The following is a 60,948-nucleotide window of genomic DNA, read 5'->3' on the forward strand; positions in this document are numbered from 1 at the left end:
GGTGGCATTTAAGTTAAGTACTCAATGACAGGAAGATGGGGGGAGTGCAGTCCGGTGGCAGGAACAGCAAATGCAAAGGCCCTGAGGTCAGAATAAGCTGTTCTTAGTGTAATCCAGATGAGAGAGAGATGCAGTATCTAATCAGGGGTGACAGAAATATCTTCAAGAGTTGTGTCCAGATCAGATTATCAAGAATGCCGCCACCACCATTAGAGCTGAAGCCAGCTGTAAAGGAGTTGGTAGAATCCACTCAAGGAATGAAGCCAGGAGGGGACGGGGAGGTGTCTGCACATTCAGACTAGAGGGACGAGGAGTCCTGAAAGGCCATCCCTTCACTCCATCACCCTCACAATGATACCTGAGCAACCAACCACCTTTGTGTGCCCTAGAATCTGGATGCCAGAGAAACACAGCAGGGAACAAGACCAAGAAAGTTCTTGGCGCCTTGGAGCTCACTCTGGTGGGGAGACAGGCCAAAAACAAGATAAACAGGTATGTGGTTTGCCAGGCCATGATAAGGGGGACAGAAAAAACTGCAGCAGGAGAGGGAGTCAGGATAGGGGTGGAAGGGTCCATTTTAGATAAATTAAAGAAAACTGAATACAATGGAAAGGGAGCCACAGGGCAGGGGGTGGGGTAATCTGGAGAAGGAAGAGCCTTCTAGGCAGGTAGAACGACAAGTGCCTAGGCTCTGAGGTCAGCGCGTGGCCCTATTCCAGGAAGGGTAGAAGTCCAGAGCCTATGGTACGAGCAAAGGGAGAGGGGAGTTGTGGCAGGGCATCCAGACGCTACAGGTGGAACTCAACCAAGAGACTATGTTGCTATTGCAAAGCAAGGCAGGATGAGGTAGGGGGAGAGCAGGGTGTGAGGGAAGCTCTGAGCCAAATCCTGATTCGCCCTAACGGAAATTCAGATCTGTACTCCCCTGGGCAGGCGGAGAGGGAAGAGCTTATTCAGAAACCCAGAGGTGACCGGAGGGATATAGCCAAGAAACCACAAGTTTCATTGCACGCTCTGCACAGAGTCTACAAAGTCTATTTATTCACATGCACATGCTTTCGTACTTTTTAATGTAAAGAATGTTAACACTTTAAAAAATTAAAGCTGTATTATTAGTATTCCACTTTTCTGAAGACAAATAAAGGCAGAGAAAAATCAATGGAAAAAAAGTTAATGGATAGTGACTCTCCAGGCAGGGGTATTACTGGCGAGTGCAATCATTTTCTTTGTGCTTTTTAGTATTTTCCAACTTTTCTATAAAGACCACATGTTACAGTAAGATAATAAATGTAATTTCGTGTGCTCATAAAAAAATACAGAAAGCATAAAAGATTATCCATAAAACACCCTGTACCTGCCACATTAAGAAGCAAATGTTAACATTTGGAACTAATTGCTTCTGACAATTTTTTCTTCTTTTTTTGTCAAAGAAAATAGTCGGGATAGAGTGAAGCCCCTTTCTCAACCTCTCTTTGTCCCCAAGCCCCAATTCCACTTCCCCTGCTGTCTCCTCAGAAAGCAACCACTGCCCCGAATCTGGAGGGAGGTCTGTTTTCCTGTGTTTACATTTGACTACAGATATGTTAAGAAGTCTGCATTTGTTCTGCTAGCAAAATAATTAACTCAGCTTTCTAAGCAAAACTGCTTAGACATAAATTTTAAAAGGGAAAGAGAAGGTTCCACCCTACCCCCAAAGAAAGGAGAGTAGTAAACAGAATATAAATTTCTCTTGTTTGACAGCCCCAGCAGGGTGGGTTTTCCTGTCTGTCCTGTTTACTGCTGTGTCAGCCAGTACTGGGCATACAGTGGGTGCTCAATGCATGTTGAATACATTTTTGGATTCTTGGATCATGTACTTTTTCAAAGTGAACTATTTTAATTGGGAATAATTTTAGATTTACAGAAAAGTTACAAAAAAACAGTGTAAAGAGCTCTGATAAACTTATTGTTTCCTGTATGGCTAACATCTTCTAGAACCATGATCCACTTGTACCACTGAGAAATTATATTTCTTAGTTGTGTTACAAGTCACAAAACTCCAGGCTTTATTTGGGTGTCCCCAGTTTTCACACCAGTGCCCCTTTTCAGGCCCAGGATCTCACATTTCATTGTGTCCTCATGTCTCACCCAGTCTGTGACAGCTCCTCAAACCTTTTCCTTTTCATAACTGGGACATTTTTGCAGAGTACTGGCCAGGCTTTCTGTAGACTATTTCTCAATTTGGGTGTATCTTGTATTGCTGGTGGTTACAGGTTGCTGGAAGAAACCCAGAGGTGAGGTGCCCTTCAAGGGGATGTCAAGGAGACTTAGAACTGTCATGTTAGCCTGGTCCATGGGATTTAGGTTGGCGTCTGCCAAAAGTCTCCATTGTAAAGTTCCCATCTTTTGCTTTTCCATACTTTATTCATTGGATGAGAGTCAAATGAGAGCCCCGTCACCACCACCTCCCTCACCATCTCAGTCCACACACTCAGGGAGGCAGGAAGGATTGAGTTCCAGCTCCTGGAGGAGGGGCCTTTCGACTTTCAATGATTTGGAATTCCTTGTAAGGAAGATTTGAAATTCGCCTTCACATCCATTTTAAAGAGCAGGAAATTGAGGTTGAAGACAACAGACTCCCTCATTAGAGGGTAGCCCAGCATGTGGCGAGGCCCCACGCAAAGCTGAATCAGGACTGTGGTACCCCAAGTGTGAAGGCAAGTGGCGGCTCTGGGCCCATGCAGGGGAAAGAGAGGAAATCCGGTTCCGGAGCCGCACCACCCCCACCCCCGTCCCCTCGATCATTGGGTCTAGGCTGCCCTCCAAGGTGCTTTATACCCCATTTTACAGATGTGCTGCCTGCGCCCAGAGGCGTGGCAGCGCCGGGTGGCGGAGCAGGATTCCGGGGCGCGGCCATGTGGGGAGCACCGAGCCTCAGAGGTCACTCTCCCCGGGCGGCCCCAGGCCCACGGGAAGGGCGGCTGGGCCTCTGCACCTGAAAGCCTGGCTGCAAGCGTCCCTCACTTCAGCTCAGCTGGCTCCGGAGCCTGGCTGTGACTTTAACCCCCGGCCCCATAAATCGCAGGTAAGACCGGCTCCGCGGGTGTAGACTCTTGCGTCCTCGGGGAGGGGGTGGGGGTGTTCTCCGCCTGTCCTCGTGACCCACTTCCTGTTTGTCTGGGCTGTGGGAATGAGAGGAACAAAACCAGCGAGTGCTGGGAGACCCAGACATTGAATGAGGGGCCCGGCATCTAACCTAGCAAGGGGCTGTAGGAAGTAGAGTGTATAGGGGATGAATCAGGAAGGGAGAAGGCAGGCAGGGAGGTGAGGGGCAGGTCAGACAGCCAGCCCACCCGTGCAGGGGCCCCACTGCCGAGGTGTCTGCTCACCTACTCTCAGAGGCTGGGGTCACTTTGGAGAGCTTGAAGGCAGCTGCTGAGGGTGTGAGGGTCAAAAGCCTGTGGTCACATGTCCTGTCATCAGCTGCCTCTTGCCTGGGTTCCTCCTTAAGGAATGGGGGTGGGGAGGAGAGGAAGGTGTGGGCAGGACTTCCTGGAAAAGGGAGACCCTGCTGTCTGGGGGAGGGGAATGATCCTGGGACATATACTCAGATGTTGTCAAACACGCCCCACACACCATATGCACTACTCGCGTTAGAGATGCAGCACGACACAGCACGACCCAGGCACAAAAAGGACACACGAGTCATCGTCCCACAGTTTCAGTTGAGAATTCAGTTACACATCATAGACACTACACAGATCTTGTCAGCTCAGTGTACACATCTACACAGGACTCCCAGGTACACAGCAGACATGTGACCCAGGTAGGCATGCGTGGCTACACACAGAAAGCAGCTTAGACACACCCAGACACAGGCAGACAAACACGTCCTCGGAAAACATGGACACACAAGATGTGTGCCTGGCCAGGGCAAACAGCGCACAGGCAGATAACAGGCACCTCGGGCCCATGACACAAGCTTGGGTGGGCAGAGGCCGTGAGTGTAGGAGGGGCCACATTCGTGTGCCAGACTCCCACCCCAATCCTAGTCCAGTGCTGAGGAACTCCAGAGCTCACATGACTCAAGGGGAGGGCTTCTGAAACAATCCTCGGAGAAACTGCATCACCCTCACTAATGATCCATTTCCGCCCCACAGCATAAAGGCTCAGTGACCCTTGCCAGTTCAGTCCTGGAATTCACCTGCCTTTTGCAGCACCCAGCTGACTGGCTTGTGCCTCTGCCAGGGTGAGTGTTGGGCCCGGGATGAGGGAGGGCAGAATGGGCCTGCATGGTCACCCTTCCTGGCCCCTGGCCGGACACCGCCTGCCTGTTCACCCACCCTGCTAACCCTTGTCCTGAAGCCCTGGGAACTAGGGCACCCTCGAGGGTTTCCTACTGGGCCACAGCAGGGCAAGTGGTAGCCTCAAGAGCCTGCTACCCAGGCCTCAGCCACAGGTGCCCAGACACTTGTCTCTCGCCTCCCAGATGGACACAAGGAGAGTGCTGCTCATCCTGCAAGCCACGCTGGTGCTTCCCCTGGCTGACAGCACTGCCCCCATCCTCCGCTTTGTGGCTGTGGGTGACTGGGGCGGGGTCCCCAATGCCCCGTTCTACACAGCCCGGGAAACGGCCAATGCCAAGGAGATTGCCAGGACCACAAAGATCCTGGGTACAGACTTCATCCTGTCGCTGGGGGACAATTTCTACTTCACTGGAGTGCAGGATGCCAATGACAAGAGGTTCCAGGTGTGTGCCACTGGAGTGGAGGGAGGGGATATGTAGAGAAGGCACTCAACCTTTTGATTCGGAAGACTGCAGAGAGAAGCTGACACTTGTAGGGACCTAGAGTACTCTGTGTCTCTCTTATTCCTGGCTCCTGACTTGGTGGAAGCTTCAGGGTAGCTGCTCGACCCTGAAGTGGGGGTGCCTTTTCTGTTGGCTGCAGGAGACCTTTGAGGATGTGTTCTCCGCCCCATCCCTTCGCAGTGTGCCCTGGTATGTGCTGGCTGGCAACCACGACCACCTGGGCAACGTGTCAGCACAGATAGCGTACTCCAGGATTTCCAAGCGCTGGTGAGCCTGCCCCCTTCTCCCCCAAGCCTCACTCAGGCAGACGGAGGGGCCCACGGGCCTGAGCTGACCCCGGGGCCTCTCCATCCAACACGTGTTCCCACCACCTCTGTCCATCCATAGGAACTTCCCCAGCCCTTACTACCGCCTGCGCTTCAAGATCCCACAGTCCAATGTGACTGTGGCCATCTTCATGCTGGACACAGTGACGCTGTGTGGCAACTCAGACGACTTCCTCAGCCAGCAGCCGCAGAGGCCCCGTGACCTGAATATGGCTCGCACACAGCTGTCCTGGCTTAAGAAACAGCTGGCGGCGGCCAAGGAGGACTACGTGCTGGTGGCCGGCCACTACCCCGTGTGGTCCATTGCCGAGCATGGGCCCACCCACTGCCTGGTCCATCATTTGCTGCCACTGCTGGCCACTTACAAGGTCACTGCCTATATGAGTGGTCATGACCACAACCTGCAGGTGAGGGGCCTGCAGGTGGGGCGAGGTGGGGGGCTAGGTAAAGGATCCCCACTCTGGTCAGTGTGTCACATAGCACATTGGGATTTTCCTGCTGTTTAGCGGTCTCCCAAATGTCAGTCTCCCTCAGACTCTGTGTTCTGTAACCGGAAAACAGCCCAGAGTTCCCCATAAAGCTACCAATTGCCAACAGCTTACTCAGTGCAGACTCATGAAGTAGGATCAATACACTCCTACAGGTAGGCAGACTGAGGCCCAAGGTGATTCAATTATTAGGGACCACCTGAGACCCTGGACTCAAAACAGGTGGGCACAGAGCCCGTGGCCAACCTCACCGAGGGGCTGGGGACTCCACTGACCCTGGGTCCTCTGTCCACAGTACCTTCAGGATGAGAACGGCCTGGGCTTCATACTGAGTGGGGCTGGGAACTTCATGGACCCTTCGAAGAGGCACTTCCGCAAGGTCCCCAACGGCTACCTGCGCTTCCACTATGGGGCCGAGAACTCATTGGGTGGCTTTGCCTATGTGGAGATCAGCCCCAAAGAGATGAGCATCACTTACATTGAGGCCTCCGGCAAGTCCCTCTTCAAGACCAGGCTGCCAAGGCGAGCCAGGTTCCAGCGCTTGTGAGGGGGCCTGAGGCGGACAGCTTTACTTGCTGGGACCCCACCCCTTGGCAGTCTTTCTCCGGGGCCTGTGGTACTGATGAGCAGGAAGGAGGACCAAAAATGCTCCTAAACTTCATATCCCTGTCACTGCCAAATGTTCAATAAAAATACAGATGCAAGACTAAATGTGTGTGTGTCACAAGTGTCCCTCTCCTCACCTCTCTGGTGAGCTGCATCACCTGCGTTTGAGAGTGTCTGGCTCTCTGCCTTGCTTGCCTGTACCTCCATCTCAACCCCATTCACAACCAACTGGCCCCATATGTGTATGTGATTTTAAGTAAAGACTAAACAGAAAAAAAGAGCGTGACTGGAAGTCAGCCGTCCTCTCTCATGCCCACCTCCCTAGGGGCAGCCACTGCCATCATTTGCTTTTCTTCAGCAATTGATGCCTTCATAATAAAAACATCCCCCCTCTTTTACACAAAGCAACACAGTATCCACACAGTTCTGCACCTGTTCTTTCTACTTAACCACAACTCTTCCTACTAAACCACAACTCAACTGTTCATAACAGAACATTCACTTTGTTAATTTCAACACAGAATTGCTAATACCTTCATATGGCTGGAAAATCTAAAGTTTATACAAAAGTTAAATCTCTTCCCCCATCCCTGACTATCCCTCCCCCTCTAAAAAGAAAGAATTTTTTATAAATGCTTTTTTTCCTTGCAGTGTTTCTATGCAAATAAAAGCAAATGTGAACTGTTTTTTTCTTCCCCTTCTCACTGATCTGCACCTTGCTTTTTCGTTGTGGTTTTTTTAAAACCAACTTTACTGAGGTGTAATTAACATTTAAAGTATACAGTTCCATAAGTTTGACAAAGACACACACCCACAAACCCACTACCACAATCAAGATATAAGTATACCCCATATCCCCAATGGTGTTCTCTGCACTTTCCTGTTTCAGCCAGTTACACCAGGAGACCTGCTCACCAGCTCTGGTGGCTTCTGGCTCTGCAGCTACAGAGTCCCCGCTATGTGTCTGACCCACCACCTATCTAACTAGCCTTCTCCTGAGGGTTGCCAAGATTGCTTCCAATAATTCTGCTATCCTCAGGTGATGCTGCAATAAATGACCCTGCACTTGTTTCCTATATGGGCAGGTATGTTTGTAGGATAAACAAGATACATTCCCAAGAGCAGGACTGTCCTTTTTAACAGCCACAGAGCTTCCAATTATGTCACTGGCTCCTTGCTGGGGCCCACTGAATCTTCGATATTTCCCTTTTACCAACGTAGCTACAGTGGGCATCCCTGAACCCAGATTTTTATACATATGTGTGAGTATGTAGGAAAACATCCAGAAGTGGAATTATTTCAAGGCTTGTTTCTTATGATGAATGCTGAAAGCAGAACGTGCACCCTTGAGCTCAAAACTGCAGAGAAGCCCAGTTCCCCTTTGGGGAGAGTTGAGTAATACCCACCCACAGAAAGCCTGAGCCACCCGGTGCAAAGCAAGTCACAGAAAACTCTCTCTTGGCCCGCTCTCTACTGCCACTTCCGCTGCTATAGGACAGAGACTGTCAATCCGGCTGAGTGAAATGAAATAGCAACCTGGACAAAATGTAACTGAGGTTACTGCTCAAGAGAGGGACTCGGTGGAAGCGGCACCTTCTGTTTACTACTTTAGAGATGTCCATAGTGTTGAATCTGTTACAAGGTGCATGTGTTACTGTTAAAATTAAGCAAGCAAAGCTCTATTACCAAAAGGCTAGCCCTGGGTTCCTTCCAGCTGACATTTACCCGGCTGGCATTACTATCAGCCAAGCTCTATCACTTCTAATACTGACCCATGAGGCAAGAGCCATAGTCATCCTTGCTCCTCAAAGGACATTACAGAAACTGGACAGATTAAGTGACCAAGGTCATGCCCAGAAAGTGGCAGACCCTTACTCTTCACCGCAATAATCAAGGCAGCTCATAGCCACTCTGCCTATTCCCACTGACTCAGAGGCTCTCAGCAGGCAGGAGTCTGATTCAGAGGTCAGCCCAATGTCCCCATTTGCAGGGCCCAGGGCATGGAATTAGCCCAATGTCCCTGTTCACAGGACCCAGAGTGTGGAAAGAAGTAACACATCTAAGCTGACAAAGGGAATGAGTAGCAGGGAGGGCAACTGGCCCCCTCCTCCACAATGGCCACGCACTTCTACGGAGCACCAAGGACCAAGTCCTGTGCCCAATAGCTAGGGACACAAGGATCATCAAAAAGATTAAGGCACAGTGGACACTTGCCCTCAGAGGGGACAACACTAACCAGCACACGGCCATCATTAGAAAGACATTTTCTCAACTGCAAGAAACAAGATGACAGAGCTCCTCAAGGCCAGTCGCTGGAACTCATTTCTTCTCATTCTTCCCCAGCAACCACATCTGATTCAATCACCATGGATACTAGCAAGTCCAACTCCACTCCTCACACTGGGTGCTGGAACTGGCACCAGCACCCTCACGCAGCAAGCAGGTTGTCACCAGAGAGTCAGGCCACACCTACCTCTTCAACAGCTTCCAAGGCCAAAACATAATTAAGAAGGTAAGAGACCCTGCCTTCGGCAAAGAGCAAAATGCACTGTCATCAAAACAGCATGACATTTGCTCTGGGAAAACACCCAGAGGGAATTCAGAAAGGAACTCAAGAAAACACAAGAACATGATACAGGTTAAAGGTGGCACTGCGAGGTCACAGAAAATGTATAATTTGCCAGGTCAATTTTCCCGGAAGAAGCCAGAGCCTAAACCCTACTTCCAACCATATACAAGAATAAATTCCAGAGGGATCACATATTTCAGTGTGAAAATAAAAGTGTAAGATGAAAATGAACATCTCCCAAAAAAATCTGAATGAAATGGTTCATATTAGCTCTATTTACCATTGCCTCAAAACTAGAAACAGCCCAAATGTCCAACAATAGTTGAAAGGCTAAATAAGCTGGTACACCCTCATAACAGAATACAAGTTCATGATAAAAAGGAACAAACTACTGGTAGACACAACATGGATGAGTCAAAGGTAGTAAGCTGAGTAAAAGAAGCCAAACTCAAAACTATATATTGTATAATTCTGTTTATGTGGCTTCCTGAAAAATACAAAGCTATAGGAACTAAAAACAGATCAATCAGTGCCAGGGGCTAGAGGCAGGGAAGGAACTGACTACAAAGAGACATGAGGAAACTTCTTGGGGTGATAGAAACATTCACTATCTTGATTGTGGTGATGGCTTCACAGGTGTATGCATGTCAAGATATAAAATTTCATAGTTTAAATACATGCAGTTTATTGTCTGTCAATTATATCTCAATAAAGCTGTGGAGGAAGAGAGGGAGAAAGAGATGAGAGGGAGGGAGAACCTGGCAATCTCCAGCAAATATAGGATTGCCCATATATCATGGCACAGTACACTATGAATTGTGTACCTACTAAAAACAAGAGATATCTGTATGAATATTGACGTTTGAGTGGAAATAGCAAGCTTCAAGGCAACGTCCATAGTATAATCTCACCTTGTGTGTGTCCAGGTTTGTACCAGTACTGAGGTGATCTTTCCAAGGGAAACATTGCCCCCTAGTGGAAATATTGGAGATAGGTCTATTTGACAAACATCTATCTCATTACAAATTATTTTATCAAGATTGCCAGTGACCAAACCCTTGCCAATGGTCAATTCTCTTTCCTCATCTTACTCAAACTCCCAGGCACATACGACACAGGTGACCACTCTTTACATCTTGCAATACCTTCTTCTTGAGGCTTCTCAGAGATGAAATGCACTTCTTTCTCCTCCTACCTCATTGGCCTGCCCACTCTCTTGCTGGCTTCTCCTCCTAACTCCTAAAGTTGGGAAACCCCTGGTCTCCTTCTTAGCTCTCTTCTTTTGCTCTACTTTGTCCCATACCCCTGAAACCAGGTGGCCTCCTCTGGCCCCAAGGCCTCCAATAATCCCCATATACGAATGACTCTCAAAATCAAATCCGGATCTTTCTCCTGAGCTCCAGACTCCATTTCCAATGGCCTATTCCATACCTCTGCTTGCTTGTCTCAAACTTATCCAAAATATAACCCTTGACTTCTCCAAATCATCTCCCCTGAGCCTTCCTCATCTGAATGAGGCAGAACCCAGAGCTCCATAGGACTCATCCTTGACTCTCCTCTCTCCTCTACTCCATTATAAATTTTAAAGGTGATACTTCTATCTACATAACTCCTACTAAGGCTTTGGATTCCAAATTGGGCAACGGCCCTCCCTAACCTCTCAGACTAGTATGGCAACCCTCTCCACTACCATATGCTCTCAGAGAGCCACACACTCTCCCCTGCCACACTGAATAGTGTGGTAATTGATCCTTAATGTTTATGTCCAGCCTCTTCACCAAATTGTGGCAATTGTGGAACCTCGTTCCCTCCCGGCTTCCCACCCACCCACTCCCCGCCCCAGACCCTGTCTGCCTATCCAACCTCTACTATAATCTCAGTGTGGTCCTCAGACCAGCAGCATGTAAGTCACTGTAAAGCTAGTTTGAAAGGCGGACTTCCATGCCCCATTCCCATCCTAATGAATCAGAACCTGAAGTGTAATAAAATTCGCAGGTTTTTGTTAAAAGTTTGAGAGAGCGTCTTAGAAGCTTCCCCTCATCCTGCTTCAGCCATACGAGTATTTGTGCAGTTCCTTAGCACCAGGATATTTGAAAGTCTCACGTTGGGGAGACCTAGGTGGGCTTAAGGATCTGGGGCTTGAATGCAGAAAGATAAATGAGACATCCCCAAGGAAAATGCAGCGACTGCCTTTCCCGCGCTGGGATGACTCGGCCCACAGCCCCTGAATCGCAGGAACGGCTGCCACTCCTAGGAACTGACCAGAAGCAAGGCTCCTGTAAGCGGCGACAGGCAAACACAATCAAGCCCTTGCGCAGGAACACTGCGCAACTCCCGCGGGGCCCACGAAATGAGAGTACGCATGCGCACAAAGACGCTAGAAGAGACGGGGCCTGTTCACCGGGCGGTCCCGGCCGCGAGTGGGTGGGGCATGAAGGGAGGAGAAGGGGTTCCGCTTCCGCTGAGCGCCGGAAGTCACTGTCTCCTGGGAGAACAAGGCTGTCTCAACCGGGGAAGGCGAGTCCGGGTCCGCGCGGGTGGGCGTTGCATGCGGGCCCTACTGGGTGCTCTTCGATTTAGGGGCGCTCACGGGGTACTGTAGGAGTCGCCGAAGGCCCCGGGCATGGGAGGTGGCCCGTCGGGAAGCTAGATTCCCCGGGGCCCCAGACTGCTAAACGCAGCTGCTCGGAGGCCTGGTCCCTAAGGGCGGGAGGCGACGCCGAAACCTTGGTGAGGTTGGAGGGTCCTCCTATCCGCCGCTGCTTGAGTCATGGCAAGATCGGGGGGACCGACCCGTCTTCCATCCCCCCCGCACCCGGGCGCGCTTGGGCTTACGTTACCACCGAAAGACAGGCCGGAGCCCCTGGAGCTTTAGGTGCAGGCCAGCCCCCTTTTCTGGGGTAGAAATGGAGGTGCTGAAGTCACGGGTAAAATGAGATTCTGGGAGCTATCTGTAGTTTCTGATTCAGGAGACATTCGTTCATTCAACAAGTAGTTATTGAGCGGTTAATGCATAGCAGGCACTATGGATGCAAGTGGCATTTCTCTGCTTGAAATGCTTGTCCCTCCTTCTTTGCCCAGCAGCCCCTCATCTTCGAAGAGGCTGCCCAGGGAGCCCATCCAGAGGCTCTGTCAGATTCCTCCCTTGAGTGTCTTTCCTTCTGGGTGGCACTTGCATGTCCTTTGACAAGGGAGCAACCGCTCTTAAAATTACTGGCTCCCGAGCACTTAGGCTGTGCCCAGCTCTGGGCAACTGGCCTGTCATAGAGTCCCTTATGTTATCCTCACCAGAACAGCAGCTTCCTGTGAAGGTGCTGCAATGGATGGGTCAGACGCTATGCAGGCATTTGTAGTTTGTCATGTCAGCCCCTCTGAGGTAGGAACTTCATTTCTGTAGATAAACGAGAGGCACAGAGAGATCAAATGACCTACTCAGGGCAATGATGTAAGTCGGAGGCCAGGGTTAGAACCCAGAGCCTGCTCCTACCCCTTCCAACCAGAGTGCACTGGGATTCGTCACTGTGCCCAGAAGATGCCATCATGGAAATCCTCCCATCACTGTGGGTCATCTTCCCAGCCTGCTTCCTAGAGCATCTGGAGGGCCTCATGGGTCCCATAAGTCATTGACTTCTGCACCCCTCTCCCCACAGGTTTACCCTCCCACAGACATGGGGCGCAGAAAGTCAAAACGGAAGCCACCCCCAAAAAAGAAGATGACAGGTACCCTAGAGACCCAGTTCACCTGCCCCTTCTGCAACCATGAGAAGTCTTGTGACGTGAAAATGTGAGTTGTGGGTGGGGACCCGGAATCCCTTCTCACAGTGCTTCCCTTCCCCTCCCTTAGTCGGAAAGTGGCTCCCTCATAGACACAGGCCTCTTCACTCACCAGTCCCTCCATCTCCTGTTCCAGGGACCGTGCCCGTAACACTGGAGTCATCTCTTGTACTGTGTGCCTGGAAGAATTCCAGACACCCATCACATGTATCCTTGGGAAACTGGCTTTTGTCCAGGAGGTAGGGATCGGGGTAGGGTGGTCAGAGCTGCTCTGCCCAGGGTGGGCTGCCCAAGGGCAAGGGGGCTAGAGTCCAGCTCATGCACCTCTGGCCCTGCTTTGTGGCCACCAGAGGAATGGGTGCTATAGTGCACAGAGCAGGGGTCTGGCTGACACCACTGTGAGGTGTATACAGGAAAGGGTCCAATGCCAGTGGTTGCCCTTGACATCAGTGGCTCAGATCTGTCAGAACCAGTGGACGTGTATAGTGATTGGATAGACGCCTGCGAGGCAGCCAATCAGTAGCAACACAGAGGGCCCACCCCCTTGGCATCCCTGCTGCTGTGGATTTGTCCACTGGGTACCAATCCAGAGACATTCCTAGCATTGAGGGTGTGGGTCCAGGGCCCTTGAAGCCCTCTGTGCATGTGTGCGTGTATGGAGCAGTTGTGGGTGTGAATGTGTGACTGTAAGTGTGGCTGTGAGGGTATAGTCATGGGCTGAGGGTGAAGTTGAGGGGTTGCTGAGCCCTGGGTTGCTGAGCTGCCTCCCTTGGCTCTGAAAGCCTTTGACTTGCTCCCTCCTCTGGCCCCTGACCCACCCCCACCCCCGGCTCTGGGGCTCTGGTTCATCCAGGGGCCAGTATCCTGACATCCTGAGCGCGGGCAAGCCCTACAGAGATAGCCTCGAGGCTCTCCAGACTCCTCACCTACCTACCCATCAGCTTGCGGGTCTGAACTGGATTGCCTACCCTCCTTCCCTGCCTTCCAAGGCCTGTGGCCTGGAATGCAAAGCCCAGGATCCAAGGCCTGTGGCTGGGTGCTGGCAGGGTGGCCCCTGTTCACGTTTACTTGGTTTTATAGAGGAGGGAGGAGCTGGGGCTGGGACAACTGTTGGTCAGTAGCCCTTAAATAAAGCAGCCAATGCAAACTCCCTGCTCTCTGATTTCTGGTCAGCCCCAGGGACTCAATGAAGGGGGATGGGGAGACTGACCTTGTGGGCTAAAACTGTCCAATGTTTGTCCACTCAACAAGCATTCAGGGTGAAACCAGGACAATGCTAGGTGCAAGGGACACTGATGATCCCATAGACATCTGGGCATACTTTTAGTCCCAGTGAGAAACAGGATGACAGAGCCTTGAGGGGAGGGGTCAGGGAAGGCTTCCTGGCTTGGAAGAGGTAACACTCAAGAGCCACCCTGTGCCAAACACTGCTCTCAGGCTTGCCTGCCTTACCACCACATCCCAACAGCTGCCCTGTGAGGCAGGTGCTCAGAGAGAAGCAAACCAGCCAGAGATGGAGGTCCCACAGCCAAAAGGCAGCATAGCTGGGCCTTGAACCTGGGAGACCTGGCTTCCCAGCCCAGGGTCCAGGCTGAGGGAACAGCTCATGGCTTCCTGGGGGCTGAGGGAGCTGGGAGCTCTGAAGAAGAGTAAGAGTCCACAAAAGGAACCCTTGTGCAGGTGTGGTGTGGAGTCTCAAAGACTGGAGGTAGTACCAGAGGCAGGTGTGTGGTACAATAAATATTGGTCTTTGTCCCTGGTTCCTGGCACAGAGTTCCTAAAACCCTTGAAATTTCCTAAGCCATCACCTAGGATGGTGCTGGTCACCAGAAAGGACCAAGTGAGTACTGAGTGGGAACTCAAAGCCATACCTACCGACCTCTGGGAATGCAAGGGGGCAGGCTCCAGATTAACCTCTCTTATAAACATCAACAAGATTTGATGAGCTTCTGGGTTGGTGAGCACATGGAGGTGCTGGGAGTGATGGCTCAGAGGGCATGGAAGCCCCGCACCCCTTCCCGTGCCTTGCGCAACATCTTTCCATCTGGCTGTTCCTTTTATAATAAACCACTAATCTAACAAATAAAATGTTTCTGAGTTCTGTGATCCACTCTTATAAATCAAACCCAGGGAAGGGGTCATGAGAAAACCTGATCTATGGCCAGTTGGTCAGAAGCACAGATGACAACCTGGACTTGCAAGTGGCAGCTGAAGTGAGGGATGGGCTATATATAGGACCTACCCTTTATCCTGTGGGATCTGATGCTATCTCCAGGTAGGTGGTGTCAAAAAAAAAAAAATCCTTGGTAATGTTGTAAAAAGCACTCATCTGAATGTGGCTGAGGGTGAGTACCTGGGCACTGCCTGGTGGCCTCAGATGGTCTCATGGGTATGGAGGTCCAGACAGCAGTGTGGGGCAGACCCATCTTCCCCACTGGGCCTTGTGAGCCTGGGCAGCTGTGGACCTGTGCTTTGGATTTATCATTGGTACAGTGGGAAGATGATAGAACCTTCTTCCCGGGGCCTTGCTGAAATGGAGGTGCCTACCATAGTGCCTGGCACAGTTTGAGTGACTGGGACACAGTAGCGAAGGATGTGAGCAGCCGAGGAAGAGACTGAGCTGGCTGAAAGCCCTGACCACCAGGCCAGCCTCTGGGTCTGGCATGTGCCTCTGCAGGTCCATCTACCGTGACATGCCCCTTTCTGGTGCTCCACTTCTTTCTCCCAAGGTCCCAGGTAGGGTACCTTGGCCCAGACAGGAGCCAGCAGACATGGGCAGTGGTAGATGGGCCTGGGTGGGGGTAGGTTGCCTCTGGGGTCCAGGGGAAAGGGGCTTATTCCTCTGGCATTCAGGGCCTACCCACCCCAATCTCATAGGCCAAGTACTAATATGGTGCTGTTCTCCCTAGGAGGCAGGGCCTGGGACCAGCATGGATCCTCAGCACAGCTTCCCGTGCTGGCCCTGAGAGCAGGACTCACAGTAGCCTGGCCAAGAGTGCCTGGAATTCAGTTTACGAGGCCCCAGGGGCTGTGTGCGTCTGTGTATGTGTGTCTTCTGGTGTCTGTCTCTGCAGGTCCCCATGTTCCAGCCTTGTCCCTTTCCCTGGGGAGGGAAAGGGAGAAAGCTGCTCTGTGACCCCTGCATAGATGTATCTTCTCCTTGGAACCTTGACAGTTTGGTGACTTGTAAGAGGGATGGCTGGGGCCCATCTCATGGAAGAACAAGGTCCCCTCTTAAACACGGGGAGATTGGGGCCCTGTCCACAGATTGCTAGGGTCTTGGAATGGCAGGCAAGACTCTAGATGAGCCCTAAGGGGAAGGCAGAGTAAGTGGGCACACAAGGCAGCCATGCCCTGCAGACAGCTACTCAACCACTCTGTGCCAATCAGTAAAGGACCATTGCCCTGGGCCCCTGAAATGCCCATCCTACCTCACTGCCCTGTCCGCTCCCCCACTGCCCTGTCCCCTCCCCGACCAAAATCCACTCCAGGACTAAAAGGTTCCCTCTGCCCAAAGGGAACTCCAGGACCCTGGTTATTATTTATTCTCATTGGTTAGTGCCAAATGTCATCCTATCTGGAGCCATTATTTAAGTTTCCTTATGGTCCCCTTCTCACTGTACCCACTTTCCAGATGGAAAACAGGCAGAGAGAAGGGAAGTTACTTGCCCAGGGTCATTTGGTCCCATCTAGCCTATCCTAGCACTTGGGCTCTTTCTTACTGCAACCCACAGGCCCTCTGGGAGGTACATGGGTACTGAGTGTGTGCATGTGTTGTGTGCATGTGTGAGGATGTGCGTTATGTGTGTTTAGTGGGAATGTGTGCTGCATGTGTGTGAGTGTGTGTGCCTAAGGCTACAGAGAGCATGTGCACACCTCACCAAGTGGTGTGTGTGTGTGTGTGTGTGTGAATTTTGTGTGAGTGTGCACCTATCCTGGGTCCAGCTGAGTGGCTGTGAACTCTGCGTGTATTTTAGGGTGTGTGTATGTGTGCTTGTGCAGATGTGTGTGCAGGAGATGGAGCATATCTGAGCAAGGCTGTCTGTGCATGTGCAAAAGCCATGTGGGGTCCAGGACAGAGCAGCCTGAGTCCTCAGGTGATTTTACAGCCATTTATTGTGCTCCAGTGAAATAGAAAAAGAAAGTGCTTGCGTTAAAACGCCATCATCATATCCACGTATGCCAGTTGCTGCAAACCAAACCACGTGTGTCCGCTGGGTCTCTGGGCATGCAGTTGGCTCCCACTGTGGGAATGGGATAAGGGAGGATCGAGCCTGGGCTCTGAGGACTTTGCTTGGGGAGCTTTTTGTCTTGGGGGGCCCACTTGTGAGGGAGTGGGGGGACAGCCAGGGTAGCTTTGCTAGTGCATCCTTTGGGTGCTGTTGGGAACACCCAGCTTAATGTTGAACCCTGCAGCGCTCCAAGGAGGAGGGCTCCCCTTCTCCCCACAGGCCCCCAGTTTTCTCCCTCCACCCCCAGAATGCTAACCCTGTAGGCAGGTGCCAGGAGGCTGGAGGGCGCCATGCAGCGGGCGGGGGTCAGCGAGCTGGGCTGGGCCCTGCTGAGAGCACCAGCCAGCCTCCCTGGGGGAAAAGGTGGAGGCCTAGGGCCCTAGGCAGAGTTGTAATAATTGTGTGGATGGTGGTTGTGGGCAAGCTCGCCCAGCTCCGGGTACTCGGGCGTCATGCAGTACTTGGGATCATAGACCTGGCGTGGCAGCCCATACACCGTCATGCCCCTCTGCGAGGCCCCCTTGTTGCTGCCCATCTGCAGGCTGACATTGAGCATGTCACAGTGCTCCATGCCCAGCCCTGGCTCGAAGATCTGCCGTTTAGTCCCGGGCGCTGTCATGCCAGCCTGCAGAAGGCAATGTGGTCAGGCCATGGCACGGCAAGGGGCAAGGGCCTGCCAGCACACCCTGTGACTCCCCACACACCTGGCTGGCTCCCTTGTTGGTACCCATCTGTAGGCTGATGGTAGCCTGGTCCAGGGGCTGGTCTGTGCCCAGCTTGGGGTCATAGAGGTGGCGCCGGGTGCCATAGGCTGTCATGCCCTGCTGGCTGGCAAATTTGTTGGTGCCCATCTAGGAAGCCAGAAGGAGAGTCACATCGAGGGTTATAGAGCCTTGCCACGGACCCCAAGACATACCAATGTCAGTGGACACTCACACAGCCCTCTAACAAGGCACTGTTTTCACCCTGGGGCTACAGACTGGCAACTGAGGCCAAGGGAGTGGCTCAGAGCACTGGGGCCCCAACTTCCAGGGTCCCAGCCTGACCACTCATTCCCTGGGTGATCCTGACCAGTGAGCTAGCTTCTCCAGGCCTGTTTCCTCATCTGTGTGAAGGATACGATGTTGACAGTACCCACCCTGTAGAGATGTTGCAGGAGTGAGTTAGGGTATGGAATGGAATTAGAGCACAGTGCCTGGCATATAGTTTAGTTAAGGCCAAATACACTGTCCCCCAAAAGCCTTCAGGGCCCGGGGTACCTTCCTGGTCTCCTTGACCTCCTGCCTTGGCTCAGCAGCAGCAAGACCTGACGAGGAAGGGGCAGTACCTGCAGCCCAATGATGTTCCGCCCTTCTCGTAGCTTCTCTGGCTCGAATTTCCGCTCCTGCTTCTCTGCATACTTCACCCCCACATTCACCTTGTTCCCTTTTGTCTTGGCCTGGGGGTGGGTGAGGGGGGCAGGGACTGACATGAGCCTCTGGGCTGCACTGTTCCCTCCCAGCACCTGCTCTCCCCCTCCCACCCACCCTGGGCTCTGGGATCCGAGTGGCCCCATTCAAATCCCAGCCAAGTCCACCAGGAGCCCCACTGCCCCATGCCCGCTCATGACCCATGCTCACCATGCTGGCCAGGGCCAGGAGGGTGGACTGCACCTGGGTGTGGTTGGTGTTCTCAAACAGGTCATTGGCCTCAAATATGTCGTGGGGCTTCACCCCGTACTTGGTGGTGGCCTTGATGAAGTTGCCTATGTTCTCCAGCTGGAGGGGAGCAGGCAGTGGTGAGTATTGGGGGTGGAGGGGTGCTATAGCCAGGGACTGAAAGAGTCTGGCCTCACCTGGTGCCAATTTTGGGTAGACTCATTGACCTTCTTCACAGAGCCTGGTTGGAGCTTATTGATGAACCTACAAGGAGTCAGGGAGAAGAAGAACTGACTCTCCTTCCTCTCAGCTTAGGAAACCCACCCTTCCAGGGGCACAGGCACAGCCCTCAGACTTACCCTTGACTCTCCTCTGCCTTCCCTCACCCACACATCCTATCCCTCAGCAAGGCCTCTTGCTCTACCTTCTGGAGGCATCCAGGAGGCCACAACTTCCCACCACCCTGCTATGAGCCCCCAGCATCTCTCGGACTCTTACAACGCCACCTCATGGGCTCCTAGCTTCTGCTTCATCCCCTGCAAACCGTTCTGCTAGAATGACATTTTCAAAACAATGCCAGTTACTCCCCACTTCAAAATGTTCCCATAGTTTCCTAACTCCTTAGCATGATTAAAAGGCCCCATGTCACCTGGTCCCCAGCTTACTCCCTCCACTTCCCAAATCACTCTGTGCCAGCCATTCCTCACTGTTCCCGGAACACGTAAGGCACGTTCCCACCTCAGGACCTTTGCACTGGCTGTCCCTTCTGCTTAGCCTGCTCTTCCCTCAGATGCCCACCCTGCTCCCTCCCTCACTTCAACCAAGGTTCTGTGCAAATGTTACGGCTTCAGAAAGAGTTCCCAGGCCACTGTCCAAAGCAGCAACACTTCACTGCACTCAGCTCCCAACCTTCCCCGCTGACTCTTCTCCACAGCATTTCCCACCACAGGCAAGTGTGTGATTATTTCACTGATTATTCCATCAGTCTCCACCACTAGGTCTAAAGCTCCGTGTGAGCTCCAAGGCTGTTTCCCGTTCACTAACCCCAGGGCCTAGACCTGGCACACAGCAGGAGCCCCGTAAATGAACTGAGGGCATGGGCGCCTCTGTACACTTTAAGGCCAAGCAGCCCTGTCTGAGATGGAACACCAGGCTGTCCCCCTATTCCTTGTTCCCAATGGATATGGTAAAACAAGACACCCTCCCCCTGCCCACCACCACCACCCCTCTCCCTTTCAGGGTACCTAGGGCATGGTAAGGCTGCACCTTCAGGAACCTTTCCCAAGGGCACATTCTGGCCCTCACGGTCACCCTGCCCTGGGTCAGACTCAGAGGGGCAGACAGGATGCCTGCTGGGCTCAGGGCCCATGTAGCATTAGGGATTTGGTTGTATCTGAAATCGGGGCTTGGGAGCTGTGAGGATTTGCATTTTCATCAGCTATTTAAGTTCTGAGAAGAGTAGAAAGTCAGGGCCTACTCAAGTTACACAGTACATCTCTCATGTCACCAGCCAGCAATGGGCAGCTATTGTTTGTTGCCTGTTGTCTTTTATCTGTGACAGCTCTTTCTTGGGACACTAAAGGCCATAAATGGGCCTAGGTGCCCTATATGCATGGTAGTTAGAGGCCAGAAACTGGAGTCATATCTGTTGCAATAGCGTGGGACTTTGGGTCATGCGTTTTACCTAATTGAGCCTGTTTTCTTTCCTGTCAATGGGCACAGTGATTATTTGCCACCTCAGAGGACTGTTTCAAGGTCTGAGATGTAAAGTGCCCAACCCGGCTCATGGTCAGTTGATGAGTTGGTGGGGAGAGATGAGTACCCGGCCAGGTCGGGTGGCAGCCCTAGGCAGGGTCTGGGCCACCAGTACTGCACTCACTCGCAGAGAATGATGCCGTCTTTGAGACCGTCCATGAAGTTGCTGCCTATGCGACGACCTGTCACACCCTCGATCCACTCTCGAAGCTCCTGTTCCCTTTGGAGGTCATACTTCTGAGCCAGCTGGTGGGGGTGGGAGGGGGGCACCGAGATGTTGGTGAGGATGGGGGTAGCCGCAGAGGCTTTGCTCCCTAAGCCTGATCTCCTTCCTAGTCCCTTCCCAACTAAGGCAATTCTGCCACAGCAGCCATGGTGTGGGGGAGGGGAGGCTGAGGGCCAGGACTGAGGTGGCACTTGCCTAGGGGGCCATTCTGGGCATTCTGAGGTTTGGCACCAGAGAATTTGGACAAAGGTGGGTGGAAAGGGGGATATTGTGAGCTAGGGGGAGGGGAGGTGGTGCCTAACCTCCTGGTTCTCCCTCCAAGCCAAACTTGGGGCTTGCTCTCCCTGGCCCTGCCTCCCTCCATCTTCCTACAGAAGACTGGGCACCGCAGGCAGGGAAGTTGCTTCTGAGTGCTGCCAGGAAGGGCACTGTTGGGTCTTGCATCCCATTCTCTCGGATTCCAGGTCTTCATCTCTGGGGCTCCTCTCTAGCTGGGGATCCGGTCTTATCTGGTCTTATCTTCGTCTTACTCCAAGCCCTGTGCGCTGTCTGTATTTCTCTCTCTCTTCCAACCCCCATGTGTTCTGTCTTTCTCTTTCCCCCCAACCCCAGCTGTGTCTGTCTTCCCGTCTCCATCTCTGGGGCTCTGGCTGAGGGTGGATGGGGCTCATGGCTGGTCTACCTGTGGATCACCCTCAGGCTCAGACACCAGGTTCCTTGCCTCTGGTGGGAGTGGGGCTCGTCTCTCTTCCCCTCTGCCCCTCCATTTCTGGCTCAGTCTTATCTCTTTCGTGGCTTGCCCTCCCCCATCTGTCTCTCTCCCGTCTCAGGTTCCCAAAATCTCCGTTTCTCCAGAAACCTCCGCCCCCAGCCCAGACAGGCTCCCAGCCGCTGGAGGACCTGGCTTCCCCTTTTCCTGTGGAAGGAGGAGGGGGAAGGGAGGGGTAGGCGGAGGTGGGAGGGGGCGGCCCCCTCACCTGGCCCCAGCCCTGCCGTTCCCCTCCTCACCAGTCCCCCTCCCCACCAGTATGGCTTTATAAAGCAAACCGGCCCTTATATAGCGAGGCCCCACGGGCCGGGCTCCCCAAGGCCACCTTATATGGCGCGGTGGCTCCGCTGGGCTCTGGGGGCTGGCGCTGCGGGGGTGGGGGTAGTGCTGGGACGTGTCTCCAGCCCGAGCACCCGCCCCCCCAACCTGCCCGGCTCCTCCAGCCACTAGGATCCCCGACCCAGGTTTCCAATCCTAGCTCCCTACTTCCTCGCTGTGGGACCCTGGCAAAAGCCACCTTGCGACTTTGTCAAATGGGGCTGGGACTCCTCCCCTGCAGGCCTCATGGCAGCATTCCAGTGGGTTGGGGACTTCAAGTTTGTGCCTTGGAGAAGCCGACCGCATTTTGATGTAGAGGAGGTGAGTGAAGGGTCCCAGCTCTGCGCTTCCCTTTTGTAGGACCCTAGCAACTTGCCTCTCCTCTCTGAACCTCAGTTTACCCATTTGTAGCATGGAAGTGGTGTCGCAGTGTCTTCCCAATTCCATAATTAGGAAACCTCTACCCTGTCCCTAACGCCCACCCTCTGCCCTCCTCAGCTGCCTCCTTCTCCTGTCACCATCTCCCGGATTTTCCAGGCCTTACCTTTCAGGAACCCCAGCTCTCAAACGCTCCCCAGCTTCTTGGTCAGGCTGGGGTATAGGGGAAGGTCAACAGGTTCTCCCCTAAGCCCCCATGCAAACAGTTAACAAGGGATCCTGATCAAGCAGGGTCTTTGCAATGGAAGACCCCCTCTGTTTACCTGTGGCTGCTTGTGTGCCCCCCACTCCACCACCAACAATAGCTGAGGGTTCTGAGATGCTCAGGAGGGGAAATACAGCAGCCCCTATAGCATACTTGTCCCTCTTCTCTCTCAGAGTCACATGGGAGGGGGTCCAGGGAACCCAAAGAGTGGGGCCTTTGGCCTGGCAGCTCAGTGTGGGTCAGGCCAGGGGAGGCCCTCCAGCCCTACCTTGTTCTTGACCTCCGCTGACAATCCGTAGGCAGGACCTCTATTGAAATGAGCAGAGGACATGCTGGCCAGTGGTAGCAGTGGTGACCGTGGCTCTGAGGACCGCAGCAGCAGCTAAGACTCTGTCTGCACCCTCTTCCCTCCTCACACGTTTTTGAAGCTCCAGAGGCGGCCCGGGCCTTTTCCAAGGCTGTCCCATTGGTCACAGTAGCCTGCCAAGAGGCGGAGTACCCGCACCTTGGCCAACCCCCCCTCGTGATGTCAGGGCCTTGGTATTGGGAGCTGATTGTGTCATTGTTTCCAACATAGGGGGGCGCCTGGGTTATACTTTGGTGGGGGTAGCCTTAGCCAGACAGAGACCAACCTTTCCCCACTTTTCCCCACCCCGCACTGTTCATTGAGCTTTCAGCTGAGGCTCCTTGTCTCTTTTTGTCTGTCTCTGAGGCTGTCTGTGTCTCTAACTCCATCTCTGTATCTCTCTCCAGCATTGAGGCAGGACTGCCACACGTGGTAGTTTAAGGAGCACCACCCTAGGTTTAACTCCAGACACTAACAATCCATAACTTTAGGCAAGTCCCCTCTTCTCCCTGAGCTTCGTTTGCCACATCTGTAAAATGGGCTAATGATAAGTGCCTGCCTAGTGAGGGTGTTGTGAGGATCAGAAGAAAAAAGGTCTGATCTCGGAAGCTAAGCAGGGTCGGGCCTGCTTAGTACTTGGATGGGAGACCACCTAGGAAGACCAGGTGCTGTAGGCTTTAAAAAAAAAAAAAAAAAAAAAAGGGAAGGAGAAAGGCTTCTGATGTGCTCAGTGTAGTTCAGTGTAGCATTATTTCTGCTGAGAATCTGGCACCTACTTCCATCACCTCCAGTCCCTCATAAGATCCTGGGGGAGCAGAGATCCTGAATCTCACCCTCCCAATCTACCCATGGTTGCCATGAGGTGACTGTATTAGCAGGTTCCAGGCCATATGTTCCTGTTCCAGCCAGTCCCTCCTGGAGGGAACACTTGCAAGCATCTGCACCTGGCTGGATCTCACCCCTGGACCACAGTGGTGGGTGACATGCCCACATTATGCCACATATGTCAAGGCCATATTAGTGACACTTGGATGTCAGCAACCTGCCTAACTAATATGTTAAGGACATACAATTTGCTGGCCATAAGCTAAGGACACATCTGTCATAATGCTATATTACAGCAGCCTTTATGTCAGACCCTGTTCCAACCACTGTACATGTATCAACTCAATCCTCACAACACTGAGAAGTGGATGCTGTTACTATACACAATCTAAAGATGGGGAAACTGCGGCATGGGGGTATAAAATCACTTTCCCAGTGTCACCCAGCTCACCAGTGGCAGAGCAGAATTTGAACCTGGTCCCTGCCTCTAATATTAAGAGGCAAAGACAGGTTTCTCAGCCTCAGCATGTTGACCTCCGGGATGGGTAATTCTGCGTGGTGGGGGGGCTGTCCTGGGCATTGTAGGACCTTAAGCAGCATCCGGGGTTTCTACCTACTAGATACCAGTAGCACCCCCTTGGCCTTGACGTTACAGAGGTGTCTCCAGCCATTGCCCAATGATGGCAGAGGGTAGACTTCCCCCATTTGAGAAGGGCTGGGCTAAGGCAACTATGGACAAGTTGTGGCATGTAGGGATATGTAGAAGATATAGTAAAATACATGAACGAGCTAACAATTAGCTCCTGCTATGCACTCAGTGCATCGGCTCTGTTAAGTGATTCTTCACAACAGCCATATGTGGTGAGGTCGATATGAGGCACAGAGAGGAGAAGCCGACTGTCTGGGCTTACACCAGCACGAGGGTGGAGGAGCCAGGATTCGAAAATGCAGATTTCCAATATCCTGCCCACGCGAGCGACCCTCGGCGGGCCACAGGTTGCTACTGCGCATGCGAGGACCCGCAGCCCGCCCCCGCTGGCGGCCCAGGATGGGTGGGGGCGGGACCTGGCCGGGACCTGGCAGTGGTGACGCGCCGGCTGACTCACTCGGGCCTGCCTCCGGGTCCGCGGCCGTTTGGCCATTTATAGAATCCGCGCGGACTCTGAAGTAACGGCGCAGGCACGACAGAGGCGGGGTAGGGGTAGGAGAGCACTTGGCGCGTCCTCCGCCAGGGCAGTCGGGGTCTCCCAAGAGGGCGGCTCTTTCTGGGTCTGTCCCGCCCTCCTATCCTGGGTCTGTGACTTTGTAGTTTATGCTCTGTCTCTAGGTAACTCTATGTCCTTCCCTTTGGGTCTCCTAACCTTTTATGCCTCACCCTTTGTTTCTCTGTCTCTTTGAATCTGCTTGTCACACTGCCTCTGTCTTTCTGTGTCCTCATGTCTCCTCCTCCTCCATTATCTCTCCATCTCTATCTCTGTTTTTGTTCCATTTCTCAGGGTCACTGTTTTTCTCTCTCAATGCCTCTTCTCTGTCCAGTAGATAGTAGAGACAGAGAGAGGGGGCTGAGGACATCCTGAGGCCCCCAACCCAAGGGACTCCCCCATCACTGGCTGTGGATGTGCAGTCCACCCAGCTGCTATCCGTGTTTCCTAGGCTCTAGGCCCCAGCTCCTCAGTATTCAATCTAAATGAAAAGGTGGGATCTTGTAAGGCAGCAGTTTCCAACCTTTTTGGTACCTAAAAAGATTTTAGGAGGCCCCTAAAATCTTCGTGACTCTCAGAACGAACACACACACACACACACACACACACACGCGCGCGCACACACACGCGCACACACACACATACACACACACACACACACACCCCACCTATGTATCTCCTGGAGAGAGCAGCAGCCCCTTCCTCCTGACCTGCGTGTCTTGGCTGCCCCACTCTGCCAGCCTCCTCCTCACCTAGCTTTCCCCTCCGTGGAACAGGAAGAGGCTGTTCAAATTGGCTTCTGTTTCTGGAGGACTCATTCCACACCAACCACTGTGCCAGGCACAATCTCATGTAATCCTCACCACCACCACCCTGTTGATGGAAACTCTTAGGCACATTTATACATAAGAAAATTCAAGGTTCAGAGAGGACAAGCTACTCTCCCAGAGTCACTCTGCTCCTGCTGCTCTCAGATCTTTGCGGATATATTTCTTGAGTGCCTAAGCAAGCTCCCACCACAGGACCTTTGCACCGGCAGCTCCTTCCACCTGGACATATTTCTGCAAGATGCTTGCATGGTCTTTTTTCACTTTCCCTATGCAAATGTCACCTCTTCAGAGAGGCTTTCCCTGCCACCAGTCTCTAAAATAATAGCATGCCCCACCACCAGACTGATTGTGATTGGATGGCTGTGAGAGATGGGAGCTGTTCCCTTAAGTGTTTTTGCACCTGGAATAAAACATCTACCTCCATAAAAACTGTGATTTTAAAAAGCATCCTCCCTATCTCCTTTCCCTACTTTTTCTTATCGTCTCCTATTTGCTTATCTATATCATGCTGTGAGAACAGTAACTCCACAGGGCAAGGTTTCGCTTGTTCACAGTTCTAGCCTCAGTGCCCAATACAGTGCCTGCACACAGCAGGTGCTCAAAAAATGCTCAGTGTATAAATAAAATTAAAGTGGATGGAGCCAGGACTCGAACCCATATGTCCGAAATGGTGCTTAACCATACATAAATGAAAGGCACAATTTCCCAGCACCTCCTAGAGAGAGGACAGTTGAACTGGAGGTCATCTTTGCATTTACATTCCATCCCTTCCAAGAAGACCAGTTGGAGGCTGGAGAGGGGGTTGAGTCACAGGCAATGGCTGCTGTTATTCCAAGCCATTCTATAGCTGCCCACTGTCTAGTCCCGCCTTGAGCTTTGCAAGAAGTTTTGTAGGAAAAATATCGAGTCAAAGAAGAGAGCTTTTTTAAAAAAGTGGACAGGTGATGATCAGATTGGCAAAAATCAGAATACTTGACAAAGACTATGGGAACATTGCTGATGAGTGTGGGCAATTTGTCAACAGCTTTCAAAATGACAAGTGTCCTTACCTTTTCTGATGGTTAATTCTATGTATCAGTTTGACTGAGTTATAGGGTGTCTGGATATTTTTGGTCGAACATTATTCTGGGTGTTTCTGTGAGGGTGTTTTTGGATGAGAATTACATTTGACTCAGTAGACTGAATAAAGCAGATTGCCCTCCCCAATATGGGTAGGCCTCTTCCAGTTCAAGTTGGAGGACTGAAATAGAATAAAGAGTCTGACCCTCCACTGAGTACGAGAGAATTCCTCCTGCCCAAGCTGAGATGTTAGTCTTTTCCTGTCTTCAGACTGGAGCTGAAATATCAACACTCCTTGGGTCTCATGCCTGCCAACCTTCTGACTGGAACTTATACTGTTGGCTCTCCTGGGTATCCAGCTTGCCAGCTGCACATCTTGGACTTCTCAGCCTCCATAATCATGTAACTAGATCTCTTATTTTATATATATGCCAGGTGCAATAGAATGACTGTATCTACTATTGATTCCATTTCTCTGGAGAACCCTATCTAATATACTTTCTGGACTAGCAAATCTTTTTTTTAGGATAGTCCTAAAAAGTACAATCATAGGAGTGAAGAATGACAATAGATAAGAACATGTATTACAGTGGCCTTTTAATAACAAGTCACCTTATAACTCCATCAGCAGGGAACAAGTGAGCTAGGCAAAGATGAAGGCAGAATATGCAGTACTCTGTTTCATTTAAATAAAGGCCCTGTGGTGCTGTGGTTGAGAATAGGGACTCCAGGTTCATATTGCAATGGTTTAAGACACACCCTGATACTTACTGGCTGTGTGACCTTGCACAGGTGTCTTAACTTCTCTGTGCCTCAGTTTCCTCCTCTGGAAAATGAGCATATTAATAGTGCCTGCTTCATAAGTTTATTTTTAAGTTTTTGAGATAATTTTAGACTTACAGAAAAGTTGCAAAAATAGCATAGAGTTCTAATATGCCCTTCACTCAGCTGCCCCTACTGTCAATGTCTTATATAACCATAGCATATTTATTAAATCTAAAAACTTAAACAACTTAAATAAATAAAAATAAAAACTTAACCTTGATACAATACTATTAATAAACTACAGACTTAATTCAGATTTCTCATTTTCCTACTCACGTCCTTCTTCTATTCCAGGATGCAGTCCAAGATCCCTTATTTTATTTAGTTGTCATGTGTCCTTTGATTCCTTTAGTCTGTGGCACTCTCTTAGTCTATCATGAACCCAACACTTTTGAAAAGCACTGGTCAGTAATTTTGTAGATTGTCTCTCAATTTGGTTTGTCTTGATTAGATTAACGTTTTTGGATTGCTGGAAAGGATATGTGGATACCACAGAGATTATGTTCCCTTTTGGGGTTGGGGTGAGGGCTCATGATGTCACTGTGAATCATCACTGGTGATATTAACCTTGGTCCCTTGGTTAAGGTGGAGTCTGCCAAGATCTTCCACTGTGAAGCTTCTATTTTCCCGAGGGTTGTTTTGTAGACTTAATGTTAAAGGGTCTACGAACTTATATACCATTGATTGGTATGTGTAAATAAATAGAAAAAATATATGTAAATGCTTGTGTTTGAAGGATTACTTCTCAAAGATAAGTAAGAAAATAAGAGCCTGCCCCAAGAGGAATGGACACTGGGAGCTCTAAAGCCAGGTTGCTAGATCAGTGACCCCGCCAATTTGGAAACAAATTCATGCCCTCACCCACGCCACAGCTGAGCAGCGCTAACTGCGCCTGCGCCTGCGCCTTACCTAGGCGTGCTCGACAGCAGGAGCAGGCCAACAGCTGACCACGTGGCTGTCAAAGTGCTGGGGAGGGGTGCACGAGCCCTCCTGGACCTGCAGCTGATTGGCTGCAGCGCTTCTCAGGTAGGCCAATCACAGGAATCCTGATGGGGCAGATGTGCCTCTTCTGTGCAGAGTCCTTGAGGCATCCTAAGGGTGGCTACATGTATCTTCCTGTCCCTTCGCCAGAGCCCGGTGTCTTGGAGGCCAAGGGATTGCAGAAATGGCTTTATGGTGGCAGATAACCGTCCTCACCTGGAGCCTCTGCTACTGCCAAGCACTCATTTTATGAGCTAACCAATTAGGTTATTAACAGCTAAAACTGGGGCTTTCCAGGGAGCCCAGAAGCCCACTCCCATCCAATTTGACCCTTTCTCTCATCACTTATCTTTAGTAGACTTTTTAAAAAAATTATGGTAAAATACACACATAAAATTTACCATTTTTAAGTGTATAAGTCTGTAGTATTAAGTGCACTTATGTTGTTGCATACCACCATCCATCTCCAGGATTGTTTTTATCCTCCAAGACTGAAATTCTATCCACATTAAACATAACTCCCCATCCCCCTACTCCAACCTCTGACTCCCACCCTTCTACTTTCTGTTTCAGTAATCATTTGACTGCTCTAGGGACCTCATATAAGTGGAATCATACACTATTCATCCTTTTGTGGCTGGTTTATTTCATAAAAGGACAGGATGTCCTCCCTTTTTAAACCTGAATAATATTACATTGTATGTACATACCACATTTTGTTTATCAGTTCATCTGTTGATAGATACTTGAGTTGCTTTGACTATTGTGAATCATGCTTCTATGAATATGGTGTTGAATCACATGGTAGCTTTACTTTTAATTTTTTGAAGAGCTACTATGCTGTTTTTTTATAGTGGCTGAACCATTTTACATTCTCACCAACAGTGTACAAGGGTTCCACTTTCTTCACATCCTCATTAACACTTATTAGGTTCTCCTTTTTTGATAATAGCCATCCTAATGGGTGTGAAGTATTTAAACAGACTTTTGAAGCATATGCATATAGAAAAGTGCGCAAATTATAGCTCAATGACTTATCACTTTTAAAAACTTTTAAATTGAGATTACTTAAACTAAAATGCACAACTAGTAATGGAGAATTCAATGAATTTTTATATACATATACACCATGTACTTGCCACACAGCTCAAGCTATAAAATAAAACATTTTTTAAAAAATTGTTAATATTAATCCTTTTGTTAGGCACATGTAGCATTTTAGGTTTTTACTTCATGAATTTGGAAACAAATTCGAAGCACCTGGAAAATTTAAATTTAGTTTCCTTTTTCAAATTAATTTTATATTTCCTTCTGGATCTAGCACACAACACGTATTTTTTAAAAATATATATAAATATTTGTTGAATTAATTAATGTATTTCGATGCTTTATTTGAGATGGAAGAATGACAATGACAGAAGACATCAATCTAAAAATACCTAAATTAACACAGAGAACACAGAGAATCAAGCTCTACACACAAGCAAAAATGACTAAACAATATTATTAATTACAAAAGGTAACATGTTTGAAGTTCTAAAGTAGATTAAGGTTAACAAGAAGATAGATAAAATCATATCCTAGACAGTTTTAGAGTTGCGCTTAATTTGTTTAAAGATGCAAATAGTTGTATAAATTATTTCTATAGAACATGGGTTTTTGTCTGTCTCCCCCACTAGAATGTCAGCTCCCAAGGTCAGGAATCATTCTTTGCTCACTGCTGTTCCTCGAGGCTTAGAACAGTGATTGGTACAAAGGAGGCACTCCATAAAGGCTTGTTGAGTGAATCTGAGCCTTCTAGTTGTGGGATGGGCAAAGCCTCAGGCTCCTCTGTACAACCTCCCCCACTTTGGTCCTGGGCCCAAGTCTGCAGCAGAGTTTAGAGAACTCTTCCATACCTCTTCAATCTCTGCTTTAGGACGTGAGGGCTCCCCCACCTCAGGCCCTTGACAGCAGGATGTTGAGGATGTCCAGGACCAGAGTTGTCAAAGTCAACATCCCTCAAACTTTAAAACAACATCACAGCAATGCTAGCTACACAGGGTGCAGCCATGGGCACACCACGCAGTAAGGCCATTAGCAAATTTCAGAGGGAGCTCACCGTACTCAGCAACCAGGAGTGTAAGGGTCTGCTCACAGCCCTTTGTCAGTTTTGGGTACTTGGGTCTGGGGGATGGAAGAGAGGAGCAAGAAGACTCTCACATGTTCCCAGACCCAAGTACCCAAAATTGACAAAGGGCTGTAAGCAGACACAAATTGGCATAGAGGTCTGAGAGGTCATATAGCCTGCTCTGAGGCTGGGGAAAAATGGGGGAAGGCTGTGGTAGGGTAATTAGTCAGGCATGTGAAAGGCTGTCACATGGGGCTGTCTGAAGGGACAGTTTCTAGAGTTTAAATATTGGGATGAGCAACAGGAACATTCATTTATTTATTCATTTTGTAACTTAACATCTATTGAGCATTCATTCATTTATTTATTCATTTTGTAACTAACATCTATTGAGCACCTACCATGTTCCAGGCCCTGTCTCCAATGCTGGGGACGACACATGCAACAAACAAAATCTCCCTGTCCTCATGGAGCTTATGGTAATGGGGTGCACAGGAGATGGTCAGTAAATGGTGGAGGCAGGCACAGGAGAGGTGGTGTCTCCAAGGGTCTTCACTGGAAGTGGTGAAAGCTGTAAAGAGAAACTACATGGTAACCCAGGAACATCTGATCCCCTAGCTGCAGTAGATCAGCACCAGGTCTGGAAAGAGGCAGGGGTGAGGGGAACCCTGGCCCCACCCAGCTGGGCCCCCATCTGCTATGGAGCAGGTAACCAGAGGTATCAGCCACATTCTGTTAGGTAACGGGAGCAAGGAGCCCACTGACTGCTCCCCCCATTCTGAACAGCTCTGGACAGGGTAGCTAGGGCCTGGCATGGAGGGGTGAAGGCCCTGGGTTAACCTCTGCCTGGGCTGGGGTAGAGACAGAGGGCTGACCCATGAGACTCCTTAGCTGGGCCAGCCTTGTTCCAAGAACCGTCCTGGGGGGGTCCCTTCCTCACTTGGACACCTTCAGTATGTCTACCCCTCTTCCTCATGCTACTGGCCCCGTGTCCCCACAGGAATGCAGAGTAGGGATGGGAGTGAAGTGGAGAACATCCACTCGGGCCCAGGTGACTCATGGAGTGAGGCTGATGTTGCCTCCACAGACAGCAGATTGTACCGCCCGACGGCGCTGTTGGCCAGGGAGAGAGGGTAGACAGGCACCTGGGGAGGGAATGGAGGCGTTGGCAGGTGTGGGAGGGAAGGGAGCTAGGCCCCGCCCCGCCGACCTGCGCTGGTGCTACCTGGAGGCGATTGCGGAATTCCAAGGCCTTCATAGGCCCGCCCTAAGCCATGCAACACGCGCTGACAGAGCGCCTAGACGCTCATTTGGCGCAAAGCGGAGTCAGGAGGCTGAACCACCGGAGTGGGGCGCCATAGGGACGAGCAAGGAAAGTCATTGCGCGGTGGCCACGTCCACGCCCCAGGTACCTCCTCTGCCCCACTGCCTAGCTCCTACAGCCATTGGGGTGGATACCAGATGCACAATCTCTACAGTCGCCATGCCCGGAGGCAAAAGGATTACCCGAGGATCACGGACCTGCCGCACAGAAGGGAGAAGTACAAATTCAGGAACCCAGATAAAGCATTTCGCACACGCTTGGGGGTACTGCCACCCTTAATATTTTATTCCCACATTTCAGGTGGGAAAACTGGAGAAGCTAGCTGGACTCACGCCAATCCCTCCTCCCAGCCGCCTCCCTTCCCCCGCCGCAAGTCCAGCCTCCCTACCCGAGAACAATGCAGTCACTCCCTCCCAGGCTTTATTCCTCAATTCCCAGATCGGGGTTGCGGCTTGCCTCGTTATGGGTGGGGCCTGGCTCGCTACGAGGCGGCACCAAGGTCGTTCCATCTTGCTATTGGTGCTCCTCCCTTTTGGGCGGGACCTACTCAAACCTGCGTTCTTGATTTGCTGTCTCCTTGATTTGGCGGCCATGACCTGGAAAATCTCCGGGCAACATGGCAGCGCCCAGCAGCCAGATGCAGCCGGCAGGGAGTCCGCGGCCGTTCGCTTGAGTAGGTAGGTCGTGCGTGGGGAGGCGAGTACGAACTGCAGGACCCCGGGGCTGCTCATTCTGAGCCGGCAGCGCAGGAGGGTGGCCCCAGAGAGACCTCCTGCAGGGCCAGGGCACCATGACCTTTTAAGTTGCAAGGCAGGACGTTCAGGAAAAGGCCTCCCTCAGTGTACCCGCCTCCCCACGTCCTTAATCTCCCATTTTGCAAATGAGACAGCTGAGGCTCCGAGAGGTTAAGGCCCTCTCGCGAGGTCTCGCCGCAGGTCGGCAGCTAGTCTGGAATTAAAACCCTCGTTTGCCTATTTCTTCCAAGAATCCTGGCAGCCAGCCTCGAAGCTCCTATAGGTACACTACAGGGTTCAGATTTGTTCAGATTTATAGATTATAGACGTTTTGTAGAAATTTAGCTCTTCTTCCCATTCCACTGATACTTGTTAGGCACCTGCTACATACCAGGCACTGTCCCAGGTGCTGGAGACACACCAATGAAGAAGACAGACAAAAATCCCCCTCCCCCTGGGAAGATGAGTCAGGCATTGAAGAAGTCGGAAATAAAGAGAACAGGTGATTTCAGTAGTATTTGTTAAAAATGCATTTACCAGGGTGATGGGAGCTTTAGATAGGGATTGGGGCAGCAGTCAAAGAAGGCCCCGTTTGCATATAAACCTGAATGACCAGAAAGCAATATGGACTGATCTGGGTGAAGAAATTTCCAAACAGAAAGAAACGCAAATAGAAAGGCTCTGAGACTAGAATAAACATAGCTTGTTTAAGGAAGTGTAGCTGAAGCTGCCAGTGATAAGAGTTGAATTTGGAGATGTAGACCCTGTCGGATTTTATCTTAGGTGTGATATTCCCTTAGCGATTTTAGGCAGAAAACACTGAATTTAGTTCACATTTTAAAAAGCTCCCACTGGCCAAGGTGAAAAGAACTGACTGGAGGCAAGGAAGAAAAGAAGTGGGAGTCTGGGAAAGAGGTCATGGGTTAGGGTGGTGACCTGCAAATGGAGAAAAATAGGTGCATTTGGGATAGATTTGGAAGTAATCAGTCATCAGGCCTACTTGATGGATTAAATGGGGGAGTAAGGGACACAGTGGACAGAGCAGTGACTTAGATTTATTTCCTGAATGACTAGGAATGGTGGGGCCATTGGCTAGGATGAGAAGGAACAAGTTTAAGCAGAGATATCAGTTTGGAGCAAATTAAGTTCGATAGCTGGGTATATGCAAAGTGGCAGCTAGGTATGGAGGCTGGAGCTCCGGGCTGGCGATAAATATTTAGTTCCATCGGCACACATATCATCGTTTCTCAGACAGAAAAAACCTGGACTCTGGTTAAAATGCAGATTCGGATTCAGTAAGTCTGGGTTAGGGCTGAGGTTTTGCATTTCTAATAAGCTCCCAGATAATAATGCCAATGCAGCTGGTCCCTGGAAACTACTATGAGTGGCAAAGGTTTAAATTAGGATCCTAATCTTAAGCGCACATGAAAGTCATTGGAGTGTGCTAAATTGCTGATGCCTGTGCCCTGCCTCTAGATATTCTGATTTAATATATCTGGGGTATGATCTGGGCATGAGGATTTTTAAAAGCTCCCTAGATGACTCCAACATGAACAAAGGTTGCCCACAGGAATACAAAGAAGAGAGGAACAAGTTGCATGATACTTCAGGGTAGTAGACAGACAAATCCAGAATGTGGGAATCTTTGCAGCCTTATAACTCAAGTGTGGTTTCCAGACCAGCATCATCAGCATTACTAGGAAGCGTGTTAGATGTCCAGAGTCTGGCTTCAGTCTTTGCTGAATCAGAATCTTCATTTTAACAAAATCCCAGGTGATTTGTCTGCACATTCAAGTTTGCAAACATTGTAAACTTTGGAGACGGAAGTAGGTCTTGCTGATTAGCTGAGAGATGGACCTGGGTACTAGGAAGAAAATAAAATGTCAAGAAGGTGGAAGGAGGGCCTCACCCATGCCACATTCTTCTGAGAAATCAAGCAATATTAGGCCTGAGAAGTAATCCTGGCTTTGATATAGATGCACAAAGGGCCTTTGTAGGTGGCATTAGCGGAGTGTTGGGGTGGCAGCCAACTTGGAGTGAGTGGAGCATAGTGTGTAGACACCTCTCAGGAAACACTTTGCTGTAAAGAGAGCAAAGATGTGGAGCAGAGGCTGGAAGGAGACTTTAGGTCAAGATAGAAGATGCTAGAGAAAGTTGAAATAGTGATAAGAATGATTCAAACACTTCCCAATTCATTTTATGAGGCCAGCATTACCCTGATACCATACCAAACAGACCAGTATCTCTTATGAATATGGATGCAAAAATCTTGAACAAAATACTAACAAGCCAAATTTTAGCAACATATAAAAAGGATTATATACCATGACCAACTAGAATTTATCCCAGAAATGCAAGGTTAGTTTAAAATCTGAAAATCAGTTAATGTGATACACCATAATAATAGAATAAATGACAAAAACCACATGATTATTTCAATAGATGCAACAAAAAACATTTGACAAAATCCAATGCCCTTTCTGATAATAACACTCAATATTTAGGTATAGAAGGGAATTTCCTCAACCTGATGAAAAACCCACAGCTCACATCATACTTAACGATGAAAGACGAAATGCTTTCCCTCCGAGATCATTAACAAGAGGGAGTGGCCCTTCCTACTTCTATTCAATATTGTACTGGAGGTTTCCAGCAAGGACACTTGGGCAAGAAAAAGAAAGAAGTCATCCAGTTTTGAAAGGAAGAAATAACTATCTCTATTTGCAGATAACATGATCTTATGTACAAAAAATCCTAAGGAATCCAATAAAAAGCTATTAGCACTCCTAAGTGAGTCCTGCAAAGTTGTAGTATATCAAGTCAACATGTAAAAATAAATTGTATTTCTACACACTAGCAGTGAATAGTACAGAAATAAAATTAGGAAAATTATCTTATGTATAATAGCCTCATAAAGAATTAAATACAAAAGAATTTAACAACAACAACAACAGACTTGTACACTGAAAACTATAAAACATTGTTGAGAGAATTTGAAGACCTAAATAAATAGAGAGGCATCTCATGTTCATGGATCAGAAGACTTAATGTTAGGATATCAACATTCCCCAAATCGATCTATGGAGTCAACACAGTCCCTTTCAGAGTCCCTGAGGCTCTTTGCAGAAATTGACAGCTGATTCTAAAATTTACATGTAATTGCAAGGGACTCAGAGTAGCCAAAACAATCTTGTAAAAGAACAAAATTGGAGGATTTACACTTCCTGATTTTAAAACTTACAAAACTACAATAATCAAAATAGTGTCGTACTGGCATAAGGCTCAACATATAGAGCAATAGAATAGAATTGAGAGCCCAGAAATAAACCCTTACATTTATTGTCAGTTGGTTTTCAGCAAGAGTGCTAAGACAATAAAATGGGGAAAGAATAGTCTCTTCAACAAATAGTACTAGGACAACTGGATACCCACATAAAGTGAACCAATTCCTTATACCATACACAAAAATTCATTCAGAGTGGATTATAGACCTAAGTATAAGAGCTAAAACTCTTAGAAGAAAACATAGAAGTAATCTTTATCAAAATTTAAAACTTGTGTAGTAGTGATAATATCAAGGTAGTACAAAGACAACCCAAGGAATGAGAGAAATTATTTGGAAATCATAAGGGTCTAGTATTTAGAATATATAAAGAATTCTTACAACTCAATAATAAAAAGAAAGAACTCAATTTTAAAAATGGACAAAGGATCTAAACAGACATTTTTCCAGTGAAGATATGCAATGGCAAATAAGCACATGAAAAGATGTTTAGCATCATTAATCATTAGGTAAATGCAAATCTAAACCACAAGGAGATACCACTTCACACTCACTAGGATATCTGTAATAAAAAGACAGGCAATAGTACGTATTGGCAAGGATGTGGAAAAACTAGAACCCTTATACATTGCTGGTGGGAATGTGAGATGGTGCAGCCACTTTGGAAAATAGTTCCAGGGGCTCCTCAAAATGTTAAACATGTCCCAACAGTATGACTTCTAAGTCTGCACTCAAGAGAAGTGTAAGCACATGTTCACGCAAACTTCTACATGAGTGTTCATAGCAGCATTAGTCATAATAATAAAAAAGTAGGAACAACCCAAATGTCCACCAATTGATGAACGGATAAATAAAACATTATATCTATAAAATGGAATTTTTTTGGCAATTAAAAAGAATGAGGTCTGATACATGGATAAACTTCGAAAATATGCTAAGTGAAAGATGCTAGCCACAAAAGAACACATATCACATGATTGCATTTATATGAAATACCCAGAGTAAGCAAATTTGTAGAAATGGTGCATTACTAGTTGCCTAGGGTTGAGGATGAAGGGAAATAAGAGTAATAGCTAATGTGTTCTAAAATGTTCTAAAATCAGATTGCAGTGATGGTTGCACAATTCTCTGAATACTAAAACAAACAAACAAACAAACATTACATTTTATACTTTAAAAGGGTGAACTGTATAGTATGTGATAAAGTTGTTTAAAAAATGGAAAGAATGACCCGGTAGAGAGGGGGACTATTGCTGAAGGACATTCCTCTAGATAGTGGAGGCTCTGGCCCAGCAGAACAGGGAACCTTGGTTTAACAGTCATTTAAGCTCCATCTTGTGGATGAGGAACCAGTGGAGCTGGTGAGTTAGCCAGCCATGCAGTCTGGAATGGGGTCTCCGCCTAAGGGAGGGGTCTCATCTCCGTTAGTGGGCGGGGTGCCAGGCTGATACTGTCTCTTTTCTCTTGGCCAGGTGATTGTCCAACTTACAGAGAGGCATGAACTGGACCCAGGCCAACCTGCTGGCCCGGCACCTGTCTCGGGGGTGGGGAGGCATCTGTGGCACCACCTTCGCAGGAGGCCCCTTCTCTCAGGTAACTGCCAGCCAAGCAGTCACTGGGGTAGAGGGAGGCAGGTTTGGGGTTTGCTCCCAAACTCTCATAACCCACCCACTGAAGCCAGCTCTGGGAGGTCCTGGCTGGCCTTTCTGCTCTAAGGGGACAACTGAATGTCTCTCATTTTAAAAAGTCCTGGTCCCACATGTATGAAGGGGTTGAATTTGAAAATAAGAATGTATGAGCTAAGCAGATTTGGGTGGTGACTCTGGGTATAGGAGTCTACATCTCCTTGTAAAGATGTAGGCAGAAAATTGAACTTCTATCCCTTACCCAAAGTGACCAGATGCCCCAAGCCATTCAGTGACCATAGATTGTAAAGACAATGACGATGACAGTGCTGATAATATTAATAGCTCCCTGATTGAGCCCTTCCTTTGTGCCAGGCCCTGTGCTGTACATTTCATTACATTGTCTCCTTTGTTGTGTGTGTGTGGGGGGGGGGGGAGAGGTCTTCCCCTTCTTTTGGGTATTCTAGAGCTTCTTTTCTGATATCTGCCTTATGCACACACCACCTGGAGTGTTAGTTACCTACACTTTCACTTTAAATGAGCACCTTTTTTTTTTTTAACATTGCCTTATCTGAGCAGGACTTCAGGATAGCTGTTAGGGGCAGCAGAGCAGAGACTCCAGTCCCAGCTCTGCTGCTCTACAGTTCTGTGAGGGGGCCTCAGTAACATGGGTACAGTAAGTGTTCAACAACACATGGAACATAAGAATATTCAGTAAATATTAGCTCTTATTAGCTATATATTTTTAAAGATGCTTTACTGGAATGTATAACCATTCCAATTTAAACATTCAGTTAAATTAAAATTTAAAGAAATTGTTAGTGTACCATCCAGAGCAGGGGTCGGCATGTTTTTTCATAAAGGGTCAGATAATAAATATTTTTGACTTTGTGGGCCACACAATCTCTGTCACAGCTACTCAACTCTGCCACTATAGTGCAGAGCAGCCCCAAGCCAGAAACAATCGATGAGCATGGCTTTGTTCCAATAAAACTTTATTAGAAAATGCAGGCAGCTGGCTGGATTTGCCCACAGGCCATGGTTTGCTGACTTCTGTTCTAGAGAGATCTGGTCTGCTCCCTACAGCATGCAGTCCTCCCTCTGGAAACAAGACATCCTTAACCCAAGGGGGATGCCACCATAACAGATGGGGAAACTGAGGCCTGAGCAGTAAAGTGGAATGTGGGTGTCACCTGGCAGAGTACAGTCAAGCCAAGACTCCTGCTGACTCCAAAATCTGCATTATCTTTTTTAAACTCAGTTTTTGAAATTTATCTTCTGAATAGGTAATACAGTTAGTTACAGCGGGCAATATAATTTAAAACTCAAAAAGTTCTTATGACAAGCATGACAAGCATCTGTCCTCTTGTTCCACTACCACTTAGCTCCCCTATCTAGAGGCAAGAGATGTTACCCATTTACTCTATTTCCTCCGAGAGATATTTCACAGAAGCAAAAATTATATATACTTACACTCAATTCTCATCACTTGCAATAGTTATGGTCTATACAGTTGCTGCATACACTGAAATAGCAATTACTAAATCTTTGCTCCCAGGGTTCCTGCAAGCCTCTGGTCACATTTTCCTCAACCAATTAATGCATAAGCTTATTGTATGTGTGTTTCTGCTTAGACACCTTATTTAATATATTGTTGGTTCATTGACATTGAATTCATAGCCAATAGCACTATACCTCATGCCCAAATGAAGCTTATCAGCCACACGTGTTTTTTCTGTAAGCAACAGCAGAGCCTTCTTGCACATAGGAACCCTAGGCAGCACTTCTGCAGCACGCCGGCGGCCATTTTCAATAGCAAAATCACCAGCAAAAAGATGCAAAAAACATGCACCAACCACTAAAAGAACATTGGTTGACAGTGTGAGAGCCGAAACAAGAAGGCAAAGCATCACCTTGTTCAACCTCAGGGGACTCAAGTGCACATGTCCTCAAATGACTGGGAATGTGCCATGAGGGAGTATTGATTTGGGGATTACAAGTACATTTTAGCAAGTAGGCAACTTTGCAAATACAGAATTCCCAAACAATGAGGATCTACTTTATGGAAGTTTGGGATTTTTTACACACATGGGAACATATACTGTTTCACACCCTGCTTTTTCATTTAACAGTATACTTCGAAACTCACCCAAGGCCACACGAAACCTCTTCAGTGACTTTTACAGCTGCAGGTGCTTCATCTAAGCTCACGGCCATTTGCTTTATCATTTCTTTACCAATGCACCTTGGGGCCATTTCCACAGACACAGCGGGTGCACAAAAGTCATTTGGTGTAGGTGTGTCTAGATTGGGCATATTTAAATACCAGATGCAGGATTGTAGAAAGGGTTTGTGTGTGTGCTCTTGTAGTGAATGTTGCCCAGCTGCCTCTGTGGGGGTTTCACTGTTGTTTTCTGGCTGTAGTGGTGCCTATCCTTGGGTTTGTGACCACAGCAAGCTTCCTCAGAGGCCCTTAGGGATGCCCATTGACATTTCTCCTAGGGGCACTGGGAAGTGCCAGATTCCAGCAATGGTTCTCTGTCCCCAGGTGTCCCCCCAGGCCTTGAGGGGCCTCCACTGCAGCTCAGCCACCCACAAATCTGATTCATCTCTGGTGCCTCGCCCACCTGAGCCCCTGCAGCGGCCGGCCAGGGCCCTGGCACCCCACGAGGAGCTGTTCAGGCAGGCACCGGATGGGGCGCAGGACAAGGCTAGCTTTGTGCAGGCTGTGAAGAACTTTGGGCAGCACAACGTGCACAAGCGGGGCCACGTCGACTTCATCTACCTGGCCCTGCGCAAGATGCAGGAGTACGGCGTCGAGCAGGACCTGGCTGTCTACAACCTGCTGCTGGACATCTTCCCCAAGGAGGTCTTCAGGCCTCGTAGCATCTTTCAGAAAATCTTCATCCATTACCCACGGCAGCAGGAGTGCGGGATTGCCATCCTGGAGCAGATGGAGAACCACGGTGAGGCCAGCAGGCTCAGGGCAGGGGCGTGGCTATCCCCTTCTCTGGTCCGAGTCCCTCTGTTACTCCATGGCTCTGTTTCCTCCCTGTCTGGCCTGCACCTCCCCTCCCTCTCTCTCAGTCTCTCTGTCTCTCGTCTCTTTCTTCTATCCCTCTTTAATTTTTCCTTTAAATTCTGATTCTTTTCCTCCCTCTCTACCATCAATTCTCTGACTTCAATTCTGTCTCTGGTTTTTTCCATCTGGCCCTTCCCACAATTCTTGGTCCTGGCCCCCTTGCTGGTCTCCGTCTCTCACATCTCCCTTCTGTGCCCCCTCCCTGAGGCTGTGCTGCCATCTGCCTTGCACAGGGGTGATGCCCAATAAGGAGACGGAGTTCCTGCTGCTTCAGATATTTGGGCGCAAAAGCTATCCCATGCTCAAGTTTGTGCGCATGAGGCTGTGGTTCTCTCGCTTCAAGAATGTCAACCCCTTCCCCGTGCCCCGGGACCTACCCCAGGACCCCGTGGACCTGGCCAGGTTGGGCCTGCGACACATGGAACCTGACCTCAGCGCCAGGGTCACCATCTATCAGGTATCCGCCCCTGTCTACACCCTCAGCTGCCACCGTGGGTTGGACCCCGCCCCCGCCCCCCCCCCCTTCTCTCATGATTCTGGGCTGATCCCTTCACTGGATTCCTATAGGCCTCATTCCTCACTGCAACTTGACCTCTGACCTCTGCTTCTATTCCACTCCCCACATGCACTATACTCCAGACATCTGTCTTCCTTTCTGTTCCTTAAGTGATCTGTGCCAGTTCCCTCCTAGGCATGTACACTTTGTGCTCGCTGTTCCCTCAGCCAGGAACTTTTCCCCAGGACTTCACATTCTTTCGGTCTCTGCACTACCATCCCTTCCTCAGGGTCCCCTTTGTAACCACCCCTGCCCTGTACTGAGCTTGGTCACATTCACTGTGACTCACTGTGTCACCCAAGGCTCAGCACAGAATCTGGCACAAAGCTGACACTCAGCAGCTGTTGAATGACTGGATGAAATATTCCATACCCCCTCACGTCCTCTCCTGAGAGCCCCACCCACACCAGCCCACACGGGGGATCCAAAGAGAGCCCCTCATAGCACTCGTCTGGAGGCTGATGCCAGATAACAGACAGAGTCACTGGTTCTGAGGTGCAGAAGCCCTGGGGGCCATGGTAGCCCAGAAGAGGCAGGGAGTGAGGAGGTCTTCCTGGAGGAGAAGGTACGCTGGGCTCAGGCAGGAAAGGCGAGGCGAGGAAAGTATTCTGGCAGAGATGTGGGTTTATTTAATATGGATTGGCTTTTATTAAACTATGTTTCATGTATTAAAAAAAAGGTAAGAAAAAACCACCAAAATTGAAAACAAATGGATGTGGCTAAATGTCTAATTTATAGGATAACCAGTGAGAAAGTCCTTTTGAGTTACTGTCATCTGACTACCCAACTTTAGTGGTATGGCCTGTATTCTAACAAACAAGATCTGCAAAGAAATCCTGAACTTAATCCCATAGCATTATGATTATTAGTAATGTCAAAACGATTTATGTATGTTGATGGGCAAGTCAAATAAGTGCATATATTACTGCTAATAAGAACCAAGATTAATAGCATGGGAGATAAACATTCAATCAAATGTTAAAAAAAAAATAATCCAGTGTTAAAGTCAGTATATATATTGTCCAGTAAAAGGGCCCAGAAGCAAAACATATACTTTTTCCACCCCAAAAAGTATACTTTTAAAAGTTAGTCCAGTGGCAGAGCATCACACACATTCTGCATCTTGCCTTTTGCTGATTTCACTAATACTATGGTCAGGGGTCCATTCTGTGTTTGGACCCATTGATCCATCTGTTATATTTAACCTGAAATGATGGATGATATGCGTGCCAGCAGTTGTCCACTCTCAGATGTTTCAGTCAGCGTATGTGCATTTTTTAAAAAATTAAATTTCATTTAATTTTTGAACATTCAGAATGTGAAATTAAGAAGATACAAGTTATTCCTTCCCTCCCTGTCCTCTATAGAGGAAAACACTGTGACCTATTTGTTGTGTCTCCTTTCTGGGGTATTCTGTGTGTGAAATTCTTTTTCTTTTCTAAATTTCACAAGCATTGAGCACTAACTGCATTGTCAGTGGTTTAAAACCACCTCAATTAAGTGCTGTTATAATCCCCATTTGATTTGGAGAAACTGAGGCACAATGATTTGGTCAAAGTCATACAGTTTTGGCAGAGCTCAGATTTTAACACAGGTGGGTAGGCTCCAAGGTTCCTGTTATGTGAACATCTTAAATGTTAGCAGCTATGATGCTGAACTGGATAGATGTGAGGATGAGGTAGGCTTGAGTGACACGTATGAGGCCCAGTAGATGGGCTCCAGATTCGCTGGGACCCCCTTCCCCATTTCTCTCTCCCCAGCTCCTCTTTGGGGACTGGGGATCACCAGCTTCCACCCCCGCTCTTGCCTTCAGATGCCTTCATCCAAAGACTCCACAGATACAGCGGATCCCACCAAGCCACACATTGTAGGTAAGGCCCTGTGCATGGGGCAGCTGGTTTCTTACCGGGCCTGCTGGGTGGACCCCTGGGCCTCTGGACAGAGACCCTCAGCCAGGGTCCCCCGGGCATGTTTCCATACCAGGAATCCAGAGTCCTGATCAGCAGGCAGCGCTGGCCCGCCACAACCCAGTCCGTCCTATCTTCGTCGAGGGCCCCTTTTCCCTGTGGCTCCGTGGCAAATGTGTCTATTACCACATCCTCAGAGCTGACTTGCTGCCTCCTGAGGAGAGGGTGAGGGCCCAAAGCACAAGTGAGGGTGGGAGGGGGCACTGCCCTGAGGGCTTGTGAGGGCTCACAGAATGTGGCAAGAGGGCAGTTCCTGGTGATGGTAGGGGGCAGGCTGGAGGTGGCTGAAAAATCAGAGGCAGGGCTTCTGACCCTGCCTGCATCCCACCACCACCACCCCGTGGTAGGAAGCAGAGGAGATTCCAGAGGAATGGAACCTCTACTACCCAATGCAGCTGGACCTGGAATATGGGAGGAGCAGCTGGGATGATTACGAGTTTGACATCAATGAAGGTAAAAGCAGGATAAGCAGGACTCCAAACACCGCACTGGATAAGCTGTGACTTCTGGGGTTGAGGGGTGGGATCCAGACTGAGACCCAGCCCAGCTCCCACACACACCTAGCAGATGCCCAAGCACATGCGCATGCATGCACACACAAACCCAGGGGTTCCAGCCTGTCTGCCCTGTCATGGAACACCTCTGCAGGCTATCGAGTCTGACCAGGGCAAGGCCTTTGGGGGAAAAAGCAGCTTATATTCTTAGGGTCTCAGGGGAGGAGCACACCACTCAGCCTCAGTTGGGGAGTCGGGAGGCCTTTCTTATAGAATCCTGAAGAACCAGAAGGTATCACCCAAGTGAAGCATGGGATGGGTAGCCTAGGAAGAGTGTATATCTTGTGCAAAGGCAAAAAGGAGCTTAAAGCTCCTGCCTTTGGCCTGGAAGGGGGACTGAGATAGGGGACTGCTCCAGTCCCCACTGCACAAACTGAGGGCCTGTCTCTCGCAACAGTGGAAGAAGGCCCCATCTTTGCCATATGCATGGCGGGGGCCCACGACCAAGCTACACTGGCCAAGTGGATCCAGGGCCTGCAGGAGACCAACCCAGCCCTGGCCCAAATCCCAGTGGTCTTCCGCCTGGCAGCATCCACCGGGGAGCTCCTGGCATCCTCCTTAGGACAGGAGGAGCCGTCCCCACCACCACCTGACGGACAGGAAGAAGAGGAAAATAATTCGCAGCGACAACAGCAAGGCCAGAGTTGAGCCTGAGTGGGCACATGGGCACAGACTTGGACTGGCGTGAAAAGTGTGATATGACCTTCAAATGTACAGCAAATAAAAGTTTCCCGGCTTGGGGCTGCCTTCCCTTCCCTCCTCTGCTCTCTGGCAGTGTGGCATCCCTGCACCGTTAAAGCCTGGTGGTATGCTTTTCAAGGGCTCTCCAAAATCCAGTCTAAGAGATCAGACCCAGGCCTTACCTATACCTTCACCTACAGCTCCCACCCTTACTTTATCCCCAGCATGCATTCAGCATAAAGGTGTGGGAGGAGGAGCGCCTCACTCCCCAAGGTCTACGGGTTCATTTGCCGCTTCCCAAGGCTGTCCTCAGACCTTCAGCCCCTCCCTCCGTCTCCACGAAGTTAGAAAGTTTTAACAGAAAAGGGTAACGGGTGGTTGCATGTGCCTGTTGCGCGCATGCGCAATTTCCGCTTTCGGTCTTCTTTTGACGCTGCAAGGCAATGAGAGTCCGTGAGAATTTTCTCGGCGGCGCAGAAGATGCACGCCACTTCCTGCCGGGCTCCTAACAACGGGGGAGACTGGTAACCAGGGAGGGGGGGATGGCGGAGCGGGCGCCTGAGGCAGAGGCGGAGGCTGAGGCTGAGGCTGAGGCGGGAGCAGGCGGGGAGGCGGCGGCCGAGGAGGGTGCAGCGGGCCGCAAGGCGCGCGGCCGGCCACGGCTTACGGAGTCGGACCGGGCCCGGCGGCGGCTCGAGTCCCGGAAGAAGTACGACGTGCGGCGCGTGTACCTGGGCGAGGCGCACGGGCCCTGGGTAGACCTGCGGCGCCGCAGCGGCTGGAGCGACGCCAAGCTCGCTGCCTACCTCATCTCGCTGGAGCGCAGCCAGCGGAGCAGTCGCCACGGGTGAGAGGGCCCGAAGGAGGGAGGGATCGAGGGAAGAGACGCCCCCGTCCCCCAGCTGAGCCTGGTTCCGCCCTCTCCGCCTAGGCTCCGCCCCTGGCACCTCTGAGCCCCGCCCAGCGGCCCGGGTGCAGGCCTGGGTCTCCGTCTGTCGGTCCTGGGATGCGCCTGGTTTGCGGTCCCGCCTCCCGACGCTCCGAACGCCCAATCCAAGGATGCGCCCAGCCTCGACCCGCCTCCTGGGCGTTTGGCCCCGCCCGCTACATCTCTGGCTGCCCAATCCTGCTACGGGCCCCACCTGCAAGCGTTCCGACTCCCTGGAGGCGCTTGCTTCCCTGCCTTTTGAGGCCTCGGTGGCTGGAGGTCCTTGCTGGCCCCTGGGATCTCACAGGCCTCATCCCCTAAAACCCTCACAATGCAGCCTGGGACTATGATTGCACAGCCTGGGCCATCCAACCGTGCCTCTCATGAGTTTCCAGTACCCCAGCTTGGACTGTGTGTAGCCCTGTTCCCACAACCTTAGACCCCACGTACGCTGAGGACCCCTCACAATGCAAATCGCATTTCTCTGAACCTCTTGGCTCCTCAACCCAGGGAGAATCAGATGAAGAAGCCCTAGGTTAGCTGCACAGGTGGACGGCAGAGATCTTTGCAGAGTCTCAATCTCGAGAGTGTAAAGTGTCGGTGGAATTTTTCACTTCTGGCCATATAGGTTGATGTGATGATTAAATGAGTTAAAAATACAGCAAAGGGCTTAGAAAAGTACTGGCACTCTGGGTATTAGCTTGTTAGAATGATGGTTATTCACCATGAACAGTGCTGCAACCCTTGTTCTGCCCTGATTTTATTTGCACATGTTCGCATGTTTCTCTGGGGGAAGATTTTGAGGGTCAAGACTCAACCAGATCCTGCTGAATTGCACGCACCCACTCTTCAGGGTGGCAGGCTGATTTATATGCCGAAAAGCAGGGCAGGAAATGCTGGGTCCTTAAAACACCGCAAGCCAGTATCCTGCTATTGGAGTTTCTGATTCAGCTACTCTGGATAGAGTTGCAGACCCTGTATTTCTTTCTGCAAAGCTTCCAGGGAGACTTGATGTGCAGCTGGAGAACCAATGGCCAGAGGGAGCCCCTGGAGGTCCCTAAGCTGAAAGTGGTATTTGCAGAAGCTAGGTTTGCCTGAGCTGGAGCCTGCAAGAATGGGGCTCAGGCTCTGAGATAACCCAGGCAGTGTGTAGCACAAACCTGGTCCTGGGGCCCATGGGTAGGTGGGAAAATACAATAACTAGGGTGAGGGGTATCTGGTGGGGAATAGGCATGACCAGAGGTAGGGAGTCGATTATTTCAATTGCTCAACTGTTTATAACCTGTCTTGTACCTAGAAGGATTTCAGTTCAAGGGCTGTAAAACACAGACAAGCAGGTAGAAGTAAACTTAGGGTGAAAAGAGAAAAGAAAACGAGGGACACAATGGGGCCAGGATCAGTGCTTTTGGGTTGAGAGACATGACAAGGCAGTTTTGTGGCATGGTTAGGTAAAAACCTGACCAGAGGGGTTCAAGAGACATAGTTGGAATGGCAAATGGGCCATGAATTTGCCTTGGAGATTTCTAGCAGCCAGTGGGAAAAGGGAAACAATGGTCAGTAGCGGAATTTCTGGTGTTTCTTCATTCATTTCTTTAAGGAATATTTATTGAGCACCAACTGCATGTCAGGCACATATATAGATGTTGAGAGTACAGCAGTGAACAAAACAAAGTTCACTGATTCATGGAGCTGACGTTTTAAAGGGCAGAGTACAGAGGCTTGTCTAGTATGGGTTCAAGGAGGTCCACTCTATTCTTTTTTCTAGCTTTGTATGTTTGTGTTTTCCTTTTCACAACTTAAACACCAAGAAAATCAAAAGCATCATTCTGACTCCTATGTTGACACTGAGAGGGGAGGGAAGGAAGTGGGAAACCAGGAAGGAGGCGACTACACTGCTCCAGGTGAGCTGTGATGGGGCTAAATTCAGGCCGGGCCATAGGGAAGTAGAGAGAAATGGTTGAAGTTGAGGCCAGCAGGGTTCGCCGATGGGAGTGGATATGAGAAATGCCTGAGCGACTAGAAAGTTGCAGTTGCTGTTAACTGAGAAGGGCCAGATTAGGAGACAGAATGACAGTTGCATATGAGACTCCTATGTGGGGTGTCAAGCTTGGGGTGGTGGTGTGGTGCAGAGAGGGCCAGGCAGGCGATCTGAGTATGGGAGTCACCAGAGTGGTGATAGTATGGTGATGGAGCTTGCCAAGGGGATGTGCGTGGACAGAGCACACAGGTCTGAGTCCAGTGCCATTCTCCCATGCTTCGAGAATTTGGGGAGATGAGGGAGAAGCAGCAGCCTGGGAAGCAGGTGGAGGACCAGGTGGGGCAGTGTCCTAGCCCCAGGGAAGGATCCACGGGTTAGATGCTGCTGGGCTGAGTGAGGCAGCCGTTGCTAGTGGCTGTAACCGGGCAGTTTGTTGCATGGTGGAGAAAACCCCTGACCAAAGAAGCTCAAGGAAGATGAAGGCAGAGACATGAAGACCATGAATTCTATGAAGACAACTCAGGCAAAGAGTGGCAAGTTGTCAGGGAAGGGGCTCAAGGTCATTTTAATCCAATGTGTTAGACATATCAGCATGTTGGATGCTGGTGGGAACATCAAGTCAAGGATGAGAGCGAAAGGCAGAGGAGAGCGAAAGACAGTTGCTAGTCACCATTTGGGGCTGGCCACTGAGAGGAAAGCACAGTCAGGCCCTGGAGAAGCCCCAACAACTATTGTCCTCAAATGCAAGTGCCCACTGTGGAGAGTCACAGAGGCAGTAGGACCTGGAGAAGCAGGCAGTAGGGGGAGGCCATTTGGGTTGAAGAAGAAAGTGCTGCTTTAGGATCAGAAGGTGACCTGACCCTGTGTAATCCTTAGAGCAGCTCTGTGGGAGGCACTGCTGTTATTCCCACTTCACAGATGAGGAAACTGAGGCTCAGAGGGGATGAGACCTGCTTTAGGTCACAGCCAGTCAATAGCAGAGATCAGACTTGAACTGGGATCTGAGTGACACCAAGCTTCTCCCCAGCACAGTATGTTTCCAGCACCGGCCATGAGAGGGTAGAGATGACCATGAGTGTTTGGATGTGGGTTTGGAGTAAGGTCTAGGCAGCCTGGCTCCTTGGAGGGGTTAGAGGCTCCTGGGATGGGTCAAGGTGGGGGTGACTCACCAGGCAAAGGTTAGAGCCTGGGGCAGAAAGGACAATGGAGGAGCTGTCCTTTGGCTTTTTAGGGACCTGCACCCTGAGCAGCTGTCCTTGGACCAGACAGCTATGGGGGCTGAGAATTGTTATGAGGCTGGACAGAGGACAGAGGTGGGGGCGGGGGTGCTGTGGAGAGACCCTGGACTGGCTGTCGGGATATTTGTGACGAGAGCATGACCCCAGCCAAAGCAAGGAAGTCATCGTTCCAGGGCCTGGCTCTGTGATAACATTAATAATCATAATGATTATTGTCACCATTTGCTGAGTGATTACTAATTGCCATGGCTGCCTCATGCTCTTTACTATGAACATAACCTCATGCCAGCCTCATGAGGAAGGAAGGTACTGTTAGATCCCATGCTACAGATGGAGAAACTGAGGCACAGGGAGGCAAGGTCACTCACCCAGGGTCACAGAGCTTATTGCTGCAGCGTAGAAGAGGAAGAATAAGGAAGCAGAGGAGGCTTCTAGCAGGTCCAGGGGAGATGGATCTAAAGAATCTGCCCTCAGTTTATGTAGAGCTAGTGCCAGGCCACAGCCAGATGGCCTGAGTGAGATGAAGAAACTGCCTGGCAGATGGCCAGTTGATGGCCATCCTGGTGTAGGAAGCCATAGGGGCCCGGCCGTGCCCTGGGCCCCCTGAGGCCGTGGTTCACTGGGGCATGTAATCAGGGCACTGGGCCTCAGCCAGGGTGGGGAAGGCCCCAGAGACAGGTGTTTGATGGAACCTGAACTGGCTACAGAAGCAGGACTGCTGGAGGGGACAGCACTTTGGGCTGGGGCCCTTGTAGAGCAGGCTGTTAGGGTCAGGGAGTAATGGGAGGCAGACATTGCAGGACCCTGGATAGGGCAGCCCAGGTTCTGTTGCTCTGTAACAATGATCACAAACTTAGTGGCTTTAAAGCACACAAATTTCTCATCTCACTGTGGAGTCTGGCACATTTTAGCTGAGTCTTCAGCTCAGGATCTCACAAGGCTGAAATCAAGGTATCAGCCAGCTGTGTCTTAATCTAGAGGCTCAACCGAGAAAGATCTGCTTACAGACTCCCTCAGCGTTGGCAGAATTCATGTGCTTGTGATTATAGGACCGAAGTCCTGGCAGTCTAGCTGGCTGTTGGCAGGACTGCTCTCAGCTCCCAGAGACAGTCAGTTCTCAGGTCCTTGCCACAGCCCCCTCACATTCTCAGCTTCCAATCTCTAACTTCAGCAGGACGTTTCTGAGGGCTCCCCTGACTAGGTCAGGTCCAGCTCAGTAAGCTTCCTCTTGGTTAATTCAGTCACCTAGCTATGGAAGTGGCATCTCGCCATATTCAGAGGAATGCCCCACTCATGGGGAGAGGATTATGCAGGGTACTTGCCCTAGAGAGTGGGATTGTGGGGCCTTCTTAGAATTCTACACGCCTCACCAAGTTTCTTTACCACTTTCCGACCTTTCCACTTCCTGGCCACGAGACCCCGGGTTGGCAGGCTCCCCACTCTGAGACTCAGTTTCCTATTCTATGAGGTAGGTGATGATATTAGACACCACTCCAAGGGCTGGTGTCCATGCAGGAGAGAGCCCAACTGAAGGGTCGCAAGAAATAAAACAGACCCCAGAAACAGAAGTTAACATTCTACCCAGAGCAGGATGAGTGCAATATCTCATCATCAGTCAGGCCCTACTCACTCCCCCTGCCTCTCTCTATTGCAGGAAGCCTTGGGAGCAGGTCCCTAAAAAGCCAAAGAGGAAGAAAAGTAAGTGGAGCTGCAAAGGGGTGGGAGGCTGATGGGGTAGTGGGAGTAACTGGCTTTGTTATTACCTCCCTCCCTCCCTCCCTCCCTCGTGCCCTCCCTCCCACTCCTTCACTCCCTCATTCTCAACTTTTTGTGGAGGGCCCGCATGTGCCAGGTACTCTGTGGAACTGGACGTACCCATCCCTGCCTTCACAAAGCCCACAGTCTCATGGGAAAGACAAGAGACAGGCTGAGCAGGGGTACAGTGGGGGAGGTTTGAGCACTAGGGCCCAAGAGATGGGGCCTGACCCAGCCCCTGGTGGGGCCAGGACCAAACCTGTGCTGTGCCCAACAGGGGCACTCTCACACCCCCATCTCACACACAGACACCTAGGAAGGCCGAGTCACTGCCCCAGGCTGCACAGCTGGAAAGTAGTAGTGCCAGACTGTAGACTCAGGTCCTCACTTCTCCCGAGTAGTCCCTTTAACTCCTTCGCTCTCTTGCCTAGCATGTGGGAGTCAGCTATGGAAGAGCCAGGCAGAGCAGAGAGAACAGCTTGTGCCGGGGCTTAAAGGGCATATCATGTGCCAGGCTCAAGGGGAGCTGGACATGGGCAGTCCGAGCCGAGGCCTGGAACACGTTTCTCCTGCCCCTGAACATTGGGCTGTGGGTCTCAGGCCCCGTCCAACAGGGTGAGAGCCAGAGGTTCAGGGAAAGCCGTCTGATGGTAGTGAGCCCCTCCCCTTCTCATAGGTCTCAGAGGCAGGGGACAGATGAGCTAATATTGTGACCCCCAACTCCCGAAGGGGTGGAGATAGCGATAAGGAGCAAGTGCTGGGCTAGGAGGCAGCTGCCGATGGTGCCCCCAGTGGTTGTCACTGTGTTGGAGTCCCCGAGCACCACCCCTAGGCCCAAGGACCTTCCCTGGGCCACTCCTCATCTTCCAGCTTGGTGCAGCTTCCTCCCATTTGGTTGAGGGACCAGGATCATCACACATATTGCTGGTACCAATTCCTGGGCATTCAGTGCCCTGTCAGTGTCTTCACTCCCTAACCTCCTCCCTAACAACCCTCAGGAATGGGGACCCTTGTTCTTCCCTGGCCAGAGGGATCAATTGAGTTCAGAGGGGCCAAATGACTTGCCTGGAGCCACCCAGCCGGGAAGTGGCAGAACCAGGATTTGAACCCATTGGTCTTGCTCCACCGTTCCCACCCCCTCACAGCATTTGCTCATCCAGCGCCTACTGTGTAGGTGCTAGATATACAGGAGAGACAACACAGATCAGTGTTCCCGCCCTTGGGGCACTGACATCCAGTGCCAGAGAGACAAGAAACATGGGGACAGACAGATGGTATCTTAAGTGCTACCTGGAGATGAAGGATAACAAGTCAGGTGGGCTAGAAGCACAGGGAGGTGGGGGTGGCTGACCAAGGGAAAGATCTGAGTGAAAGGGGAGGAAGTAAGGCAGTTATCTGAAAGAAGAGAACACAGCCAATCCAAAGGCCCAGAGGCAGGACCATACCTGGCTCAGGTTGAGGAATTGGGAAGAGGCCATGAGGCTAGAGTGGAGTGAGCAAGGGGAAGGGAAGGGTAGGCAGATGTGAGGACAGGAGGTGACTGGGGAGACTATGCAAGGCCTTGTAAACCTCTGGAAGGACTGGCTTTTCCCCCCAGTGAAGTGGGAGCCCAGGAGTATTCTGAGCAGAGGACAGGTGTGACCTGACTCAAGGTTTCATAGGCACCCTCTGTTAGCTAGGGGGCCAGCGTAGGAACAGGGCAGGGCAGCTAACAATGAGTGTGCACCTACTGTTTGCCAGGCACCACTGTTTATATGACTTAACTCATCCAGTGAGGACAGTCTCTGTTTAGTCTGTTACCTTTAGGTTATGTGTCACTTCTCTGAGCCTCAGTTTCTTCACCTGTGAACTTGAGGACAGGCCTAGGCAGGGCCCAGGAGGGTGTCTCAATCCCTAGGACCCAGAAGGCCTTAGTGGCTCTAGGGGTCGCACTGCCCTGGGCAGCCTAGCCCTGCCCCTCACACCTACTTGGCCCTGTGTGTGCAGGGCGGCGACGCAATGTGAATTGCCTGAAGAACGTGGTGATCTGGTATGAGGACCACAAACACCGCTGCCCATATGAGCCGCACCTGGTCGAGCTGGACCCCACCTTTGGCCTGTACACCACAGCCGTGTGGCAGTGCGAAGCCGGGCACCGCTACTTCCAAGACCTACATTCACCCCTGAAGCCACTCAGCGACTCAGACCCTGACAGTGACAAAGGTGGGTCTGAGGGGCAAGGGTACACAGTGACCTCCAATGTCTGGGGGTCTACACTCCTCAAGGGGAGAGTCGCCCTGGCCTCCCCACCCTCCTGGGTCTTGTCAGTCTCAGGCTACCATCACAAGCCTCACAGCACCAGGCAGCACTGGTCCTGGCTCCAGGGATGGAGCACAGACTCATCAGGCTGGCTGCAGTCTTCAAGTCTTTACAGAGCCCAGTAAGTGGTCCCTGTTTTACAGAGGGACAGCTGAGGCACAGGGCGATTTGCCCATCTGTGCCCAAGGCCAGCCACAGGCAGTGCTGGGCTTGGGGTCCTGGTAGTCTGGCCCAGTGGCTGAAGGTAGGGAAGGGTGCTGGGCCTGTGACTTGCCAGTGCAACTCGTCTCTTCTGGCCTCTTCCTCCTCCTCTGTTCCGGCCCTTTGTTGGATTCAAGGTCTGTCTCCCAGTCTCATCCTTTTTCCCTCTCCATCCTGCTCTCCTTCTCCTTGCTCCCCATTCTCTGCTCTCTTTATCTCTCATCCTTTCTATGTTTCCTCTCTCTTTCTGCTTCTCCTGTCTCCTTCCTTTTCTCTGCCTCCCCCCACTGTATCTCTCATCCATCTGATGCCCTTTCCGTGTCTTGTTCCCTACCTCCCATCGCGCCACCCTCCCCATCTCTCACTGTCCATGCCCCTCTTCTGCCATCCCACACTGGTTGCACGAGCGGGCTGGCTGCCAGCTCAGGACTGGAAGGGACTCAGTTATGAAGGTCCAATGGGACCTGATGGGGGAGCAGAGGAGATGCTGTGGGTGGCGAGGGGATGCCTGCCTGCCTGCCTCACAGGCTCAGCATGAGCTGTGAGAAGGATCCTGGGGCCTGCTGCCAGATGCCCTCCCTGGGCCGAGGGTGAGGTCAGTCACAGGGCTGAATCCTCGCTGGCAGGCATCTTGGAGCAGGTGGCATCCCAGCTGGCAAGGGGAAGCTATGGGCGAGAGGTGTTCCAGGTGGGCGCCCTGGCCAATGGCCATCCCGTTGTGTGTCATTCAGGCCCCCAGTGTGCAGCCCGCCCCTCAGCCATCCTGTCCTGTGCTCCGCTCCAGGCCGACCCCAAGTTACCCTAAGTCTTCCCGCACAGCCCTGTCATTAGCCCCACTGAGCAGTTAAAGAAATTAAGGCCTTAGGAGTAAAATGACTGGCTCATCTGCTGATGGGTCCAGCTGTGATGGGCGTGACACCCAGAGGAGCTCCCTTGCAGCCCAACCTGACTTTGACACTAGCGGCTGCTGGATCTGGGCTCTTAGGAATGAACACGGACCTATTAGCCATGTCTACTGTGGGTGATTGGGGGCCTTGGGGAGTGGCTGTGTCCCTGGCCCAGCCCTGTTCCCCAACAGCACCCTTATCTGTTCTGTGCCTAGGGCAGCCCTGCCACCTCTCACTCAGTAAGAGGCCCTCCTGCCAGGGCTATGGGAGGCTGGAGGTATACAGCTATTTCAGTTGTGAATATTATCATCTTAAGAGGAGTCTGATGTCAGTCTTAACAGCTGGACACTGCAGTCAGGGACCTAGACACACACCCCTCAGCTCACTAGGTGACTGCTGCCTCCTTCAGCATGGAGCCAAGGGCAGGAAGGAGGAGTGTCAGAAAGAGAGACCGATCTGCCTACTTCTACTGCCGCCCCAGGGCCTGAGTTGGGGATGGGGCTTTAGGACACTACAGATACTGGGAAACATTGATAGGGTGCTTACTCCGAGCCTGGTACTGTCCTAAACCCTTTACACGGATTTACTCATTAAATACCCAAAGTGCCTCCTGAGGTAGGAGCCAAGTTGTCCCTAGGCCCAGAGAGCTTGTTCACATAGCTGGAGGAGCAAGGTCTGGGATCCGCCCCCCACCCCCCACCCCCCACCCCCCCCACACACACATGCATTCTCCATGTGACCTTTTGGGAGTGTGGGACACATCCCCAGTGTGCCCCAACTGTGTCACAAGTGTGTAACTTAAAGGTCATTCGTTTTTCCTGTCCCCAGTTTCTCCCTGTCTGGGGACGTTAGCACCAAACACCTGGGTAAGATGTCAGTCTCCTTGGGCTATAATCACAGCATTGGTCTCAGATTCCTTCATTTTTGCAAACAAGTGCTCACTGTACCATACAGCCTTCTGGGCACTGGGGACTGTGTACAGGTACCCCCTGTCTAGAGGGGAAGCAGACAGTAAACAAGATAGACAAGTGAACCCCAGAGTACGCTGAAAGATGGGAAATATTTGGAGGGGGAATAAAGGACGGAAAAGGGTGCTATTTGAGACAAGGTGGTCAGAGACCTCCCTGGAAAAACACCACTGATGGAGGTGAAGGAGGGAGCCCACACAGGCATCTGATAGAAAAGGGTTCAGACAGAGCAAATGGAGAGTGCAAAGGCCCTGAGGCAGGAAGCTGTCTAGTGTCCCCAGGCACGGGCGAGAGGCCAGTGAGGCTGGAGAGGAGGTACAGGCCCTGTGCCTGCAGTGAGAGCTTTGGCTGCCATGCCAAGGGAATTGGGAAGAGTGTTAATTGAGGTAAGGCCAGCTGCTGAAACACATGCTGTGGTGCTTCTGATGCGCAAGTTGCCTTCCACTCCAGGACCCAGCTTCTTTATATCCCAGGCTCTAGTTTCCTCTGAGTGGGAACAGAAGTGGAAGCTTGTGGCTGGGAGCTCACTACCACTCACATTCCATTAGGACCCAGCTGCTGGGAAATGTAGTCCACCTGGGTGTCAGGAGGAAGAGGCTCAGGTTTGGAGAGCATGGCTTGTCTCTTTGTCTCTTTTACAGAAATGATGAGTGGGTTCTTGGTTGAAGGAGGGACCTGACCTGAGCAGGTGTTCACAGGCTCCCTGTGGCCGCTGTGAGGAAGATAGACTGTGGGGGGTGGGTGAAGATGGGAGCCAGGGCACCAGGGAGAAGGGACTGCATGATCCTGGCAGGGGGATGTTGAGGTCATGACCAGGATGCACAGGGGAAGTGGGAGAAGCTGTCAGCCTGTGGATGTATTTTGGGTGCAGCGCCAACAGATTTTGCTGACAGATTGTAAGTGGGTGTGAGAGAAAGGGAGAAGTCAAGGATAGCCCTGAGCCTTGGCCTGAGAAACTTGAAGGACAGAGCTGCCATCACTGAGATGGGGACATCCGTGAATGCTGCAGGCTTTTTCTGAAGGAAGTTTCAGAGTCCAAAGTTGCTGAGTGTGAAATGCCTTTGAGACCCCACAGCAGGGGCTGGGCAGCAGAGGAGGCAGTGGAATGTAGGAGTCTGCAGCTCCGCAGGTTGTCCAGGTGGGAGCTGTCCACATGGAGGCACCAGGGTATGGATGGTGGCAGCATCATAAAAATAGACATTTGGTCTTTGTTCCTGTTCCTGGCATAGAACTCCTAAAACCCTTGGAATTCCCTGAGTGATAACGTTTTTCATTTTCATAATGAGTCCCTTTCGGAAGGAGCCCCTTTGGAACACACCTGGGTCTATGTGAATGAGGTGACTTAGGGAGTGGCCCCTGGAGAGCTTCAAGAAAGAAGCTGGTCACCAGGTAGACCAAACATGTGATTAGAGCACAAACTCTTCAACCCTGCCCCTAACTCTGGGGAAGTGGATGGGGCTGGAGATTGGGTTATGAAAACTCTTGAACAGTGAGTTTCAGAGGGCCTCCAGGTTGGCGAGCAGGAGGCGCGGAGAGGGTGTGCACCCGGCGAGGGCATGGCAGCTCTATGCCCTGCCCCCTAGTCCTTTCCCTATGCATCTCTTCAATCTGGCTGTTGCTGGGTTGTGTCCTTTATAATAAAATTGTAATTGGAGTGGATCATTTTCTTGAGTTCTATGTGTTGTCCTAACAAATTATCAAACCTGAGCAGGGGGTCAGTTGTGGGAACTCCATCTATTACCAGAAACACAGATGGCCCTTCAGCTGGCATCTGGCATCTGAAGTGAGGGTAGTCTTATGGGTTTGACGCTAGATCCAGGTGGATAGTATGATGAGTATTGTATTGAATTGTTGGAAACCTGGCTGGTGTCAGAATCAGGGCAGTATTTAACACCATTGGTTCAGCTAGACCCTGGGGTGAGCAGAACACTCAGGAGAGGCCCCTACTAGAAACTTCTAGACCAGAAAGAGCAAAAGAGGCTGAGAAAGAGCCAGGAGAGAGGGGCCAGGACACCAGAGTGGGTCTAGACCCTGAGCGAGGATAGCATCTTTGAGAGGCAGAGACAATTAGGGAGGAAGGGGACTGAGAAGTAACTGCTGCTTGTGGCAGTGAGGAGTCACAGCACCCTGGTGAGCCCTCAACAAACACCAGCTGCTGCCACTATTGTAACCATCCCCTTTCCTCTGTCACCACAGTGGACAATGGCCTGGTGGCCGGCAGCTCCGACTCTGCCAACTCCAGCTCTGGCTCTGACTCTGAGGAGCCCCCTGAGAGCCAGCCAACCAAGGTGACAGTGGCAACAGCAGCAGTGACCCCCACCAGCCCAGTGGGAAGCAGTGGGCTCATCACCCAAGACGGCGTGCACATCCCCTTCGATGTCCACCACGTGGAGAGCCTGGCTGAGCAAGGCACCCCGTTGTGCTCCAACCCAGCCAGCAGTGGGCCAGAAGCCCTGGAGACAGTGGTGTGTGTGCCAGTACCTGTGCAAGTGGGCCCAGGCCCTGGCACCCTCTTTGAGAACATGCCCCAGGAGGCACTGGGTGAAGTGGTGGCCAGCTGTCCCATGCCAGGCATGGTGCCCGGCTCTCAGGTGATCATAATCGCCGGCCCTGGCTACGATGCTCTCACGGCCGAGGGCATCCACCTCAACGTGGCAGCAGGCAGCAGTGCTCCCGTTGGGGGCCTGGGCGACGAGGTACCCTGCACCATGATGGAGGGTGTGGCAGCCTATACCCAGACGGAGCCTGAGGGTAGCCAGCCCAGCACTATGGACCCCACCACCATGGCAGGCATGGAGACCAAGAAAGGTCTGGGGGTCCAGCGGGGGATTGGGAGGGATGTGGGAGAGGGAGGGCAAAGAGTGGCCCTGGAGTGGGCTCCTCGACAGCCTTAGTCCCCATGGACACCCACCCTGTGTGCACCCCGTAGAGAAGGAGGACCTGTACATGCTCAAGAAGGAGGAGGAGGAGCCAGTGGCCCCAGAGCTGGCAGAGCTGGCGGCGACAGTTCCTGAGAGTACAGAGCCTGAGGCAGAGGCAGATGGGGAGGAGGTGGACAGCAGTGACATGTCAGCCATCATCTACGAGATCCCCAAGGAGCCTGAGAAGTGGGTGTCGGGCAAGTGGGGGTGGAAAGAGGACAGCCAGCCCAGTGTGGGAGCCTCGACTCCATGAGCCCCTTCCCCTCCAGGAGGCGACGGAGCAAGCGGTCGCGGGTGATGGATGCTGATGGCCTGCTTGAGATGTTCCATTGTCCCTATGAGGGCTGCAGCCAGGTGTATGTGGCCCTCAGTAGTTTCCAGGTGAGGCCACTCCCAAGTGGCTAGATGGGGGCTGCTACTATGTCCAGCTTCCTATGTGCTGGGGTCTGGGCAGTATAGCTTGCTAAGGGCTCCACCAGGCCCCAGCAGGCACCACAAGCCTGCCTCCCACACGCTTATATGCCCCAGCCAACCTCAGCAGCTTCTCACAGATCCTGCCTCAGCCACAGAGTGTCACCTCACTGCCTTCCCCTCTCACTCCCCAGGGCACCAGTCCTGCCTCCTCAACCAGCCACAGGCTCTTGCTGCACACCCTGAGTGGCTGCCTGGTCCTAGCCTGGCGGTTCCCCACACACTCCTGCTCTGCCAGCCACCAGAACTCCTGCCTCTGCCCAGGCCACTCTGTCAGCTCAGGATGCCCCTCCACCAGGAAACCCAGCCCAGTCCCTAGGGCTGCTGGGGCCTGTGAGCCCCACCCAGGTCACTGCACCACTAGGATGTACCTGCAGTTTGCCCTCTGGGCCTAGATGGGATCCCACAAGGGCAGAGACAGGGAGGGTCTTGTCATATCACCCCTCAGGCACAGGAGGCGGCACCAATAGGCTCTTGAATTTGCCAAGTCATGTTTTCATTAAACATGGATTGAGCACCTACCAGTGCCAGGCCTGGTACTGGGCACTGGAGTGTGGATATGCTAGTGAGTTAAAGAGTAAAAGGAGAAAGGAATGAGTGAATATGGGGCTGCTTGCTCCAAGCCTCCGGGGCAGCAGAACACCAAAGCAAAGAGCTTACAGTGGGGCTGATGGCCCCGAAATCCAGTCCCAGCCCTGCCACTGCCCACCTGTGAGACACGGGCAAACCACCGAGCCTCTGGAGCCTTAGTTTTCCTATCCATAAACTTGGCTCATGGCTGGGCTCCTTCACAGAGTTATGACAAGGTTGATTGACGTCCCAGCCCAGAGCCTGGCTGTAGGTGCTCAGTAAAGCTTCTGTTTGATCTGAGTTGTGCCCTTGGGAGTCCATCCAAAGTATAAAGGCACTCTTCTTCCTCCAGCGAGGTCAGCCCCAGCCTGCCTTCCAGCTGCCCTCATCTATCTCCATGGCACCCACAGCCCCACTCCTGCCCCTCTCGCCCCCAGAATCACGTCAACCTTGTGCATCGGAAAGGAAAGACCAAAGTGTGCCCTCACCCTGGCTGCGGCAAGAAGTTCTATTTATCCAACCACCTGCGGCGGCACATGATCATTCACTCAGGTCAGGCCCAGGGGCACAGAACAGGGGCAGGCAGGGTCCAACCCAGGCAGGGCTGCCCTTCTCAGAGCCTCCTCCTTATCCTTCACATGGGCTGGTGTGAGATGGTGGAAGTACAGTGCTTAACCTGGTGCCCACCTTCCTGGTGCTCAGTGAGCTGGAGCCGCACAAGCTACAGTGACACTGACTGTTATAGTCACGTGGAGCTGGGTATGAGCTGGTTATCTCTTCCCCAACTCAGCCCCTTGGCCTCTCCACTCCTACAAGGAAGTCTCATGCAGGAGCAGTTCTGGGGCTGAGGGAGGACAGTGAACCATCCCAGATGGGCAGGGTGGGAGAGCGAGCTTGGGACAGTTTCTTCTGCTCAAGCTCCTCCTTGACCTAAGGTGTGAGCTGTGGACACAGTGGCCAGCATTGGTGCCTCTGCCCAACGGAAGGGCAGGGCTTTGGATTTTCCAAGATCAGAACTTGGAATTTTTATGTGAAATTGCCCAAATAGTCACATATTGGGGTGAAATTCAGACCCATCTTGGCTTGACAGTTTGCACCTTGTGCCCCTCAGGAACCCAAGTTCACATTCCAGCCCTGTGTGTTTGGGAGGCGGGTTCCTGAGCAGCCTTCTGGAGCCTCTCGTTTTAGACTCTTTGGTTATTAGAGTCGGCATTCAAGCCTAGAGGATGTGGGGTTTGGTCCATCTGCACCCTACCTGTTCTCTGCGGTGTAGCAGAAAGATTCCATAGCCCCCTCTCCAAGGGCTGTGCCTCAGCCTTGCGGTTTTTTTCAGGTGTCCGTGAATTCACCTGTGAGACTTGTGGCAAATCCTTCAAGAGGAAGAACCACCTGGAAGTACACCGACGCACGCACACTGGCGAGACACCCCTGCAGTGAGTGACGGGCCAAGGGAGCCAGGAGGGAGGGGATCCAGGCCTGGACCCGCACAGGGCAGGCCCCATGGGTGGCCTCCCCTCGGGTTGACATGCCCAGTTCCAGGAGGCCTCCATCCCAGATGGCACTGCACGTTTCTGGGGCTCGGCCCCACCCCTGTAGTTAGGCTTGGGCTGCACCTGCTCTGACCCCGCCCCGGTGCTGCCCTATGACTCCCCACAGGTGTGAGATCTGCGGCTACCAGTGCAGACAGCGCGCATCACTCAACTGGCATATGAAGAAGCACACTGCAGAAGTGCAGTACAACTTCACCTGTGAGCGCTGCGGGAAGCGTTTTGAGAAACTGGACAGTGTCAAGTTCCACACGCTCAAAAGCCACCCAGACCACAAGCCCGCCTGACTCACACAACCATTGACTGCCCTATTTATTTAACACGCCCGGGCCTGCTGGGCCTGGACAGCTGCAGGGGCTGCCAGGACTGCTGGCCGGAAGGAGGCGCCCCTGCCCTTCCCCAGGGCTGGTCCCCCTCACTCCGCCCCGTCTCCGGAGCTGGCGCCCGGGGCTGCTGGAGCTGTGTCAAGAGAGCAGAGCGAGATTAAAGAGCAAGAAAGGAGATGCCCTTCCCCTAGGCCTGGATGATTTGGGAAACAGGTGGGGTGGGCCCTTTCTTATCCAACCTGGTGCCTTCCTCCTAAGCAAGGCCTGGGGAAGCAGGCACAGAGTGTGACGGTACATGCAGGATAAGGCCCTTTCCTGTCAGCTTCTGCAGTGCCTGGGCGACGCCAAACACTCCCTCTTTTCACAAGGTCAGGGCTTGGAGCTTGGGGACACAGGGAGGTCACTGGACATCTCCCAGAATTTGATCATGACGCTCAGTCCTAATCCTTCATGGCTCACTCATTCCCCACCCTAGAGAGCTCAGAGATCAGTTGGGAGGTGTTCAGTACAGAAAATAGAATAGCGTGTTAGTTTCTGGGGGTCCTGTCTAGGGCAGTAGTCAGGGAGAGCCTCTCTGAGGAGGTGGCATTTGAGCATGGAGTGGAATGACAAAGAGTTTCCATCCCTGAAGAAAGCTGGGGGAGGCAAATCCCAAGCCGAAGGTACAGCCAGTGCCAAATCCCCACGGTAGAACGGGCTCGGCGTGTTCCTGGAACAGGAAGCCGCTGGGGGAAGGGAGTTGGC

At 51.2% G+C, this 60,948-nt stretch overlaps 5 protein-coding genes and 2 long non-coding RNA genes across 11 annotated transcripts; 4 read left to right on the forward strand and 3 right to left on the reverse strand.

Annotated features, from left to right (window-relative positions):
• Positions 1 to 1,005: 1,005 nt before the first annotated feature.
• LOC118612444 lies at positions 1,006 to 4,109 on the reverse strand. Its single transcript, XR_004954902.1, has 2 exons — positions 3,369 to 4,109; positions 1,006 to 3,161 (listed from the first exon to the last, which is right to left on the reverse strand). It is a non-coding gene; the product is annotated as an uncharacterized LOC118612444 (long non-coding RNA).
• On the forward strand, positions 2,820 to 6,314 carry ACP5 (acid phosphatase 5, tartrate resistant). Its single transcript, XM_016153603.2, has 6 exons — positions 2,820 to 3,064; positions 4,140 to 4,228; positions 4,469 to 4,729; positions 4,929 to 5,056; positions 5,177 to 5,522; positions 5,899 to 6,314. The coding sequence occupies exons 3-6, from the start codon at positions 4,469 to 4,471 to the stop codon at positions 6,148 to 6,150; spliced, it is 987 nt and encodes a 328-aa protein (XP_016009089.1). The 5' UTR covers positions 2,820 to 3,064; positions 4,140 to 4,228; the 3' UTR covers positions 6,151 to 6,314.
• A 4,912-nt stretch (positions 6,315 to 11,226) lies between these two features.
• Positions 11,227 to 13,700, forward strand: ELOF1 (elongation factor 1 homolog). The gene is made up of 4 exons (XM_016153642.2): positions 11,227 to 11,295; positions 12,429 to 12,562; positions 12,689 to 12,759; positions 13,011 to 13,700. Exons 2-4 carry the CDS (start codon positions 12,447 to 12,449, stop codon positions 13,073 to 13,075), a joined length of 252 nt encoding a protein of 83 aa, XP_016009128.1. The 5' UTR covers positions 11,227 to 11,295; positions 12,429 to 12,446; the 3' UTR covers positions 13,076 to 13,700.
• Positions 13,701 to 16,650: 2,950 nt separating this feature from the next.
• On the reverse strand, positions 16,651 to 22,617 carry CNN1 (calponin 1). The gene is made up of 7 exons (XM_016153618.2): positions 22,401 to 22,617; positions 20,301 to 20,422; positions 18,619 to 18,685; positions 18,404 to 18,541; positions 18,112 to 18,222; positions 17,489 to 17,635; positions 16,651 to 17,409 (listed from the first exon to the last, which is right to left on the reverse strand). The coding sequence occupies exons 1-7, from the start codon at positions 22,461 to 22,463 to the stop codon at positions 17,164 to 17,166; spliced, it is 894 nt and encodes a 297-aa protein (XP_016009104.1). The 5' UTR covers positions 22,464 to 22,617; the 3' UTR covers positions 16,651 to 17,163.
• Positions 22,618 to 31,053: 8,436 nt separating this feature from the next.
• Positions 31,054 to 32,084, reverse strand: LOC118612445. Its single transcript, XR_004954903.1, has 2 exons — positions 32,023 to 32,084; positions 31,054 to 31,831 (listed from the first exon to the last, which is right to left on the reverse strand). It is a non-coding gene; the product is annotated as an uncharacterized LOC118612445 (long non-coding RNA).
• A 121-nt stretch (positions 32,085 to 32,205) lies between these two features.
• Positions 32,206 to 44,193, forward strand: ECSIT (ECSIT signaling integrator). Of its 4 annotated transcripts, none has more exons than XM_016153576.2 (8): positions 32,208 to 32,311; positions 37,124 to 37,244; positions 39,825 to 40,242; positions 40,592 to 40,815; positions 42,728 to 42,785; positions 42,898 to 43,046; positions 43,229 to 43,334; positions 43,833 to 44,193. In XM_016153576.2, exons 2-8 carry the CDS (start codon positions 37,149 to 37,151, stop codon positions 44,081 to 44,083), a joined length of 1,302 nt encoding a protein of 433 aa, XP_016009062.1. In that variant the 5' UTR covers positions 32,208 to 32,311; positions 37,124 to 37,148; the 3' UTR covers positions 44,084 to 44,193. The 4 variants fall into 4 exon arrangements, with proteins under 4 accessions (XP_036089565.1, XP_016009065.1, XP_016009062.1 ...); XM_016153577.2 differs by lacking the exon at positions 32,208 to 32,311 and adding an exon at positions 32,769 to 32,870; XM_036233672.1 differs by lacking the exon at positions 43,229 to 43,334 and having other exon boundaries at positions 32,206 to 32,311; positions 43,833 to 44,185.
• Positions 44,194 to 44,316: 123 nt separating this feature from the next.
• ZNF653 (zinc finger protein 653) lies at positions 44,317 to 60,381 on the forward strand. 2 transcript variants are annotated; one of them, XM_016153522.2, is made up of 9 exons: positions 44,317 to 44,963; positions 49,915 to 49,958; positions 52,002 to 52,217; positions 56,566 to 57,177; positions 57,299 to 57,476; positions 57,560 to 57,671; positions 58,769 to 58,883; positions 59,665 to 59,764; positions 59,988 to 60,381. In XM_016153522.2, the coding sequence occupies exons 1-9, from the start codon at positions 44,659 to 44,661 to the stop codon at positions 60,163 to 60,165; spliced, it is 1,860 nt and encodes a 619-aa protein (XP_016009008.1). In that variant the 5' UTR covers positions 44,317 to 44,658; the 3' UTR covers positions 60,166 to 60,381. The 2 variants fall into 2 exon arrangements, with proteins under 2 accessions (XP_016009008.1, XP_016009009.1); XM_016153523.2 differs by lacking the exon at positions 58,769 to 58,883 and having other exon boundaries at positions 59,988 to 60,164.
• Positions 60,382 to 60,948: the final 567 nt, after the last annotated feature.

This window comes from Rousettus aegyptiacus, unplaced genomic scaffold (genome assembly GCF_014176215.1).
Source record: "Rousettus aegyptiacus isolate mRouAeg1 unplaced genomic scaffold, mRouAeg1.p scaffold_m13_p_16, whole genome shotgun sequence".
NCBI lineage: Eukaryota > Metazoa > Chordata > Mammalia > Chiroptera > Pteropodidae > Rousettus > Rousettus aegyptiacus.

Excerpts from the sequence above, each read along its gene's own strand:
- ACP5 (XM_016153603.2), top strand. The coding sequence starts at position 4,469 with ATGGACACAAGGAGAGTGCTGCTCATCCTGCAAGCCACGCTGGTGCTT. Across the intron at positions 4,730-4,928 it reads CCAATGACAAGAGGTTCCAG|GAGACCTTTGAGGATGTGTT; the intron begins GTGTGTGCCACT and ends TGTTGGCTGCAG. Across the intron at positions 5,057-5,176 it reads TCCAGGATTTCCAAGCGCTG|GAACTTCCCCAGCCCTTACT; the intron begins GTGAGCCTGCCC and ends GTCCATCCATAG.
- ELOF1 (XM_016153642.2), top strand. The coding sequence starts at position 12,447 with ATGGGGCGCAGAAAGTCAAAACGGAAGCCACCCCCAAAAAAGAAGATG. Across the intron at positions 12,563-12,688 it reads AAGTCTTGTGACGTGAAAAT|GGACCGTGCCCGTAACACTG; the intron begins GTGAGTTGTGGG and ends CTCCTGTTCCAG. Across the intron at positions 12,760-13,010 it reads ATTCCAGACACCCATCACAT|ATCTGTCAGAACCAGTGGAC; the intron begins GTATCCTTGGGA and ends TCAGTGGCTCAG.
- ZNF653 (XM_016153522.2), top strand. The coding sequence starts at position 44,659 with ATGGCGGAGCGGGCGCCTGAGGCAGAGGCGGAGGCTGAGGCTGAGGCT. Across the intron at positions 49,959-52,001 it reads AAAGCCAAAGAGGAAGAAAA|GGCGGCGACGCAATGTGAAT; the intron begins GTAAGTGGAGCT and ends CTGTGTGTGCAG. Across the intron at positions 57,477-57,559 it reads ATCCCCAAGGAGCCTGAGAA|GAGGCGACGGAGCAAGCGGT; the intron begins GTGGGTGTCGGG and ends CTTCCCCTCCAG.
- CNN1 (XM_016153618.2), bottom strand. The coding sequence starts at position 22,463 with ATGTCCTCTGCTCATTTCAATAGAGGTCCTGCCTACGGATTGTCAGCG. Across the intron at positions 18,686-20,300 it reads GACGGCATCATTCTCTGCGA|GTTCATCAATAAGCTCCAAC; the intron begins GTGAGTGCAGTA and ends GACTCCTTGTAG. Across the intron at positions 18,542-18,618 it reads CTACCCAAAATTGGCACCAG|CTGGAGAACATAGGCAACTT; the intron begins GTGAGGCCAGAC and ends GCTCCCCTCCAG.
- ECSIT (XM_016153576.2), top strand. The coding sequence starts at position 37,149 with ATGAACTGGACCCAGGCCAACCTGCTGGCCCGGCACCTGTCTCGGGGG. Across the intron at positions 43,047-43,228 it reads TGCTGCCTCCTGAGGAGAGG|GAAGCAGAGGAGATTCCAGA; the intron begins GTGAGGGCCCAA and ends ACCCCGTGGTAG. Across the intron at positions 43,335-43,832 it reads CGAGTTTGACATCAATGAAG|TGGAAGAAGGCCCCATCTTT; the intron begins GTAAAAGCAGGA and ends CTCTCGCAACAG.